The 68,207-nt window shown below is 46.0% G+C and overlaps 1 protein-coding gene across 1 annotated transcript; it reads left to right on the top strand.

Moving 5' to 3' along the window:
• The first annotated feature begins 20,368 nt into the window (after positions 1-20,368).
• Positions 20,369-59,072, top strand: GALNT15 (polypeptide N-acetylgalactosaminyltransferase 15). Its single transcript, XM_047768781.1, is given in 11 exon segments — positions 20,369-21,569; positions 31,678-31,844; positions 33,204-33,408; positions 41,377-41,544; positions 47,246-47,363; positions 48,916-49,110; positions 50,046-50,177; positions 50,552-50,656; positions 55,140-55,283; positions 58,275-58,364; positions 58,366-59,072. Coding segments are annotated over 11 exon segments (2,016 nt in total). The 5' UTR covers positions 20,369-21,042; the 3' UTR covers positions 58,531-59,072.
• Positions 59,073-68,207: the final 9,135 nt, after the last annotated feature.

The following is a 68,207-nucleotide window of genomic DNA, read 5'->3' on the forward strand; positions in this document are numbered from 1 at the left end:
GACAACATCCCCTTGGGTTGGTTCACCTCAAAGCAGACCCTGGGAAGGGAAATCTTGTAGAAGGGATTTATTGAGGAAGATGGGGAAAAGCCTGTAAAGAACTGAGGAAAGTCAGATAGAAGAAGGGAAGACGTTAGGCCCAGATGTGATTTCTGCTAGAGTCTCACCTCTGGTCCCCAGAGGATAACCAGAGGGCATGTGAATTATACCAGGTTTGTTCCTCTTTGAGCCAAAGAGGCCAGACTTCTGTACTTCTGACCAGTCAGTCACTGGCTAGGGGCTGCTCCCCAGGGAGAGGGTACTTAACCCCATAGGTGTTTCTGAGAGAGGAAGCTCCTGTTGGCAGAGGGTCAATCTCTGGACAATGATGTAGCTTGGAGCTCTCAGAAGCTAATGCTCGCAGCATCTGGGAGATGGGTGTAACTGCCTAGTTAACAGGCATCTGGGTGGGTGCCACCAGCCTCTGCACAATGTCTGAACTGAGTAGTTAGTGATATGGGATATATGGGAGGGGAATGGTAGGGCATTTCAGGGAAATTACAAGTGGAAGAGAGAACAGGACGTGTTGGCAAAGGACAGAAGTTTAGTATGTATCTTAGCTGCTATAACAAAATATAAAACAGGTGGCTTATAAACAACAGAAATTTATTTTTCAGGGTTCTAGAGGCTAGAAATCTGAGCTCAGGGGGCCAGCATGGTCCGGTGTTGGTGACAGCAGGCTTTTGTGTTGCAGAGGACTGTTTCCTTGTTGTAACTGCACATGGCAGAAAGAGGGCCCAAGAGCAACCTGGGGTCCCTATGTACAGACACTAATCCTAAGCACTCCCGAAGGCCCCACCTCCCAGTACCATCCTACTGGGCGGGGGGGGTAGGATTTCAAGTTATGAATTGGAGGGGACATTTGTGCTCACTGCACTGCAGTGGGATAGACAGAATACCAGGTTTTAAAAAAAAGGGGTGAGGAGTTCCCTTTGTGACTTGGTAGGTTACAAACCTGACTAGTATCTGTGAGGATGCAGGTCTGATCCCTGGTCTCACTCAGTGGGTTAAAGGATCCGGTGTTGCTGCAAGCTGCAGTGTAGGTCACAGACATGGTTTGGATCCCTCACTGCTGTGGCTGTGCTGTAGGCCAGCAGCTGCACCTCTGATTCAACACCTGGCCTGTGAACTTCCATATGTCACAGATGTGGCCTTAAAAAGCAAAAAAAAAAAAAAAAAAAAAAGGAAAGGGGTGTGTGTGTGGCAGCAGATAATAGTAGGAGATACTTTTCTCAGGCCCTGGTCTTTGAGGAGGTATTTAATTTGTTCACCTGCACTCCACACCCGCTTTCTCCCCGCCCCCCGCCCCGAAGTCCCAATACTGTCACTCCTTACCCTGCATTGTTTACCCAGCCCATCATTGTCATTGGAGGCTGTGAGCCAGACCTGGCCCTGAATCCATCTCCTTTGAGCCAAGCTGGTTGCTCAGGACCTCAAGTTCTGCCTGGTGTTCACAAATTGATAAATTGTTGTTTTGTTCTGTTTTTCTCCTTTCCTGAGAAGTTATTTCCTTTTGAGAAGATGGGCACCATTGTAGCTTTTTCCCCCTCTGGGACCTCAGTCTGCCATGTGTTCTCAAAAACAATAGCTGAATGTTTTGCATTAATACTTGTCAAATCCTTAAGTCTCCTGATTTGCTGGTTTGAATAAACTCATCTTCAAATAAGTTTTCCTCTGTGGAGTTTAACCACACCTTCCCATCTAGGGGAGATGATACTTGTTTTGGTACATGATTATAGTTAAATCTTTTATAAAAGTATTAACGAAGTTGCATGAACCAAGAATCTATTCTGAACCCAACACTTTAAAAAAATTTTTATTAAAGGATTTACGATGTAGTGCCAATTTCTGCTGTACTGCAAAGTGACTTAGATATATATTCTTTTATATTCTTTTCCATCATGGTATATACTAGGAAATTGGATACAGTTCCCTGTGCTATGCAGCAGGACCTCGTTGTTTATCCATTCTAAATATAATGGTTTTCATCTACTAACCCCAAATTCCCAGTTTATCCCACTCCCTGTTCCCCTTGAACCTAATTCTTAAGGGTGTCTAATGAGTATCAAAGGGTTTTGTTGAGATGGTGTGTGTGTTAAAATGTGATTGGATGGTGGATATAGGCAAAATCACCAACAGCATCCACACTCCACAGAAGCTTCACCTCCTTTTGCGCTTTTATAATGGTCAAGATAACTTTGTGTATCTTTAGGAACTGTTCTGATTTTCATTTTCATGTTAGGGATATTCCTCATGTATTTTTCAAGCTGTTATATTCATTCCTTCATCCCATAAATACGTTTCAGGGTAGCTGTTGTATTGCAGCCATGGTTAAGCACTGGAAATACAACAATGCACAAGGACTTAGGGTCTTGGTTCTCATGGAGTTTACAGTTTAGAAAGAGAAGCAGATTCAGTAAATCATTTTTATTTTATTTTATTTTTGGTCAGGCCTGTGACATGTGGAAGTTCCCGGGCCAGGTATTGAACCTGCACCACAGCAGCGACCCGAGCCACTGCAGTGACAACGCTGCATCTTTAATCCACTGCACAGCAAGAGGACTCCCCAGTAAATCATCTTTAAATGTTTGCGATTGGGACAGTTTTAAGAAATAAAAATATAGTGGTGTTCTGATTATTAGTGTCTGCATGACAACCACCCCAAAGCTTAGTCTTAAAGACAAAAAACTGTAGGATTTGGTTTATGTTTTTGTTTTCATTTTATTCAAGTATAATTGATGTACAATGTTGTGTTAATTTCTGTTGTACAGCAATGTATACATATAAATGTATATATGCATTTAAATATATATGAATATATATATTCATTTTCACATCTTTTTCCATAATGATTTATCACAGGATATTGACTATAGCTCCCTGTGCTATACAGTAGGACCTTGTTACTATATGTAATAGTTTGCATCTGCTAATCCCAAACTCTCAATCCACCCCTCGCCCATCCTCCTCCCCCTTGGCAACCATAGATCTGTTCTCTATGTCTGTGAATCTCTGCTTCTGTTTCATAGATAAGTTCATTTGTGCATATTTTAGATTCCATATATAAGTGACATAATATGGATTTTCTTTCTATCTATCTTTCTTTGTCTTTTCTTCTTCTTCTTCTTCTTCTTTTTTTTTTTTTGCCATGCCTGCGTCATGTGGAAGTTCCCAAATCAGGGATTGAACATGAGCCACAGCAATGCCCACACAGAATCCTTAACCACTAGGCCAAGAGGGAACTCCACATATGCTATTTTAGACTGTGTGATGCTGATGAGCTCTGGATAGGGACAGCTCATCCAGCTCTAACTGGCATAGGTTGGGGTGGTGCCAGAATCATTTGAAGGAAATCTCCCTCACTTGCCTGGAAGTTCATGATGGTTCCACTGGGATCTCAGCTGGACGCATCAGCTGGAACTATACCACATGGCCTCTCTGAGTGGCCTGGGCTTCCCTGCAGTATGGTGGCTGGACTTCCAGGGTGTGTGTCCTAAGAGAGAGAGCAGGGTAGACACCATATCAGCCATACGTTCACCACATCCCAAATAACTTCAAGGGGAAGGGAAATAGTCCCCAACTCTTGGTAAGAGAAAGGCAAGGTTTTGGAACAGCATGTAGGATCAGAAATATGGCTGGAGCAATTTTTGAAAAACATCATATCTCAAAAGTAGCTATGAGAGATCTAAGATTTTATTAGAAGCATCAGAGAAGGGGTTTGTAAGCTGGGACATGGAGGAGGGGGTACAGAGTGGAGGCGAGAGGAACATTCTAGACCATGGGTCCTGGCTCAGAAGGGCCTCGGCTCCAGGGAGAGCAGAATGAAAGGGGGCCAATGTAGCCTTGGCATAGTGAGCAAAGGCACATGGTGGAAAACTGTCAGTGACATAAAGGTCCTGGGCTGGGGCCCTCAAGGTGCTTAACCAACCTATCCTTAGCATCTGGGTTATCCTTGCTGCATCCCAAACCATCTCAAACTTCTTTGTATAAGAGAGAAACCTCCTTTGTTATCTTTTCCTCCCATGTTTCTAGGGTTTCTTGGGCTCTGCTGGGCAGCTCCTCCTAGAGGTCTCTCATGTAGACAGATGGGGCTAGAGTCACCTCAAAGCCTTCCTCACTCATACATCTGGTGCATTGACCAGGAAGATTGCAACAGCAGGGGCTTCTCTGGCACCTCTGGCTTTGCTCTCTGGTTTTCTCCATTCAGTGCCTCAGCACGCAGCTTCTAGGGAGTGAAGATTCTTACAGGGTTTTCTAACCCACACACTACTCCTCCAGGCAGCCATAAAACTCCACGCATTTTCAAGGGGAAGGAACGTAGATTTCTTGATGATAAAAGTGTCAAAGAATTGACAGACAGGATTTCAACCCACTCTGCCTCAGGTGACCATTATCCTACTGTCCAAAGCAAGACATTCTTGAGAGTAAAAGTAGGTGCTTTTCAAGCGTGAGCCCGGACTGTCCTTGCTAGACCAAGACATATGGTCATTCCCACTACCATGTCCACAGCCCTCTTCAACTCCTTTGTTTCTGACATTCATTGTGCCATTTTAAATACACATTCTTTACTTATTGAGATGTGTGCTTTAAAATCTATTTTTTGTTTGATAATTCCTTCCTTCTAGGTTATAAATAGTATCTTGAGGAAAATAGTATCATTTTCCCTAATGAGCCTGGACTTTAATGATTACAAATCTTGTCCCACAATATATTTCATGCAAACTGGAACAGCTTCTGGCACTGTGCATAGAAACATTCAGGATGCCTTCTCTGTCAGATGAGAGAAACCTAAGCAATGGAAGATTTTGTTTCAAGAAATGCTTTTTTAAAAACCTCACTTTTTGGCCAAGTGGTTAAAAAAAAACACGATGATGACTCATCAGTTGAAATCAAATCCTTCATCCCCAAAAAGTGTTTTTATAAGAAAACTGGGTGTTTTTTTTCTTTCCCCAAAGGCAGACTGCATAATATTTGGTGCTTCTCACTTTTGAGTAATATATTCCATCTCAGTAGAAAGAGACAGTTTCAGACTAGAGCCAATGATGTTTTATTTTCAGAGTGGGGTGTGACACCCCCTCATATGTCTTCAGCCCTAAGGAGAGTTCAGCCATGGACCGTTCCACACTCACACAAGCCCTCTTTGCCTCCCTTCCCTCCAGCCAGCTATTCATCTGTTTATCTGAAGACCCTCAAGCAGAAGAGCAGAACAGGTGCTTGGGGAAAGTGTTTGGAAAAAACACCAGATGTAAGTAGCAACATGTGTAAACAGCATTCAGATGTAAACAAGCAAGTTTGTTGTCCTTCAAGAGCCCAACCATACTCCATCTCTATCTCTCCTAATCCCAGCTCTCCATTCAGGAGCCTTTATTCCTCTCACAGATCTCCACCAGAAAACCTTTCATTTCTGTTGCTTCTTTCCTGGGACTCTACAACTCTGTGTCATTACTGAAAGAAGGCAATGTGATCCATTTCTGACCCAAGAAATCAAATATCCCATTCCACTCCCTCTGTTTGTCTTCTTGGAAGCTTCCACAAATATCTCCTTGCTAGAAAACAAAAATGCAAAACTTGTGTCCATTTCTGTTCTAGATAGACATCCACAGGAAACTTGTCCTGAGCTATTGCCTCAGCTTCATAAATTAAGAGGGTATTGAACAGAGGTATAACAAGAGATGAAGACTAGAAGAACAGAAGGGAAAGAGTTAAAGATCCACGAGGAGTGGCAGCACCACCAGCAGTGGGACTGGACTCAGAGCAAACATCTATCCCAACTGGGATTAAGTGGGTTCCGAGACTATGGGATTTGGTTTTCCAATCTAGAAGCTCCCAGGAATACCCGGATGAATTCATCACCTGAACTGGAGTCGTCTTCCTCTTCTCTTTCCTGGGAAGAGCCAGGTTCTTCTCTGGAACAGGAGGAAGCAATGCTGGCAATGATAGGGCCTGGCAGGGGTGTGATTTGGTGGTGTGGGGGCAAGGAAAAATAAAACCAGCGGAACTGCAAGTCACTTAGGCTTCTAGGTTCAGGGGACTAAGAGATGTTTGGAATAAGAAAGTAGCAGTGGTGATGGTGAACAATGCTGTCTGTCAATGGATCAAAAGGACAGAGGCAGAACTCCACCCAAAAAGAAGGGACCATTTAACCTGTAAGTGAACAGGTTAAGCTGAGCTTTTAAGGTCCCCTCCAGGTAGTCTTCCAGAAGAATCTTGGGCTTAAGGGTGGACTGGCCTCTAGCCAAATCCTGATGCTCCACTCATGTTTCTCTCAAAGGCTCTGCACCCTCCTCTCTGCCCACCCCCAGTGGTAGGGCATTAATTATTCAACCTTCCATTTTTGTCCTCACCGGCCATTCAACCAGTTTGCTGCTTCAACCCAAGAGAACGTAGAAGTGCTGCTCTGCTCTGAAATACCTGGAGGGGATGGTTAACATCACCACGGACTCCTCTCTCCAGGACACTTCTCTAATCAAGAAAACGATATCCCGAAGCCCCCTTGTGGTACAGTGATTTAAAGATCCAGTGTTGTCACTACTGTGGCTCAGGTCACTGCTGTGACATGGGTTTGATCCCTGGTTTGGGAACTTCTATGTGCCATGGGCATAGCTAGAAAGAGAAAGAAGGAAGGAAGGAAGGAAGGAAGGAAGGAAGGAAGGAAGGAAGGAAAGAAAGAAAGAAAGAAAGAAAGAAAGAAAGAAAGAAAGAAAGAAAGAAAGAAAGAAAGAAAGAAAGAAAGAAGACAGACAGGAAGGCAATATCCAGAAGTCAGAAATACAGAAAAAGGATGAAAAAAGGAATATCTGCCTCAGAGGCATTGGACTTTCTTTGACTTACCTTTCACTCTTGATTCAATCTTTTTATTTTTTTCAATTTTATTTTATTTTTTGCTTTTTAGAGATGCACCTGAAGCATATGGAAGTTCCCAGGCTAGGGGTTGAATCGGAGCTACAGCTGCCAGCCCACATCACAGTCACAACAACGTGGTATCCAAGACTTGTTTGCGACCTACACCACAGCTCACTCCCCGGATCCCCCACCCAGTGAGAGAGGCCAGGAACTGAACCCACATACTCATGGATACTAGTTGGATTTGTTTCTGCTATGCCACAACGGAAACTCTTTAATTCAGTATTTGACAACTCTCTAAAGCTAGCTATTAATTTGTTGGAAACCATTAAGATACAGATGGCTTTTATTCAATCACGGTGCAAATGATTTTTTTCCTGTAGAGATAAAAATGACTTTCTGTTTATAGTGAAGGTAAATACTAAAGATCATAGTTTTATTGCCTTAAAAAATAACAGTTTTGTATTTAACTGAGTGATCTTATTCCTCATTTTTTTCTTTTAGTAACTGTGTATCAGGCCCTCTTAGACAACTGGTTCTCTTATGAATGAGTTAAACTTTGACCTGTATTCTCATTAGGTATTTATAAGAGAATTATACTTTCTTTTGCCTTTTAAACTTTTGCCTTTATACATTTTTCTTCCCTTTTAACATTTTAAGCATTATACTTTCCAAAGTTCCTTCCACCACACCTCTGTTTCTGATTCCCTTTGGACTCACAAAGACGTAATTCTAAGTAAAAAATCCTCTTCATCTTTTCTGTCCTTGGAACACTAATAACCCCCTGGGCCTCACTCAGGGCTGTAACAAATGCACCTTTTGGGAAAAAACTCTTTTCAAAGGAATGATTCAATTGAAGAATTACAGATGATAGTAATATCCAGACACTAAGATATCCACCACAGAAAATTAGGGTACATCAGCACCAAACATTATGCAGGTATTAAGTGTAATCATTGTCAAATCTATCGCAGCCTCACAGCAATGCTACAGCAAATTTGTGAAAAGATGTTATATAAAATATGAACCAGAATGTAAATATCTGTGGGGATGGGAAGCATTCTTGTTTTTTTCCCAAGTTTTATTTAACGTGGTTTTTGTCCTCTCAATGAAAAAAAAGTGTAAAAAAATAGTTTAAAGCCCAAGCAAGCAGAACATGAATACAATAAGATATTAATATGAAATGGATAGTTATCACCAACATGGTTGTAAAACGGTGGCTGGGAGATTTCATTGAATAAATCTCCTGAAATCTGCCACTCTTAACTCATTCAGTCACCCCATCATCTCTGAATGCTTAGGAGCTCTGAGGTCACTTAATTCCATCTGCTGTATGACCGGGCAAGGAAAGGCAAGACCCGGGTCATAGGTGAAGCTTGGTGGGGGACTTGGGGGCCTCCCAAAGGTCTATGGTGACACACAAGACCTCAGCTCTCAGACTCATGGACATCAGCAGCTCTGCCCACAGACCCCAGGAAAGCCTTCCAGTTTCAGTCACCCACCACTACCATTGTGACATTGTCACTGCTGCCAAACCCTCTGCCAGCCTATCCAAATCCACCTTCAGGCCAGAGCAGTTGCATGTGTTCCCTCTAGACCCCAACCTGGGACCCAGGCCCTGTACCCCTTGGCCCACCCTGCCTCCCTGCCACTTGGAGCATCCACACCTAGCCATGAGAGCCCTTCCTGATCTTGGATGTGGTGCCTAGCTGTCCTCTGGGCACAGACCTCTCCCTCCCACCCTCTCGGAGGAAACCACAAAAACAAAGCAGGAGCCAGCTTTGTTCCAAGTGCAATGTTTTCACCCTGCTCCCACTTCATGCAGCTCTTTGGCTCGTAATACAGGCACTGAAGCATTTTGAGGCTTCCCAGAGGTACCTCTGCAGCCAGCACAGCAACCTGCCAGCTCCGACCTCACTTGGAGCTGCTTTCATTTCTGGCTGCTGATGTTTTCAGTGGGCTCACCTTCTGAGTGGATGTATTTACAAACAAACTCTACCGATGTTCCTTAAATTCCTCCCTCCTTCTGAGTTCATGACTCAGTCTCTGTTTGGTGAGTCAGAGAGTCATGTTTTGATAGGTCAGTATATTCCTAGCTATTTTTCAAGCACAGAGCTCAAGCATAAGCTCCTGATGGGTGGGGACATATTTTAACATTTTTAACTAGCCTATCAGCAAACATAATGTCCTACACAGAATCAATATCTACTGGCAACTTGGAAACAATCCAAAAGTCCATCAATAACAGAGTGGTGGAGTTCCTGTTGTAACTCAGCGGGTTAAGAACCCCCAACATGGTGTCTGTGTAAGCACTCAGTGGGTTAAGCATCTGGTGGTGCTGCAAGCTATGGAGTAGGTCTCAGATGCAGCTCGGATCTGGCGTGTCTGTGGCTAAGGTGTAGGCCAGCAGCTGCAGCTCCGATTTAACCCCTAGCCTGAGAACTTCCATATGCCATAGTTGTGGCCCTAAAAAGAAAAAAAAATGAGAGTGGATAAACAAATTATGGCCTATTCGCACAGTAGAATACCACCTAACAATGAAAAGGAAAGAACCATTGACACATACAATGACATGGATGACTCTCAAAAGCGTTAAGCTGAGCCAAAGCAGCCAGACACAAAGGAGCATTACGGTAAGATTCGGTCTCTACGAAGCTCTAGAACTGACAGTGCTGGTCTATGTGGACTGAGTGCTTGTCTCCCCGCTCTCCCCCATTCCTATGTTGAATCCCTAACTGTCAGTGCGGCTATATTTGGAGATGGACCCTCTAAGAAAGTCATTACATTTCAAGGAGGGGCCCTGATCCTACAAGATTAGTGTCCTACTAAGAGACACAGGAGGGCTCACTCCCTATCTGGTACAAAGATGAGGGTGTGGAAAGACACAGTTAGAAGGCAGCTGTATGAATCAGCTAGAACCTTCTTCTTGGACTCCCAGCTTCCAGAACCATGTGAAAATGCTTTTCTGTTATTGATGCCACCCAGTCTATGGGATTTTACTCTGGCAGTCCAAACTAGGACAAGAAAAATCGTTGCCTCTGAGGGAGGTGGCCTTGACTGGAAAAGGACAGAGGGAACCTTCTAGGCTGAAGGAGATGTCCTAGGTCTCACTGGGGTGGTGGCCACATGGATATTTACCTAGGTACATGCACAGAGTATCAAGCTTTACACTTCAGAGGTGTGTATTTTACTGCATGTAACTCAATAAAGAACTGAAAAATAAATCTATTGGTGAGAATGATGATCTCATTGTGACTCAGGCCCTCCAACTGCTCAACTCAGGATGAAGCTTTGACAAACACCTGCTGTGTACTTGCACTAATCATGGGTGTTGCAAAAGGGGGTGGGGGAAGCAACCAGGGTCCCTAGCTCTCAGGGAGAATTTTCCAGCTCCAAAATCAGTATGTGGAAGTCCTCAAGCCACAGCCTTTGAGCCAAATTCGATTGAATGCTAATCATTCATTAAGAGACTTCTTGACACCGGGAAGCTGTGTTAGCACTCGTGCTTCCACGGACGCAGCTGTTGCCTTCGACAACCAGCCAGCCCCAAGATCTGCTCAGCTGCTGGCAAATACAACCAGGAAAAACAAAAGGGAAACAGGAAAGCTGGTGCAGCAAGTCTTAATGAGATACTAAATTGTGCAATTCTGACCTTAAAGACTCCCTCTACTCAAGCAAAAGAAGCTGAAAAACAATCTACGCCCACATTCCAGCAGTTGGCTTTTACATGGTGTGTGGTATTAATAGAGCGGTTAGCACCTTGAGGGAGAAATGAGAAATTCCTCCCTGGGTGGCTCTACCTCCTTTTTTCTTGACTTTGACAATGCCAACGAGATGCAGTTAGACCCACTGCAGAAGCATTGTAAACAGGGGCAAAAATCTACATGTTTCTTCCAGGGAGAAATGGGCCATTTCACTTGGTGATACCAGGCTCTTTGCAATTAAAAAAACAAAAGTTGTTTTTGTAACATCACTGACATTCTAGAAAAGGTAAACATATGAGTCCTTAGCCAATGTTGTTAGTTGATCACAGCCACTATTCGTCAGTGAGCCCAGTTCTAGAGTCAGAAATGAAATGGAACAGGCCAGTACCAGCTCATGAGTGCCAACTGTTAAATTTCAGGAATCTTGCTAGCTGGTTGTTAAACATATTCATTATTATAAATTAAATGATATAAATGTAAACTTAATTGTATTAAAAGAAAAGGTAGGGAGTTCCTGTTGTGCGATGGAAATGAATCCAACTAGTAACCAAGAGGACACTGATTGCATCCCTGGCCTTGCTCAGTGGGTTAAGGATCCAGCATTGCCTTGAGCCGTGGTTTAGGTTGCAGACGTGGCTCAGATCCTGCATGGCTGTGGCTGTGGTGTAGGCTGGCAGCTGCACTTCGGATTCAGCCTCTAGCCTGGGAACCTCCATATGCCACATGTGTGGCCCGAAAAAGAAAAAGAAAAAAGGTAACCGATCCTCAAAATCCATCCCTTCCTAATTTTCTTACTACATTTTACTGTTGTCTATGCACCTGAAGTTATTTACAAATCCAGTATCTGGAAATACTACATGATGGTGTGCTACTGTATCTCTCTTCCCAACTCTGTGTTGATAGATAATTAGTAGCTTGAAATGTCACCATCATAGTATTTTCATCATAGAATCCAGCAAATTCTCTCACAGCTGCTTCTTTTTTCCCCTTCCTTATTATTTTTCACTTAAAATACACGCCTGGGAGTTCTCACTGTGGCTCAGTGGGTTAAAAACATGACTAGTATCCATGAGGATGCAGGTTTGATCCTTTGTCTCGCTCAGCGGGTTAAGGATCTGGTGTTGCTGTGGCTGTGGTGTGGCTGCTGCTCAGACTCGACCTCTAGCCTGGGAACCTCCATATGCTGCAGGTGCAGCCCTTAAAAAAAGGAAAAATAATCCACCTCTTCTCTAAAATGCTGGAGCTCAACCTTTACCCTGTATCACAATCACCCAGGTACCACTTTGTAAAATGCAGATTCCAGTGTGGGGCCCCTGGGAAATTCAATTGAGAGGTTCTGGAACTTTTTGGCCAGGTTGTGAGTCACTCAGGTGCAATTTCACATTTTATTCTTGGTTTTTCCATAATGGCAAAGACAGTGGAAGCCCATTTGTTGGGGTGGAATGAAGGTGGAGGGGTTGCCTCTGGGCTGGGTGGCAGGCAGGACTGGCCATGGAATTTGCAGGGTGCAGCGTAAGAAGAAAATGCAGGGCCTCTAGTTCAAAAGTTATTAAGGATTTCAAGGTGATGACACAGAACATTAAACCCAGCTTGGACCCTTCCAAGCAGGGGCCCTGGTAGCAGGGCAACGTTTGCCTAAGGGGATCCTGTGACATCTAAGTATTTTCTCCCTAGGGGCTACCCACCTGACTTTCAAGGACAAAGGCTCCAGGCAAAATGCAGCAAGTCTCAAAGCCCTGTGTCTTTTTTTTTTTTTTTTTTTTCCCTTGCCTGCACTCTCATCATATGGAAGTTCCTAGGCTGGGGACTGAATCTTAGTACTGAAAAATCTCTGGAGAACATCTAATTCAGCCCTTTCCTTCCATGAATAAAGAGGGATTTGTCCCAGTTCACCCAGAGAATAAGTTGCAGAATTTGGACTGGGATCCAACCTCCGTCACATCTGGAACCAGAATCAGGTGCGTTAATTCAGTTCTAACTTCCTAGGACATACTCCAAGCCCTACTTCCAACCTACTTAGTACATTCATTCCCGCGTCATGACATCCCTCCTCCAAGCATTGCAGAGTTGTCTGGGGCTTCTCTGCTCCAAACCACTGAACACATAGCTGAATATGGGTCCTAATGGAAGGTTCTACAGGCAACCAGAGTTCTCAGGAATCCAGTCCTGCCTCCCATCCATAGCCAGTGGAGGCCCACATTTCAGCCTGCCCCACTCTTGCTTAATAACAAAACACCTTTTTCAAGAGCCATCTCCAGCTTTGTACACACACTCTCTCAGGGCTCATCTCATGTTTGCAAAGAAATAACACAAGGTTTTCAAAGCTTCCTTGAGAGACAGTCCTACCCTTGTAAACCAGGACAGAGTGCAAGCCACACCCAAGGGGTAAAGTGCAGCCACATCCTGGGAACAGTTGTCCTCATGGCCTTCCTACACCCACACTTCCAATAGGGTGCCACCCTTCCCTGCCAGGTGCTGCACAGTGTTTGGGGAGTGTTGGGTGCTAAATGGACAGCATCTGGATCATATCCTATCAGGTCTTTTTCTTTTGGCCACATCCATGGCACTCAGAAATTCCCAGGCCAGGGATTGGACCCTTGCCACAACAATGACCTGAGCCACCAGAGCAACACCCAACCCTTAACTACTAGGCCAGCAGGGAACTCCACGGATCATATCAGATCTTTAACTATCAGGCTAAATGCTTTTTCTGAGGGCTAAGATTGAACTGCTCACATATTCACCTCCTCTCTATCCACATGGATTTTACACTATAAACATTCACAGATCAGCTGTTTCCAGTGCCTTCCCATCAAATGGCGATAAAAATGGAAGCGCTCAGGCTCAGCCGAGCTGCCAAGAGGTCATGAGCTGTAGGCGTGTGACCCATTGTTTGGGTGTTCAAGATGACAGCAATGGTGGCTGGAGTTCATTTCACACAGCCTGCTGCCTCCGGCTTGGATCCAGACTACAGAAGGGAGGCAGAAGCTTTGAAAAATGAGAATAAACAATGAGGTCACAGCCCAGAACATCCCAGCCCTCCTGGACCCAGCCAAACGAAAGCAATCGTAGTGGCTACAGAAATCCTGTGGGTTGCTATGGGTCAAGAAATCATGGTTGGTAGGACCAACCAGGCTGAGATCCACATATCGGGAGGTCCACTTAAGAGTCATGACTTAGAATGCAGGAATCTCAACACCCATCCCAGACTGTCTTCTATTCTATGTTCCAATCTCTAGTATCTCAAGCAGTGCCCAGTGCATAGCAGGTGGTCAAACCCCAACTGCCCCACCTTCTGGGCTGGGATTTCAGAACCCAACACAGCATCTGGCATATAATAGGTAGTCAATATACCTATTATAGGTATAGGTAATATAATAGGTAATCAGTTGGTTGACTGATTGCATTCATAAAATATAGTTGGATAGGGAGATGCATAGAAAGAAGGAAGGAAGGAAGGAAGTTTTTCCCCCACTATGTATCTAGTTTTCCTTCAAAGCTGCCTGTCCTATGGACTTTAAGCTTTAGCGTCAGATGAGATGAAAACAGTCTTGCTGAGGCCAAATCTCTGGAACAAGTCTATACACACACACACACACACACACACACACACACACACGTATATCTTAGTGGTTCTGCTTCTCTGGCTGACTCCTAACCCCTGGCTGACAGGTGCTCTGCCATTCCCTGGGAGCACAGCCATTGGCTTCTCCCTCCCTCTGTGTTGCAGAAAATGCCAGATGGTTGCCAATTTTCTGGGTTCTGTTTCCACACACACCGCCACTCCACTTGCAAGCTCCTCTGACAATCTTTCATCTCTGTGCAGGTGGAAGGCTGGGCAGCCAGCCCTGTTCTCAGCCGGGGAGGGGGCTGACCGGCTGTGCAGACAAGCAGATGCCAGTCGAAGAGCCCAGGAGGCTCAGCTAATTTCTCACAAGAGGAAAAATGCCAAAACAGTGATAAGAAATGGCTGGAGAATTCCATCAGCCAGGAGGTAGGGTGGTCCTTGGACAGTTAATAAACCCCGAAGCAGGAGGGTGAGGTGAGCTCAATGAACAGACACAGGGGCACCCCACCACGTGGGTGTCAGGGAAGGCTTCTAGGCATCCCTTGGCACCCCAGAAGGCTCAGCGTGCACAGGAGGTGAAGATACATCTTCTCTGGGCTCTCGAAGGTGGGGTTTCATACACCTTCCATCAGAGGGGTGACAGATTGACGGTCAGTGGGCTGAAGGTGTCCCGCTACTATGTTTTGTTTGGCCTTACCAGTGTATGTATGTATGTATGTATGTTTGTATTTATTTTTAAGTTTGAAAGTTTATGGCCAACTTTTACAAATTTGGGGTTTCCCATTTGAGAAAAGGTGGAATTTCCTACTTTTCTTGAAGAAATCGGGAGAGATCAGGAGATTTGGCAGGTCTTGGCCTATTTTCCTGCTTGGCAAAAATTGCCCGTAGCTGAGTAACAGCTGTCCTTATCAGACAGGGAGGAAAACTCGACTCCTGCAGCCCCATCCAGCCCCCTGCTCTTGCTTATGTTATCTACCCGGCTTCTGAAGGCATCTGAGTTTACAAGGCCTGGCCATCCCTTCAGTAGCAGACACTCAGATCCTCTCCCACTGGAGTAGAAACCCAGGCTGGACTTCAACCACCAGTGCCTGCACCTCTTTGCCTGAGGATTATCCTTTGGCAGTCTGTGCCTCTGTCTGCTCCCTAGCAGACCATGAGTGCCCCTCCCCCACAGTCCTCAGCTGATTGATGTTGGGGCATAAACACCCCACCTCCCTCACCCTTGGGTGCCATCACTCTGAGGCATGCTGTACCCTGACTCCCAGACATTCCCAACGATAAGCTCTGGGTACCCGCCTGATGACATGCCCTTCAAAGGCTACTTTCCCTTCCCCATCTCTCTTTCCCTCTCCCCTCCCTGGAAAAACAAACAAACAAACAAAAAACAAAACTACTTGTTCGGTTTATTGTACTAACAAGACCTCAGAGGAGTGATGTGCTACAAGTTGCTATGAATATGGAGTTAGTGAATCCTGAACCACAGCTCCTAGGGGTGGGGTGATGGTGGGTCGGGGCAGAGGGTTGGATGGAAATACAGGCTTAGATTCGTGGTCTACCAATCAAAACATAACATTGTTTTCCATGTTTATGTTCAAAGACACATTATTGAATATATATCTTGGATTCATGAACACTGAGCTCCATGGCCAACAGCATTAGAACTTGTCACGCCTAAAGGAGGCTTGTGAAACATGCATTTTTTTCTGTAAGGTTCACCATAGCCAGCACTCCAGTACTTGGGGGACGTTTTGAACAGCAAAATCACCAAGACAAAGCACACAAATGCGCAAACATAGCACTAAAAAGAACACAGAAAGGACATTTGTTTATAATATGAGAGCTGAAGCAAGAAGTTAGTGTCACCTGGTTTGGCCTCAGCTGGGGATGTACACATCACATCACATAACTCAACATTTTGGCCACTCCACATATGTCCACAAAAAACTGAAAATGGCACAGGTGTTCATTCTGAAGTTATCATTAAATTGCAGCAAGTAGGCACATTCACACAGACAAAACCTATTGTACCCTGGAGCTTGCTTCTAGTGGGACCACATGTGAAGACAACATCACAGAAGTGCTCTCTTCCTCAAGTAATTTGGGGGAAACTAAAGACCCTGGAAGAAATGGAAAACAATAGTTTTCAGGGATTGCTGTCAGGTAGCAGGGAGGGTGACCCCCAAGAGAGGGGAAGCGAATGAGGTGAGCCCTGAGATTTCCCCAGTGTGTTACCTGGAGACTGTTTCCAGGCTGCAGTGCAGGCAGGAGATCCAAGGTGGAGCTGGGGGTGGCCCTGACTTGAAGAGGTGGAGCTGGGAGACTGAGGAGGAGGCCAAGTTGATCAGAGTGTGCAAGGCAGAGCTCTGGGGAGCAGAAAGTTGCACAGAGAGCTCCAGAGATTTGCAAGGATCCCGGGCCTCCAGAGGAGTTTTGATCAGAACATGCTTGTGCAGAGACAACCGGAGGCCAGGGAAAGAACCACTTAAAGGAGCAGAGGGGAGAATTCTCAGAGCTCACACAGCATGGGGAAGAGTCCTACTCTCACCAGCCAGAGTGGAAAACCTCGTCCATCAAGGGGCATCAGACCCAGGGTGCAGAAGGTTCTTGCTTCCGTAATTGGGGGGAAATAGGACCCTTAGCTAAAGACTACTTAAAGATCGAGCTGTTTCAAAGTGAACTACCTTCCAAAAAAGAGCTCAACAATATTTATAGAAATATAAAAATATCCAATATCCAAAAAGATAAAATTTGCAACATCTAGCATCAAACTAAAAATGACTAGCCATGTAAATAGCCAGTAAAACAGGACCCATGATGAGGAGAAACATGAATAGAAACAGATCGAGAAGTGAAACAGATGGGGAGTTTCCATTGTGGTTCAGCTGGTTAGGAACCTGACTAGTATCCATGAATGTGGGGGTTTGATCCCTTTCTAGATCAGTGGGTTAAGGACCTGGCATTGCTGTGAGCTGTGGTGTAGGCTGAGGATGCAGCTTGGATCTGGTGTGGCTGTGGCTGTGGCATAGGCCAGCAGTTGCAGGTCTGATTCAACCCCCAGCCTGGGAACCTCCACATGCTGAGGGTGTGGCCCTAAAGGAAAAAAAAAAGTGACACAGATGAGTATCTTACTCATCAAGGGTTGAGAAGAGCCTAGAGCCACAGAGGAAGCAGGGGAAGAGAACAGAAAATGCCACAACTGGATGGAGGGGCTTCCAACAGGAAAAAGGTAGGTCAGGGAGGCCTCACTGAATAAGCAACACTGGAGTCAACATCAAAGTGGAGAGATGAGCCACAAGGCTGGGTTTCTGGGGAGAGAGAAGTGGAGGGGTGGCCAGGTAAACACCCCGAAGTGGGAAGGCTGGCGAGTTTGAGGCCAGAGTTACTGGAGAAGATAAAGAAGGTGCCCCCTTAGTTCTCTGAAAGTCTCCTGGAATAAGAATTTCTACCCCATCAGTGTCATTAACCTCCAGATGCTCCTACATTCTTTTTTTTATTGTTGTTTTTTTAGGGCTGAAACAATGACATATGGAAGTACCCAGGCTAGGGGTTGAACCAGGCTGCAGCTGCTGGCCTACACCACAGCCACAGCAATGCAGGATCCAAGCCATGTCTGTGACTTACACCACAGCTGACAGCAATGCCAGATCCTTAACCCTCTGAGTGAGGCCAGGGATCGAACCTGTGTCCTCATGGATACTAGCCAGGTTCATTACCACTGAGCCACGATGGGAATTCCAGATGCCCCTACATTCTAAACTGCATCTCCTGGAATGCCTGTCTCTTGAATCTAGAAGTCACCCAACCCCCACCCCCAGGACACTCTGAGGTAAGATTTGGAAAATGCGGTCCAATCTGGCAGTTCCTTTGTGCTTCCTGTTCGGCACTGGGCTGGGCTGTGGAGAATGATCTCTTAGGATGCACTTTTTCACCTCTGAATCTAAGTGGCTTCAAGGAAAACAGTTGTGAATGCACACATGGACAAGTGCAGACACACACACACACACACACACACACACACACACGAACACACACTCTGGAAGCAGCAACTGAGTCCAAAGGAAAAACTGTTTTTGTTATTTTCCAGGAGATGTTTAGGCTCACGATCTAAAATCAACATCAATGTGAACTATTGCCTTTGGAATGGATAAGCAATTAAATTCTTCTGTATAGCACTGGGAACTACATCTAGTCACTTATGATAGAGTGTGATGGAGGATAATGTGAGAAAAAGAATGTATAAATGTATGTGTGACTGGGTCACTTTGCTGTACAGCAAAAAATTGACAGAGTACTGTAAACCAACTATAACAGAAAAAATAAAAATCATTAAAAAAGTCTTGCTAAATTGAAAAAAGAAATAAATAAAATCAACATCAAATCAGAAACAACATCAGTTGATTTCAAGTGCAGTGGCAGCCCTCCCCACCCCACAGCTTCCTGATGGCCTGGCTGCACTACAGCCATCAGAAGAGTCATGTCTCAAGGTGAAGATTGCCGCCCCCCTTCATTGACCTGATCTACTAGGCACCAGAGGACTCTGAGCAAGCTGGCTCCCTTCCCTTCTCCTGTCTACATCACTCCCTCTGGGATCTTCAAACACTGTCTATGTGCCACTGCATTCGACTTTACATCTTCAGGCCAGACCTATCCCTGACCCCCAGCTATCATATACCCCCATGTATCCGTATGTCCAGCTGCCCACGCTTCCCTTCCCCTTGGCTGCCCAAATGCCATCTCCAACAGGGCATGCCCCGACTGAGCCTATGTTTTGCCCCTGCTCCCTGCTTTCCCCATCTTCGTTGATGGCAGCTCAACTCTTCCAACTGCTTAGACCAAAACCTTGTAATCTTCCTTGACTCATCTCTCTCTCACTCTGGGCGTCAATTCCTAACAAATCCTATAGGTTCTTCCTTAAAATCCATCAGAGGCTGAGTGCTCCTGCCCACCTCCCATGATGTCCTTACCATGTCTCACCCGCCCCATGGGCCTCCTTGCTTCTGCCCTGTTCTCCCCCACGGTCTAACCTCAACACAGAAGCCAGAGTGATCCAGTTAAAATCCAAGTCGATTGTGTCTGTTGTGTGCTTACAACACTCCAAGGGCTTCCACCTGACTCAGAGGAAAAGCCAGAATCCCTAAAATGCCCTGCAAGGTCCCACAGCACTCCCCCCTCTTACTGCTCTTGTTCCACTCCTACTGTTCCCACTCTGTTCCAGCCACACTGGCCCTCTGCAGGTCCGCAAAAGGCCAGGCAAAAATCTCACCTCAGGACATTGGTACTTGCTGTCCTCTCTGTCCCCAGTTCTCACCATACTGTACTGCTTGTCTTCCTTACACAAATGCTTCTGGGAACACTTGCTCACAGTGTCAACTGTCAACCCCTAACCCAAGCTCCCCAGCTTCCTTCCCTGCTTTATTTTCCTCCTTAGCCTTTATCACCATCTGTCCTCACTGTATATTTTATTTATTTATTTTTATAATTTCTTTCTTTTCTTTCTTTTTGCTTTTTAGGACCACATCTATGGCATTTGGAAGTTCCCAGGCTAGGGGTCAATCGGAGCTGTAGCCGATGGCCTACACCACAGGCACAGCAACGCAGGATCCGAGCTGCGTCTGTGACCCACACCACAGCTCACAGCAACTCCAGATCCTCAACCCACCCGCGAGGCCAGGGATCGAACCCGCAACCTCGTGGTTCCTAGTCAGATTTGTTTCCCTACGCCACGCCGGGAACTCCCCCTGCCCAGGATAGATTTAACACATAGTGGCCGCGCATTAATATTTCTTGGTTGAATGAAGGAAGTTTACAATCGAAGGAGAGTGCCCCTCCTCTTCTGTCGTCCCCCGCCCCTCCCCCCATTGGCTCAGAGGCCGGCGCAGAGCTGGCATTCAGGTGCTCCTGTGGGTAGGAGGGGCTTGTTGCAAGAGCGTTTCCCCAAGCATCCCTCCTTTTCAGAAGGGTGAGGACCGGGGTGGGGGGTGGGGAGGGAAGAAAGGGGAACTCCAGCCAGCAGCTTGGGAGGCTGAACATGCAAAGAGCCAACCAGCTACCTGAATTTCCACTACCCGTACTGCCTTTCTGAAATCAGGAGGGGATACTCTTTCCTGCCCTTTTGGGTGGGGAAAGAAGCCTCGCTGTGGAATAGATTCAAATCAGAACTCCTTGGATGCTCCTGTTGGGTTTGGTCCTAGCAGTGACGGCGTTTGTTTTCCCCGTAGTCGCCTTCCTGGGGTTGCGCAAAGCCTAGGAACAGGGAGGGCATTAGGACCGGGAACGAGGCGAGCGCACGCTCGCCCGCTTCTGGCAGAGCCTCGCAGCCGGCTGTATGAGGAGCTCTGTGTGAAAGGAAATCAGGCGCTACTTGCCGGCTCCGCATCTGTTGAACCGACCTGACTTGAAGGGTCCAAAGGAGGACAGCTGTCAGCTCTGCGGGACTGAGGACCCATCAGCTCCCCTCATACATCTTATAGCCACCTGACCACGCATACAAGGGGGAAAACGAAACACGTGGGACTAGACCCCTGAGCAAAATGAAATCATTATTTTTCCCCAAAAAAGGAAAGGGGCATCAAAGGGGGGCAAACAGTTCATTTTGAAGTCCCTGTGAATGGTCTTTCGGAAGGCAATTGACATTTGCTCAGAGAGCATTTGTGGTGGGATTGAGTCCGCGGCTTTCTCGGCTTTCTGGGTGTAAGTGGAAGCCGGTCTTACGCTGCCGGCAGATGTCAGTCGGGACGGGAGAAGGAGCAGATTAAGTGACTGGCAAAAACAAACAAACTTCCAGGTAGACCCAGGAAGCCAGGTTCTGCTGTCAGCTTGAAGGAACCTGGAGCAGGAGGCGAAAGTGAACTTGAACATGACTTGTTGCATTTGGCAAGTTCCAGCAACATGTTCGTAAGGAAGCGAGGCAGGCACGGACCCTGCAGACTGCAGTTCCTGCTGCTCCTCCTGATGCTGGGATGCACGCTGCTGATGCTGGAGGTGCTGCACCCTCCCCCGCACGCCCGGCCCCCGGTTGTGACGGCCCAGGTCGCCGAACGCAGCCCCGAAGCCGGGTACCGCCTGAACTTTGGGGAATCTCAGGAGTGGGTGCTGGAGTCCGAGGATGAGGGCCAAGAGTACGGCCCCCTGGAGGGCCTGCCACCCTTTATCTCCCTGAGGGAGGATCAGCTCTTGGTGGCCGTGGCCTCGCACAGGGCCAGAAGGAACCAGAGCCAGGGCAGGAGAGGTGGCAGCTACAGGCTCATCAAGCATCCGAGCAGGAGGCAGGACGAGGAGGTCCCGGAGAGGGACTGGGGGGCTGAGGAGGAGGATGGGGAGGCATCTGAAGAGGAGCTGACCCTACGAGGCCTGGAGGAGGCGCTCAGTGCCCGCATCCCCCTGCAGAGGGCGCTGCCTGAGGTACGGCATCCGCTGTAAGTAAGGCCCTTGTTCCCTCTTTTTCGGTGCTGGAGAGCAGCCGGCAAAGTCCGGCTGAAGCCTTGCAGAAATCTGACTCCATTGTCTCAGGGCAGCGCTTCCCCAGGTGTGGTCCCTGGACCAGCAGCAGCGGCATCGGCATCGCTTGGGGACTTGTTAGAGATGCTGAGGCAGAAATCCTGGGTGGGGTCTCTAACCAGCCCTGCTGATGAAAACCACTGTCCCAGAGACAGAAAGGAGGAGCCCCTCCTTGTCCCCTCTCTTACACGTCCTGGGTTCTAGTCCTTCTGTCTCTGGATTGTCAGGTCAAATTGCTTTATTTCTGTAATGTAGAGGGGGCTGGGAGGGGATGTTCTCCAAGACACTTCTAGTTGTAATACTGACTCCAGCATATGTTGATCTTTTGAAGGTTGTGCTTGTTTTTGTTTGTTTGTTTGTTTGTTTTTGGTTTTGGATGAAAAGAATAGTCATAGCTAACAGTTATGTGGCTCTTGCCGTGTACCTGGCTTTAATCAAAGAACTTTTCATGTATTAACTCATAAGTCCTTACAGCTCTGCAGGATGGTGCTAGCACTACCATTATGCCTATCGTATAGGTATGAAAATAAGGCACAGAGAGGCCAAGTGACTTGCCCATAGTCACACAGCTAGTAGGTACCAAAGTAAGCATTCACTCCAATCTGCCTGAACCCCTTCCTTTATGACCCCCTCCATGACCTCTACTAGACTAAGGGGACTGTTCCAGGACCCAGGAGCTAGAATACCATGCTGATGCAGCCTGACCTGGCAGAGTGGCCCTACCTCCAGAAGGCAAGCTGGGAAGTATGATGACCTGCAGGCTGTGCCCAGGAAAATGGTGGGCTCATCCTGGAAACCCCCTGCCTTCCCCATCATCACCATGGCTGCCCCAGAAGAGAGGTCTAGGTACCAGCCTCCAGGGACAAGGCAGCCAGATAGTTGGGTGGTCTAGGTCCCTCCCCTAAAAGCACTGCTTTTCCCAGAGCCAAAGATTTCCTGGAAAGAAAACCCACCCTCCACCCCTCTGGGTGGGAGGATCAGGCTAGAACAGCAGTTGGGAGCAGGACCACATATCCCTCAGGTCCCTGGTGGGGTCCCTCTGAGCCTAGTCACTCAGCCCCTCTTTGTCAGGGATATGGAGATGCAGTCACAGGGAGGGGTAGCCTCCTTAGACTGTGTACTGTGGTCACAGCCCTGCTGTTCCAACTCCAGGTCTTGGCTGAAACAGCTCTTTTCAGGAAACTCCCAGAGCCAGCCAGGCCCACCCCATTGCAGTTTTGTACTCTCCACAGCCTTAATTCATAATACTCACTACGACTGAGGCTAAATGGTCATTGATGTGTTGGTTTATTCTGTGCCTGCTTCCCTTGACCTACAGTGAACCCATCATCTCAACTGGCGGTAAAGAAATTATTGCTGAATGAATGAATAGATCATTTTCCAATTCTTTTGATACATCTTTTCATTGGCCTAGAGCAAGAATGTCTTGCCATTCGGAAACACTGCCTCCATCAGAGAGTCTCTGGCTCCCAAAGCTGTGAATATACATGTGTATGCATGCATGTGTGTGAATTGCATAAGCATGGGTGCTTTGTATTGTGCTTGTATTCAGTGGATGCTGTGCATATGTGTTGTGTGTAGTGTATTAGTGTGCCTGGTGCCTAGGTATGCTGTGGTACTGGTTGTATGGTGTGTTGTCACATGTGCATGTGTGTCCTCGATGTGTTAATATTCATGTATGTGTGCATTGAGATTGCATGGCTTGTGCATGTATCATATGTGTTGTGTACGTGGCATAATGCCTGTGTGTTGTGATGTGGTGCCTGGGTTGCCTGTTTTTGTTTTTGCTTTTTTTTGGTGACACATGTGTGCATGCAGACTGCAACTGTGCTGCATGTGTATATGTGCTTGTGTGTATGGTGTCTTATCCATGCATTTTGTGAGTGGTGTGAAGTGCATGGGTGTATTGTGTGCGTTGTGCACGTGGTGTGATGTGCACCCCATACTGTGCTTGTATGCATGTGTGTGTGTTGTGATGTACAGCTTCTTTGGCATGTTTGTGCGACCCATGTGCACATGTATTTGGTGTGCGTTGCACACGTGCATCGTGTGAGTGTGCTGCATGTGTGTTGTGGTATATGAGTACATTTAACAAGTATGCTGTGTTATGCTTGTGGCACAAAGCGCGTATGTGGGTATATTTGTTGTGTGTGTGATGTGCACGTGTGCAGGTGTGTGTATGTGCGCACCACATTGGTAGGTGCCTCTCCCAGTCGGGGTGACCAACTCAGCTCAGTTCCTGGCTGGAAATCCCTTGGTCCAGGTAAACAGGGCCAGTTGGTCTCCCCGCCCCCAGCTTGGCTCTGTATGGAGGTATGTGGCTCCCTCTGCTGGCCAAAGTCTGTCACTGCATCCTGTGTTGCCCAGCCCTGGACCCCAGGAACCCCCTTCCAAGAATGCAGCAGGCACCAGCATTGCCCTTTCCTGGCACTGCTCCAGGATGCACAAGAGATTCTGTGAAAAGTAATGCAAAAAAAACCCCAGCCCTCCTTCCAGGGTGTCAGGACATTTCTGGTGGTGCTGAGTGGAGGGGATAAATATGTAGATGGATTAAAGAGAAGAGCAGGATAGAACTGAGGACTAGGATTGACTCAGCCCTTCAAAGCTGCTGTCAAAAAGGAGTGTGGAGACGAACAAGCCTTGCCCATTCAGCCTCTAGTGTCACTGGCAGCTTTCAATGCTCTTCCTGGCCATCTCTCCATCATCCTGGCATATGGTGTAGGGAGACGGAGGGCTAGGAGCAAAGAGGCTCCCGATTGAGAAAGTGCTTTGTGATCTCTATGTCTGTCTGTCTGTCCATCCCAGCAGTGACTCTCAGGCTTGAGTGTGCATCACTACGCCTAGAGCTCTCATTAAAACGCAGAGTCCTGATCTCCACTCCTCTACTTTCTGACTCAGAAGGTCTTGGGTGTGGCCCAAGGATTGATTTCTCCAAGTTTCTGGGTGATGCTGATAGTGCTGGTCTGAAGACACTCTCTATGCCTTTTTGCAGAGAGCATGCTTCTCAAATTTCATCGTGAATGCAAATCTGCTAGGCATCTTGTGAAAATGCAGAGTATGATGTAGTTAGCCAGGGGTGCAGCCCAAGATGCCACATTTCTATCAGGCTCCCAGCTGGTACCAGCACTGCTGGTCCACAGACCTCATGTTTGAGCAACAAGGGGCTACATCACTGTTTCCTCAAAGTATGTGCATATCAGATTCCTGCATGTGCTTGTTTCCGACCCCATCATTAGATACTCTGTAGTTCTGAATTGGAGCCCAGCAATCTGACTTTTTAAAAGCTGAAGCTAAACAAATTGGAGATGGTGAGTGGAGAGGTAGTAGGGCTCTGGAAGTTTCCATGGAGGAGGTAGTTCTGGGATTGAAAAATAGAGGCAGAAAGGAACACAGTCCCTTCATGGTGCAGGGTTTTGTACTTAAGCACAAATGTCAGCGAAGCCATAGCTGGCTGTATGCTCCCTGCTTGTGCCAACTTGTATTTCCTGTTTGACCTGTGTTTCCCTGGTTTGTATGCCTGCAACTATGACTAAATCATATACCCGTAGAGCAGTGGACCCAGAGTTCTGATCCCACCCCTTCCTGTGTGATCTTGTGCAATCACTCAACCTCACTGAGCCTCAGTTTCCCCAACTGTAAAATGGCAACGATAACACCTTTGCAGAAAGCTGCAGATAAAAGAAGACAAAATGTCTGCCGATCCCCCCAGTGTTCAAATCCAAACAGAAGATGCTCTTAACATGTTCTCGAGTATAGGATCTGAGGGTGAGTTGGAAAGAGAGAGGAAGGTTGAGGTGGGCAGTGCACATGTCCTTTCTCTGATCCATGAGTTGTTTCCTGCCCCCTTGGGCTGCTCAATCATCACAAACTAGGAGGCACATTGGAATTATCTGGAAGTCTTAAAAACAACTCCTATTGGGGTTCTCCTGGTAGAGATTCTTATTTAGTTGGTCTGGACTGAGGCCTGGGTGTCCCTGGGTAGTTCCAATGGGCAGTTGGGGCTAAGAACCAGGCAGCTGAGGCTGAGATCCAGGGCTGCAAGGTACCAGGCGTTTCCCCGTTTCCTTTCCCCATCTTCTTCTTTGCTTCCTCCACTCCTTGTCCCAGAGGCCACTGTGGGAGCAGCTTTGTTGTCAAGGAGGAGGGTATGTTATAGTCCACATGGTCAGGTCAGTTCCTGCCAGGCAGCGAGCCCCTTAGGATGGCTTTGGCACCTGGGCTGCAAAAGAACAAAGAGGCAGCTGAAACAGCATCAATAAATCTGAGCCAGCGGGCTCACCCCTGGGGTGGGGGTGGAGGTTAGGAAGGGGAGAGAGCAGGGGCAGGAATAGCCTGGGGCAGAGAGGGAAAGCCACACAGTATGTCTAGGGCCTGGCTGGCCGGGTAACAAAGGGAACCCATAACACCAAGCTTTCAGCCCTCAAGTCCAGCATCACCATGGCTGGGGACAGTGCCTCCTCTGGACTCCAACCTGGATCCGGCCCCCACAGTGTGGCTGTGGTGGAGACTGTGCTTAATGTGACCCTTTGAGATAGAATGGGCTTATGGTGCTCAGTGGGGAGAGTTCTTGCCTTGTGCTCTGGGCTAGCCTCAGGGATTAGACACAGGTTGTTAACCTGCATCATATCTTTTTAAATCACCAGTGTCACTTACCCCAGTGGCACTCAAGGTGTGGGTCTCACACCTGCCACATCAGAAAGGCAGAGTCTCAGGCCCACTCAGCACTGCTGCTTGAAAAATCTCTGTTTTTAACAAAATTCCCAGACAATTTACATTCATGTTAAAGTTTGAGTAACACTGATGAGGTCTCAGGGTCACAGCCCTGCACCCAAGAATCAACTCCAAGGTTTTAAAAATTCTCATACCCAAGCTTCTCCCCACAGACCAACCAAGTACGTTCAACCCTGAGTGATTCTCATATGCAAGCAGGACAGGAACTAGAGCCTCTTAGGGGGAAAAGAACAGATGCTCGTGTGACTGCAGGTGGCAGGGTTATTGCAAGTCTGCCCAGGAAGCAAGGAGCAGAGAAGATGCAGGAGGTGCAGGGGGGTGATGGGAAGGGGACTCACAAGCCATTGTGCTCCTGGGACTGTGCCTTCCTGACATCCTCCAGCAGCAGGGGTCCTGGCACCCGCTCTTGTTTAATTTACCTTCCGATGTCCTCCCACCAACTACCACTGTCCTCTCCTTAAGCTGTCGTCCAGGGACCAGCGGCATCAGCATCACTGGGAGCTCACTCACCAGAGACGAAGATTCTTAGCCCCCACACCAGACCTCCTGGGTCCAAATCTGCATTTGGGGAGATGCCGGGTGATGTGGGTGCATGTTAATACCTGAAAAGCACTAGGCTTCTTCTACCTTATTGTCCGTTCTGTGACCTGCTACCAGCTGCTAAACTCTCACTGTGTGTCTGAATAGCACTGTGAGATAGTTGACCTGGAAGAATCACCTGGCCACAGTCTGGGGGAGGCTGTCCCTGTTAGGAGAGCTATTACACCAAGAGGCTTCACAGGCCCAGGTTAGTGTTCAGACCAGCAACTCCCAGTTGATACCCATCTTTTGTCCAGGGCTAGGAAGCCAGGATCAGAGCAAAACCAAGGACTCCTGGAGCCCCTCAGAAGGAGGCTGGGAGACTCCTGAGGACCCCCACAAAGAGAAGGGGACTGCATGTACCTTGCATGACTTGTCTACACTCTGGGGAAGGACAGGCTGGCAGCCTCAGCCTCATCTGTAGGCTCCGTCCTTTCCATACTTCGCCTTCATTCATAAGTTCTTTGTCCATCCTTCTAAGGCATTACCCTAGGCCTGGCCTGGAAATTGAGGTCCCCAAGATGAGCCCCACCAATTACATGTGAGATGGGCTGGACATTGGGGATTTTTACAGAATGCAAGAGGTTGGTATTATTCTCCTGTTTCTACAGACAACCAGCCCAGATACCTTTTGAGAGCAAGAACAGTGTGTACCATTGTTCACTGAATAAATATTTGCTTAGCAATTTTTTTTTTTTTTTTTTGCTTTTGGATGCACCTGCGGCATATGTAAGTTCTCAGGCTAGCAGTCAAATTGGAGCTACAGCTGCCAGCCTACGCCACAGCCACAGCAACTCAGGATCCAAGCCATGCAACCTACACTGCTGCTCACAGCAACGCCGGATCCCTGACCCACACAGCAACTCCAGGAATCAGAATTCACATCCTCGTAGATACTAGTTGGATTCATTTCTGCTGCACCACAATGGGAACTCCCTGCTTAGCAACTATTAAAGGTGAGAAAGTGGAGTAATTCCCAGCCCCACCCCGAAGGAGCTCCAGCCTGGCAACCAGCATCAGTGGGCTCAGGGCTGAGACAGGGAAGCCCACCTCAGTGGGGAACCCCTGCTGATTGGTAGGAAGAGGGGTCAGTAACTCCAAAACAGCTTTAGAAAACCTGGCAGAAACCTTTCCTCTCTGGCCAGGCACAGGAAGGGCAGGGGAAGGTTTGTGTCACAGCCAGGCCATCTGGTGAACTGCTGTGACTCATCTTCCTCAGGATCATCCTCCAAAGGTGTATTCTGAGTTCATAGGTGACCCTGGAGCTGCACGAAGTGAGGGCGTGCATCTGTGTGTAAACACAGACCCAGGCTCTCCTGATTTGGGACCGTGAAGACAAAAATTTCACATTCATTGAGTTTTTCTCTTAGGCCAGCAGGAGCCCTCTTCATCCAGGCAGCACCCCTGGGCTGGAGAAAGGGCTCAGTCTCCGAGTACTGGCCAGTGTTGGCCAGTCAGGGGATATAAATAGCAGAGCCAGGATGCGAAGCCACGTTGATTTGATTCCAAAGTCCTTGGTCCTTCCTTCCCCCTCGTGCCACACAGAAGATGGATAAATGAGATTGGGGTGGGCTTTTAGAAACTTGTGTGATGTGTACAAACTGACAATATATAGTTGAAGGACAAAGAAAGTGGCCCCTTATTTAATAATAAAAAAGTGACTTTGGAGTTCTTCTTGTGGCTCAGTGGGTTAAGAACCCGACTAGTATCCATGAGGATGCAGGTTTGATCCTTGGTCTTGCTCAGTGGGTTAAGGATCTAGCCTACAAGCTATGGTATACGTCGCAGATGCAGCTCAGATCTGGTCTGGCTGTGGCTTTGGCTGTGGCTGGCTGTGGCAGCTCTGATTCCACCCCTAGCCCAGGAATTTTCATATGCTGCAGGTGTGCACCCCTCCACCCACCCCCCGAAAAACAACAACAACAGCAACGTGATTTCTTCACAGGGATCCTTCTTGGAGTACTTGGTCATATTTGGGCACTGCTTCACAACATCCAAGAGCCCTTTCTCTGCCCTGCCTCATCCATCCCCCCAGCAAAGCCCTAGTACAGACAGAGCAGGAAGAAGAGCCCCTGTGTGAGCTGCTGAGCTTTGGCTCTCTTGTTTGCTTTCTTTATTCCCCCAAATGATTTGAAGATACACCAGGAAACAGAAAATTGCTATTAATATCATGTATTGTCAAGATAAAGGGAGGTATACTTGAGAATACCTTTCCTTCCGTTTCTGGTACACACCAAGCCCCTTCCCACCTCCAAGTCCCAGCAGAGCCTGTGACACCAGCCAGGAACACTGTTCCCCACCCACATACCTTCTCTGACTGTGCTCCACCCACCATTGGGTCCTGGTTTCCGTTGTTGAATTATTCCTAGGTTTTCTGTTTAATGGGTTATATCTCCAGGGCATCAGAGACTATCTGAATTTGGGTTCCCCCAAAGCAGACTCTGAGATGAGGATCTGTTTTGTAGGTGATGCCAGGGAGCCCTGATAAGGGGCTGGGAGGGTGGGGCAGGGGGTAGGAGATAGCCAATGAAAGGCGTGTTTTCAGGCAGTTACCTCTGAGAGGAGAGTTCAGCACTAAGCGATTCTGGGTGGAGCACACGTCTCCGGCGGAGGGTTCTGGGAGACGGGGTGGAGCAAGCATGTCATTGAGGGTCTGAATTGCTGAATGTTAATTCACCAGCTCTTTTCAGTCACTGGCTTAGGGCAGCTCACTGGCATAGGTGGGATTTTACTCTCCAGCTCTTCAGCTACTGGTGCTTAGGAAGACCATCAGCAGTCAGAGAAAACCCTCGGACAGCTGGAAGTCAGGCTGTGCTGTATTATATAGTATCCCCCACGGGGCCATGGGCAGGAGCATCACAGATTCTGCTTCAAGGGTTTTTAACTAATTCATCTTCCGGTCCTGACGCACAGCAGGTTTCAGGCAGTCAGTTTAATGACCGGATGGACAGATGGAAGGCCAGGATCAAAGAGAAAATTAAAATGAAAATAGGCAATCCATGACTAAATAGCCTATTTCCTTACTTTGAACTTCCTGGCAACCAAAGTGAAAAGGGAAACATGATAAATATTGTGATCCTTGTTATTTAAAAAAAGGACACATATTAGGTCCTCAGAGGAAGAGAAGCGTTCGTAGTACCACTGTCTGACAGGAATTTCCCTCCAGATGCATTGAGAGGACAGAAATTGGTGGAGGAGACAATCCCCTCCACGGTATTACAGAGCCTGTAACAGAAAGAGGCCAGTTCCTCGGGAAAGCATGGCAGTGTCATGCCCTGAGGGTATGAACTTCAGTCCCTATAAAACCACACCAAGGGAATCCCTTATGGCTTATGCAGGCTTCTTTGTCCCCAAACTCCTCTCCTATCTGACTGGAAATAAAACAAGTTCCCAAGTAGTATTTGCAGGCTTTTCTGCACCCGCTGAGTTCACTGAGGCAAGATTTCTTTTCACAGCCACTGGAAGCCTCAGTTCTAAGACCCCTGGATTTGCCAACACTTGTGACCACAAAAGAAATGGAGAAAACACAAGGAAAGTTTGAACTCGTTTGTGAGCAAATCTGAGGGCAGAGTGGAGGTTCTCAAAGTTGGGTGGATTTGCAGGAGCTTACGAGGCCTGAGGAGAGAGGAGGGAGTTTGCGTGGGGTAGGGGAGGATAAAGGCAGTCAGAGAACTGAGCTGAGGCTGTAGCATGCACTGGGGACTCCCAGTTATCTTCCTTAAATTTCAGGGGAACTTCGGATGTGTGATTTGAACAGCCCTGCAATCAAGCTGTAAAAGTTCATGTAAAGTTCATTACTGTATTCATCTCAGAGATGCTTCTAAGGATCCAGTCATCCTAATTAAGGATTTCTTTCTAAAATCTATTTCTTTTAGAAATTCTTTTTAGGTACAAAAACTGGTAAAATCTAAATAAGGTCTGTATTTGAGTTAATAGTATTGAATGATGTCAAATTTCTGGTTTTGATCATTGTGGATGCTTAAGGTATTATCACTAAGTGAAGCTGGGTAAAGGTAACACAGGAACTCTCTGTGCTATTTTTGCAACTTCTTATGAGTCAAAAGATTTCAAATTAAAAAGTTATAAATTGTAAAAAAAAAAAAAAAAAGGACTAGGAAGAATGTTGCTTCCTTAAAATATCTGGTATGTAACTTTTCTAATGGTTTGATAATTCTGTTCCAGAATAAACCTCCCATTCTGCTTTGGCTACTAGGAAGCTCAGAGTCAAATTTTAAATTCTCTCTGGAAATACCAAGGCCCTTTTCACCTGTATATGTATTTTCTTTCTCCAAATGTTGGCTTTCTACTTAACTAAAGAAAAATGCATAACCTAAAAGTTGCGAATTATGTTTTATTGGGGGAAACTACTATGCACCTTGTCCTAAATATTTAAGCCTCACGGCATCTCTAAGAAGTTGATAATACGGTCATTCATTTCCATTTTATAGATTAGGACAGTTGTCTGCTGAAAATGGAGGTAACATCTCTCAACTGCTATGAGAGAGGCCTGGGTTAAACCTTGTAAAGAAGCTTTTGGGATTTGAAGCCTGGGAGATAGTGGACAGCACCACTGTGAGGATGTATTGGGTTCTCTTTTTGTGTGGAAATTCTGAGGAAACCCAGAGAGAGCCATTGAGTTGGAAAGAGAGCCATGGGCTGGAGTGGCCTCAGCCAGGGCCTTCTCTTCCCCACGCACCCTGCTTCTCTTCTGCACAGGTGTCTGCAGCAGCATCCTGAGGACAGCCTGCCCACAGCCAGCATCATCCTCTGTTTCCATGACGAGGCCTGGTCCACCCTCCTGAGAACCGTGCACAGTATCCTGGACACAGCATCCAGGGCCTTCTTGAAGGAGATCATCCTGGTGGATGACCTCAGCCAGCAAGGTGGCCCTGGGTTTTCTTCATGCTCTGGTGGTTGGGCCTGGACCTGGGGTGGGTTTCCCATGAAAAGACTGGGGTTTGGAACCTGTGTTGGCAAGGTCCTCTGAGGTAGAGCTGCAGATGGGGATTCAGGCACAGGTAACTCATTAGGGAAGAGCCCCAGGAGGTCACTGCTTTGCTGTGCTGCACTGCTCTTTTATACAAGGGACTGGAGCATCTGCAGATGGGAATGGGTCCTGGAACCAATCCCCTCACCCTGATACTGGGGGTCAGCTGTACATGGTTCTTCCCATCTCCGATAGTTTGCTCACCTGGGTGCATTCACACATGTGCATACACCCAACTTTTCTGATCTTGAATATGAAACCTAATGACCCTCTCTCATCCTGTATCCTCTATAGGACTATCCTTCCTAAAAGAATGGTTAGACTCTTGGTCTCAATTTTCCACCTCCCTTTCTCTCTTCAACTTACTGCCTTGCCTACCTACTCCCACCCATGTAAGGAGACCACTTTGGCCAGTGCCACTAATGACCTACTGGTGGCCACATATAAGGGACCCTCTGTCTTTTATTTCCTTGACCACTGTGTCTTAGGTTGGGTACCCTGGAAGCAAAGCCTGAGAATGGGATTCATGTGCCTGTGTTTGAGGGTGGTACCCTCAGTGGAACATTGTAGGGGAGTGTGGTGTGGGGGTGCCCTCAGGGGAACATGGTGGGAAAGTGGGGAAAACAGCTGAGCAAAGATCTATTAGATGAAGTTCAGCCACAGCCTGATCCCAGGGGGATCTCTACAGTGTAAACCATACCTCAGAATCTGTCTAGCCTTGAAGCAAGGGGGCGGGCTTGGTACCCCAGCAATAGTCAGTCGCTGACTCTGGGCACCTGGGGTGGGGGTGGACATTCTGCATGACACTCTGCTACTTGCAGGAGGGGCGGTTCCAATACCCAAGGGCACATCTCCGCAGAAGGATGCAGACTGCAGTGAGAAGCGAACCCACAGCAGCTGGGCACATATAAACCAAACCAGCCCAGTAAAAGTGATGCCAGGGTATCTGAGTAGGGCATGAGAAGTAGCTGCTTCAACCTTACTGCTGTGTTTAGAGAATGTGAGCGAGTTCTATCCTCTCCTGGTTTCATGACGCCATTTCTCCTCTTTTTAACTGGAGAGAATCCTGACCCATGGAAACTAAGGAAGCAACTCACATCTTAGCAACAACCACATTGTACTGTATATGATGCTTGGGGTCCTGGGGCTCCCCACAGCTCGCAAGAGCCCTGTTGGCAATGATCCTAGTGATGGTCATTACAGCTCGCGGGTTGTGGCCACTGGGACCCCACTGACTACAACCCTGTGATTCCAGGACAACTCAAGTCAGCACTCGGCGAATATGTGGCCCGGCTGGAGAGGGTGAAATTGCTCAGGAGCAACAGGAGGCTGGGCACCGCCCGGGCCCGGATGCTGGGGGCTGCCAGGGCCACCGGGGATGTGCTGGTCTTCATGGACGCCCACTGCGAGTGCCACCCGGGCTGGCTAGAGCCCCTTTTGGGCAGAATAGCTGGCGACAGGTAACTCATCCCCAGGGACTGAGGAAAATATGGTCGTCCACAGCCTTGGCCACTCACAGGACATCCACCCACCAGTGAAAAACACCTGAGCGTCCACAATCAGAGTGATGTGTTCCTTTGGGTCTTTCAGATGTTTGAACCCTCTAAGAAGTATAAGGAATGCTCAGCGGGTTATGGATCCGGCATTGTCTCTGCTATGGTGCGGGTTCAAATCCTTGGCCTGGGAACTTCCACATGCCATGGATGCAGCCAAAAAGGGGCGGGGTGGGGGGGACAGTGTAGGGAGGTAGAGTTAGAAGAGAGGTAAGGATTCTCCGATCCATGTACCTTGTTTTATAGATACAGAAACCAAAGCCTGGAGAGTAGCTTATACTTGCATATATGCTGGGAACTTCACCATGCTTATCACTATTTTTGATGAAGAGTCAACAGTTTTAATCCAGTTTGTAACATAATCTTGGAGAAAGTCAACTTTGCTGGGCCATAGGTAATCACCCTTAAAAAGAAAGTATTAGCCTTTGGGATGGTTCAAGTTCCATCGAGAACTAACATTCTTGGGTTTTTTGGTCAACATAAGGGGTCTCTAGTTTTCCAACCCAGGCCCACTCTGGGGAATGTGAAGGCATGACACACCCTGTAGCTAAAGATTTAAAATTATGACCATTTCTCTGTCTTTGCCCCATCTTGCTGTCAGGGTCGTTCCATTCATTAAACAGTTTCTAAACATGTTTTGCCAACCATTTCCCCTCAGTTGGAATATCCCACTTGGGAAAACCAACACAGCCTTGGGGGCTCATGCAGGCCTGTCACACAGTAGGAGCTCAGTGAGTGATAGTTTTCACTGATGTCCATCCAGGTAGGCCTGACGCTAGAACAAAGCTTATGACTTTGATTCTGCCCTCCTACCCACAGTAAATGTTGACAGTCTCACTTGGGGATGACCACATATAAGGAAAATATGACAGAGCAGGTTGCGTTCCACCAGATGGAAGAGTTTTCAAGCAACACAAAGGGGACTGTTAATAGTCCGGTGATTCTTTTTGATAAAGAAAGGAAATAAGGCTCAAGTGAAATCAAGAAGGATTAATTTTGTCCAGTTTGATGACACACACCCACTCCTGGTTCACATTTCATAAAAGAAGTAGGTTATATAAATTCGGCAGAAGAACGAGGATGGGCAAATTCACAAACCCCATGAGGCTGCCATCTTAGATTCTGTTCTCAAATCACAGTGACTGTGCAGCTTCAGAGTGGGACCCAAGGCAGGTCCCGCCTCTTCCCCATCTAATTCCCCTCCTGGTGTCACAGACGGGGGGCTCTCAGAGGGGCCTTTAAGATCAGCATTGATTAAAATGAGCTCTTCATGTCTGATTCTCACACTGGCACCATTTTCAAGATCTAGAGCTCTCTCTCACTCCAGACTGGGAGACAAAGCCATGGCAATACTCCAATGTCCTCAGCTGTGATGAAAGGAGGCTCCTGGGAAGTTTTCTAAGGTTGAGAGATGGGGAGTCCTGGAACTTCTGGTGGGCTCTTCCCCTCCCCTCTTTACCAGACTTCCTCCACATACACTCCCTCCATCTCTCTCTCTCTCTCTCTCTCTCTCTCTCTCTCTCTCTCTCACACACACACACACACACACACACACACACACACACACAGCCTCTGTCCCAGACCCATCATGGCTTGGCCTCTTCTTCATGTCCCCCGCTCTGTGTGGTGACCGTCTTTCTGTGACCCCACACCTCACCCACAACTCCCTGTGCACCTCTTGGCTCTGGGCCCCAGCGCTGGGCGTACAGGCCTTGGCAGGGAGGGTCTCTCCCAGGTCTGAGTCCCCATCTCCCTGAACTTCACGTGGTGATGCTCTGAAGCTGTGGCCTGGGGGAGTGGTCCTTTCACGGTTTGCTCTACCCTCACCTCCAATCCTGGTGACTTTTGTGGCAACTCACTTCACGTAGAGCAAAGCTGTAGAAACCACTGGGCCCAGCATTTTTTTTTTTTTTTCTTTTTAGGGCTGCACCCGCAGCATATGGAAGTTCCCAGGCTAGGAGTGGAGTTGGAGCTGTACCACCAGCCTACGCCACAGCCATGGCAATGTGGCATCCGAGTCATGTCTGTGACCTACACCACAGCTCATGGAAATACCGGATACTTAACCCACTGAGTGAGGCCAGGGATTGAACCTGAGTTCTCATGGATACCAGTCAGGTTCGCTACTGCTGAGACACCACAAGAATTCCAAGGGTGCAGCTTCTTATAGTTGCTGCTCTTTGAGAGAGGAAAGGACCCAGGTGCTTCTGAGCCTTAAGAAAGACACATTAAGTTACCAGGTGAGGACCCATTGCCCCCAGAGCAGAGGAGGTCTTGAAGGTCTTTCATTTAAAAGGTAGAGGAGGAATAATGAGTAAACAGTGTAATAAACGATAAAGCAACTATTGCAAAGAGTTACAACTTCTTCAAAGCCCTGGTCAGAGAATTCTGGTCTTGGTTTCTGGCCCCAGTTCCCTGTCCCTGCCCACGAAACAGGTCTGCCAAGAACCATATGGCAACTTTTATGAATCTGGCAAAGGAGTCCCTCCCTCATGACCTTTACTCCCATCCCTCAGAAAATGTGTCATCATACACTCATTTTGTTAGAACAGGGCACTTTAATGCTAATTGCCAGAACATTTAGAAATAAATGTGCACATTTACAGTGTCTTTGATATTTGAGGCATTCTCTAGGATTGGGCAGTGCACAACACACACAACTGTACACAGCAGCCCCCAAATTTCTTCAAGAGTGGTTATTTTTAGGGCAGTACTGATTGGTGACTGGTTTCTACATAAAGTAACAAAGATGAAGATAAAGGGTAGCTGTTGTCCCAGCTGCCAGATCTAGTACCCAAACCAAGAAGTAAGAGTCATGGCCAAAGAAAAAGGAAAATTTCCAAGGGGAAAGGGACAAACTCTCTTAAGGGTGTTCTTGGCTCAAGAGGACCCTATCCTATGCCACACCCCTTGGCATGGCAGAATCTTAGAAAGGCCAGAGCTAGTTTGGGGGTCGCACCTGAGCAGCAGTAGCTCTGGGAAGAGAGAAGTCAGACCTTTTTCCTTCTCAGTATAAGATGCTTCCCACCAACACCAAGAATTTGCATTAACTTCCAAAATGACTGTATACATCGTAGACCTGGAGGAACAATGAAGCCCGGGGAAAATCAAGAGGGGTGAAATAAACTAGGGTAGATTCTTCCTTAGGGTAAAATGTTTGGCTGATAAGTTTGAGCTGCAGTTAGCTTTTGGCTCTCTGGACAGTGGTCCCTTAGTTGACCTCACATATTTCAGTTAGCCTGTGTTTGTTGATAGCTCCATTGAAATCCAAACACCTGATCTCCTGGAGCTTAGAAAGGCTTAGGGGAGGATTGACCTCATGTCTACCTGAGAGTTAAATCTCAGTTCACCAGTGACAGGATGATGGAGTGAACACTCTCCTAGCTCCTTTCAAGTCAGACAGGGAATCTTTGATATTTTGCTTAAAGTGAATTCCAAGAATGCCAGATACATTTGTAGATTTGAAACACAAAGCTGAATATAAGACAGTTTTTTTGTTTGTTTGTTTTGTTTTTAAATCATCCTTTTTTGGGTCGCTAGAATGCAGTTACTCCCTAATTCAGCCCTGGTTAGGGAGCCACTATGGTCCTTGGGAATAAAAACCGAAACAGAAAACATCTTTTACTTCATTCACTGACATTTTATTCTTCACCTCTACCCAAATGTACTCAAAGAGGCTTATGATGAATCATTTATGTATCTGGATAAAAGAGAAGGAAAAGGAGGTTTCAGAAGGGGAAAGATAGTGTTGGAAATCAGGGGTAATGCAGTTATTAGAAATGAGTTTTACAAGGAGTTCTCTGGTGCTTTAGTGGTTAGGACTCGGCACTTTCGCTGCTGCAGCCCAGATTCAATCCCTGATCTGGGAACTGAGATCCCATTTGAGCTGCTTCGCACCACAGGGGGAAAAAAAAAAAGTAAGGAAGTGAGCTTTACTTATGACTCTGAAATTCCAGCAAGACAGAGCCAAAAGAAATTTGGTGAATTTTAGGGTGCTCATTTTCTGATGAAAAAGAATATACACCTTTACCAAGAAAGCACACAGCTCAAAGGTCTGGGACAAATTAGGTCTCCATTCTGGTCCTATTCCCATTCTTGAGATGGTGCAGACTTGATGGGGTTCTTCAGACTTCCACCCCACAGCTTCCTTGGCTCTTGAGGCTGAAATTCCACAAAATGCTTTGCCAGTAGCCAAATCCATCCTATCTGCTCAGCTCATCCTACAGGAAGTGGAGACTTCGGAGGGTGCCCTTCTTTCTTCCTTGCCTTTGCTTCTCAGTTTTCTTAGGTCAATGCAAGGTGCTCCAAAATGGCAGACACCAGAGGGATTAAGTTCCTCTTACTTTCCAGAGGGAACAAGGTGAAAAGGGCAGGAAAAGCACATCAAGATCCTTGCTCTAAATATAACCCCCATGACTCTTTACACCAAGACCAGTCACTTAAAGCCACAGATTTAAGCAGATAATTGAGTCCCAGGACCACCCTGGCCCTCTGCACATGGGCTGGGCTGGTGCCAGCCTTGGCTGTCTCCCAGATGGATGAAAATTGATGGGAATCTAAACAGCATGGCTGACATCTGTTTTCCAGGAATCTTACTTAGACTGGTAACTTCCAATCACCCCTGAGCTCAGGCCTGATTGATCCAATGCTCTTTAACCAAATAGGCCCCTCAATCCTTGTGGTACAGATTTTAAAAGGAACTATCATGAGATGGCAGGAAAAAAATATGATTGAGATATTGACCAGGTCACCCACAGCTCCTGGGATACCTGAATGGCTTGTTACCTGTTTCCAACTTGTACCATTTTCCCATCACCCTCTCTGAGGTCACGTAGTCCCGAGCTGTGCCCCCAAATTGGGATAAAATACAATCACCAACAGCAACAGTAAATGAACAAAAAAGCATAGACTCAGGACTTTGATTTGCTGGGAGACACCATGTGCTTATATATACATGCTTTAGCATCAAGGACCTTTCCTGGGCTTGACAATCCTGATTCCTCAAGCCAATCAAGTTTTATGATGCAGGGAGGAACAAGAACTAGACCCTAGAGCAAGGGTTCACGAACCCTCTGCCATTGTGCATAATATTTTGTAAATGTGCATATGGTTATTTTTTGAGGAAGCATCCATAGTTTTCCCCTGATTCTTAAAGGGATTAAAGACCCCCAAAGAAGTCAAGAGTCAGTCTTTACATATGAGCTTTCTGTACCTTTGTGGGAAGTAGTTCAACCTCTCCTTTTACAAATGAGGAAACCAAAGCCCGGAGGGGTGCAACAGCCATTTCAAGGTCACACAGTGCTTTAATGTCAGAGCTGAGCCTAAGACCCCATTCTCCTGTCTCTTGGCTTTGTCCAGAGAAGTCTTTTTTTTTTCCATTTTTTTTATTACTCAAATGAATTTATCACATCTGTAGTTGTATAATGATCATAACATTCTGATTTCACAGGATTTCCATCCCACAGCCCAAGCACATCCCCCCACCCCCCAAACTGTCTCCTCCAGAGACCATAAGTTTTTCAGTGTCTGTGAGTCAGCATCTGTTCTGCAAAGAAGTTCAGTCTGTCCTTTTTTCAGATTCCACATGTCAGTGAAAGCATTTGATGTTGGTATCTCATTGTATGGCTGACTTCACTTAGCATGATAGTTTCTAGGTCCATCCATGTATTTCGTTCTTTTTAATGGCTGAGTAGTATTCCATTGTGTATATGTACCACATCTTCTGGATCCACTCCTCTGTCGATGGACATTTAGGTTGTTTCCATGTCTTGGCTGTTGTAAATAGTGCTGCAATGAACATTGGAGTACATGTGTCTTTGCAAGTTGTGGTTTCCTCTGGGTAGATGCCCAGGAGTGGGATTGCTGGATCAAATGGTAGTTCTATGTCTAGTTTTCTGAGGAATCTCCATACTGCTTTCCACAGTGGTTGCACCAATTTACAATTCCACCAACAGTGTACTAGGGTTCCTTTTTCTTCACAACCTCTCTAGCACTTATTGTTTGTAGACTTTTGGATGATGGTCATTCTGGCTGGTGTAAGGTGTACCTCATAGTGGTTTTGATTTGCAACTCTCTAATAATGAATGACATTGAACATCTTTTCATGTGTTTCTTGGCCATCTGTATGTCTTCTTTGGAGAATTGTCTGTTTAGATCTTCTGCCCATTTTTTGATAGGCTTGTTTGTTTTTTTGATATGGAGCTGCAGAAGTTGTTTATAAATTTTGGAGATTAATCCCTTTTCAGTCGATTCACTTGCAAAGATTTTCTCCCATTCTGTGGGTTGTCTTTTTGTGTTGTTTAGGGTTTCCTTTGCTGTGCAGAAACTTTGAAGTTTGATTAGATCCCATTTGTTTATTTTTCTTTTTATTGTCAATACTCTGATAGGTGGATCCGAGAAGATGTTGCTGTCGTTTATGTCAGAGAGTGTTTGGCCTATGTTTTCCTCTAGGAGTTTGATAGTGTCTGGTCTTATATCTAGGTCTTTAATCCATTTTGAGTTTATCTTTGTGTATGATGTTAGGGAGTGTTCTAATTTCATTCTTTCCATGTGGCTGTCCAGTTTTCCCAGCACCACTTATTGAACAAGCAAAAGAAAATTATAGGCCAATTTCACTGATGAACATCGATGCAAAAATCCTCAACAAAATACTAGCAAACTGCGTCCAACAATACATTAAAAGGATTGTACGTCATGATCAAGTGGGATTTATCCCAGGGATGCAAGGGTCCAGAGAAGTCTTGAAGAAAAGAAAGAGGTAGGCATGCTCTTTAACCAAACAGACCCCTCATTCTTTGTGGGGAAAAAAACGTATTTTCTAGAACAATGCTGTTCAGTAGAAACAGAACATGAGCCCCGGATATAACTTAAAGAGTTCTAATAGTCATATTACAAAACAAAAATAAGCAGATGAAATTAATTTTAACAAAACATTTTAGTAAACCCAATATGCCCAAAATATCATTTCAACATGTAATCAATATGAGAATTACTAAGGTTTTTATATCTTGTTTTCATACTAAATTTTCTAAGTCCAGCACATATTTTATGCCTCATCTCAGTTTGGACAAATAGTATAGTAGGTCCCCAGTAGCCAAGTGGCTGCTCCATTGGGCAGTGTGTCTGGATTGTGTTTCCGTGCCCTAGCAAGTGAAAGGTGTTGATAGCTTACTTGTTTTTTGCTTTTCTAAAAATGTTTTATTACGGTATAGTTGATTTGCAATGTTGTGCCAATTTCTGCTGTACAGCAAAGTGACTCAGTCATGTATACATTTCCTTTCTTATATTATCTTCTGTCATGTTCTATCCCAAGAGACTGGATGTTGTTCCCTATGCTGTACAGTAGGACCTCATGGCTTATCCATTCTAAATGTAATAGTTTGCATCTACTAACCCCGAACTCCCAGTCCATCCCAGTCCATTCCCCCTCCCCCTTGGCAACCACAAATCTGTTCTCCATGTCTGTGAGTCTGTTTCTGTTCTGGTAATAGGTTCATCTGTGCCATATTTTTAGATTCCACATGTAAGTGATATCATATGGTATTTGTCTTTCTCTTTCTGACTTACTTCACTTAGTGTGACAATCTCTAAGTCCAATTGCTGCAAATGGCATTATTTCATTCTTTATTAAAGGCTGAGTTGTATTCCATTGTAGATATGTACCACATTTTCTTTTTTAAACTTAATTTTTATTAGAGTATAGTCGATTTACAATGTTGTGCCAATTTCTGCTGTATAGCAAAGTGACCCATTCGTACGTAGATATACTCCCTTTCTTATATTATCTTCCATCATGGTCTATCCCAAGAGACTGGATGTAGTTCCCTGTGCTGTACAGTAGGGGGATCCCTTACTTGATTCCGTGGTTCTTTCCAGGAGCAGAGTGGTGTCTCCAGTCCTAGACGTGATTGACTGGAAGACTTTCCAGTATTACCCCTCCAAGGACCTGCAGCGTGGGGTATTGGACTGGAAGCTGGATTTCCACTGGGAGCCTTTGCCAGAGCACGAGAGGAAGGCCCTCCCATCCCCCATCAGCCCCATCAGGTGAGGCTTCTACACTCAGCCTGCTTTGCCTTTGCTTCCTTCAGGTGGACTCAGTGCCAGATTGTCTGGGCTTCCCCTGGCAAGTGACTCAATCAGTAAACTGGGGAGGTAATAATGGTACTTACCTTCTAGGGTTGTTGTGAAGATTGATTGAGTCAATATAGGAAAAGCATTTAGAGAATGTCAGGCACTCAGCTATAAGCATTATTATTGTTACACTGTTAAATGAACAGAGTCCAGAGAAACTTCCAGACAGTGCAAGTGGAAAGTGAATGCACCTGACCTGGGATCTCCTCCCAGCTCTGTCTCGCCAGGTAACACTGGAATTTTCCTGGTCTCAGATGTTTTCTCGGTAGGTGAGGAAGAATTCAGCCAGGTGAGTGCTGAGACACTGTAAATCTCAGAATAGTCCAGTTTTATGATTTTCTTCTCACATGTTTGGTTTTTAGATAAGTACTCTATTTAAGTCAATGTTCTAGATCTCTTTTGCTACATAACAAACCATCCAAACTTTCTAATGGCATAAATAAATCATTTTTTTCAGTTTTATTGAAATATCATTGACATACAACACTGTGTAGTTTAAGGTGTATAGTATACATATATTGACATTCATATGTTGCAAAATAATTATCACAATAAGTTTAGTTAATATGCATCCTCTCATATAGTTAAGTTTTTTCCCTTGTAATAAGAACTTGTAGCATTTACTCTCTTAGCAACTTTCAAATACACCTTATAGCAATGCTAACTATAGATGTCATCAAACCATCCAAACTTTTTTTAAAGAATTAAAAATTTTTTTTCCATTATAGTTGATTCACAGTGTTCTGTCAATTTCTACTGTACAACAAAGTGCTGGAGATATATATTCTTCTCACATTAGCCTCCATCATGTTCCATCACAAGTGACTAGATATAGTTCCCTGTGCTATTTTTGTTTTTGTGGGGTTTTTTAAAGAATTTTTTTTATTTTTTCCATTATAGTTGATTTACAGTGTTCTGTCAATTTCCACTGTATAGCAAAGTGACTCAGTTTTATATATATATAAAAACCATCCAAACTTAATGGCATAAAATAACTGTTTCTCAAGAGCATGGACTGTGGGTCATGAATTCTGAAAGGGCACATTGGCATTGGCTGTCTCTGCTCCATGGTGTCTGGAGCCTCAGAAGGACTGTCCTTTACTAGACTAGACTGGCTGGAAGTGACTCAACAGCTGGCACAGGAATCCCCTGGAGTTTGATGCTGGCCGTCGCTGGGACCTAGTGGGGGCTTCTTCCCCCTTCTCTCCGTGAAGTCACTGTACACGGGCTAGTTGGGGCTTGTTACACTGTGGCACACTGGGTTCCAAGAGCAAGTATTCCAAGAAAGCCAGGCAAAGCAAGCCCCATCCCCCTCTCTGCTTTTTAAAAAAAAAAAAAACAACAAAATTGTTGAGGTGAAATTCATATAGCATAAAAGGAACCATTTAAAATGAACAATTCAGGAGTCCCCTCGTATGCTCAGTGGACTAAGGATCTGGTATTGTCACTGATGTGGCACAGAGTCAATCCCTGGCTGAGGAACTTCTCCATGCTGCAAGACACCGCCAAAAAGAAGTTAAAAAACTGAAAAAGTAAATACTTCAGTAGCAGTTAGTACATTCACGATATTGTGCCACCACCTCCTGTGTCAGTTGCAAAACATTTCTATTATTCCAGTGTAAAATCCTTTACTTAGTATCTCTAGTTGCCCCTGGCAACCCCCAATCTATTGTCTGTCTCTGTGGATTTATCCATTCTGGATAGTTCATATCAATGAAATTGTACAAGGCATGACTTTTGGTTCTGGCTTCTTTCACTTAGAAAAATGTTTTAGAACAGTATGTATTCCCTTCGATAACCAAGTCTCAGAAGTCACCTGGGGTCACTTTCACTATAGTTGCAGCCCACCCAGGTTCAAGGGAAGGAGACATGGACCCTGCCTCTCAGAAGGAGCAATGTTAATGTCACATTATAAGAAGGCCCATGGGACAAGGGGTCTGTGGTGTCCACCTTCAGCCAATCAACTTGCTCAAAACCAAGCAATTACACAAGTGGTTTCTGAGAGCCTAGTCCAGGGACACAAAGTGAAGGCATTAGGCACAAACAGGCCTTTCAAGGGTCTGTCCGAGGGCATTGAACCCTAACAGCTGGGTCATGATAAGCCACAAGCTTAGCTGTGCAAAAACTACTTCTCTTTCTTTCCTTTTTTTAAAATTGAAGTATAGTTGATTGCCAATGTTGTGTTAATTTCTGCTCTATAGCAAAGTGATATATATATATTCTTATTTTAATATCCTTTTTATTTCTCTTTATTTCCTAATAACTGGATTTAGCTAATTTCTATCCTGACCTCCATTTCCTAATGGCAGAAAACTTCCAGACAAATGAGACAAATTCATTGATAGCTTAATCATCTCATCTTTAGAAGTTCCCGTCATGGCTCAGCAGTTAACGAATCTGACTAGCATCCATTAGGACACAGGTTGGATCCCTGGCCATGCTTAATGGATTAAGGATCTGGTGTTGCCATGGGCTGTGGTGTAGGTCACTGATGTGGTTTGGATCCTGCGTTGCTGTGACTGTGGTGTAGGCCAGTAGCTGTAGCTCTGATTGGACCCCCTAGCCTGGGAACCTCCATATGCTGCGGGTGTGGCCCTAAAAATCGAAAAAAAAAAATCTCATCTTTAAATCTGTCATCTGAGCACATGTCCACCCTCCCGTCACCCTGGGATTGACTTTGGGCTCCAGACTTTGGTGGGGGAGCTGGGTGGAGAGGGAGTGCTGCGCCTCGGGCTTCAGCTGTCCTGTGTCATATTTGCCATGATGCATCTTCGCCAGCGGTGTTGTCTGTCGGGGTGCCAGAAGCCTCCACATTGCATCTGCCAAAGTGTCACATTCTCTCCTGGCCCCATGGCACAGCTCGTGCTGGTGTGCTGATGGTTTGGGGGCCTCCATGGAGTGGCACCCGTCACCTTCTGCCTGGATCCCCAGGATGCTGCCTGGACCGGATCTCCTGGGGCTGAGGGCAGTAGGGGTTCCTGAGCTCTCAAGGCAGCCAGACTGGAGGTGGGCAAAGTATCCTCTGCGCTCAGATCCCCAAACAAGCATAGGATCCACCTCCTCCAGGAATTAACTCTGAAGGTGTAAAGCCAGACATGAGGCCCTTCTTCTAAGGGCACCAGGTCTATGGGATCACCCTATGACCTCATTTATCCATAATTATTCCCTTAGAGGCCCCATCTCTAAACACAATACACTGGGGGTTAGGACTTTGACCTGTGAGTTTCGGAGGAACAGAAATACTCAGTCTGTAACAGGCAACATCAACCTGGGGCCTCATATTCCGAGCAGGGAAGGTTCATGGTGTTGAGATGCAGATATGAGGGGGGCGGTGCAGAACTGGATGTCTGCCACCTCCTTCCGTCATAGGTATGTATTCCTGAAAGCACAGAGAGCTTTGTTTGGATGCTCTGTCATTCTTTTACTGGCCCATCAGCATCTTTTGAGCATCTGCTAAGTGCCAGACACTCTGACACAAAGAATTGAAAGGGAGTTTCCTAGACCTCCCTAATGGTGTGGGGAAGGTGATAAACGAGTCAACACTTGTCCACAGGAAGCTAAGAGAGGTGCCCGCTGGAGGGAACTATTTATTCTGCTCCGGCTGAAGCAAAGGGATTCTATTCAAGAGAAGAGACTTCTCAGAGGCCTTTGACCAGCCTGAGGCAAAGGCACCCTGACCCCAGGCATCAGCCCTCTCTGGGAACTTCCTCTAGGCCTCAGGGCTTCTCTGATGCCCAAAGTCACTATAGGTCACCTTGACCTACCTGGTTTGGCCAAAGTCAACACCTGTCCTGTTCTAGCCAGAGAGAGCTGGGCCAGCTTTGTGCTGGCCCAGGTCCTTCCCTGAGACCCAGCTGCTCCCTGGGTGACCATGGAGGCCTCAGGCTCTCGTCCAGGGCCCAGATCCTTCCTCACACATGTTCATACGGTTCTACCCATGTCTCCCCTCACCCCAGATACTCTGACTTCATGTCCTCTCTCATCTGTCTGGTGAGAGAGCAGGAAATAGGACAAGGTTGGGTACAGGCTGTATACAGATGCTAGGAAAATTCCAGAAAGGATAGCATCATTTGTACATTTGCAAATGTTAGTATTAAGTAATATGATTGAACATATGTGCCATGTTAGCTCAACCCTTACCATAATTGTGTGAAGCAGTTACTGTTAGTAATTCCTATTATCAATCCCATTTTACACTTGTGAGAACTGAAGTACATAGAGATTAAATTACAGATTAAAACCCCAGAGGTTGCTCAGCTTCGTAAAGTTGTTAAAGGTAGATCCAGGATTAAAACCTGATTGGCCAGCCTCCTGACACAAAGATCTTCACTGCTCTGCTCTGCTGTGTTTCAAATATGAGCTCACAGTCTGTCATCCACAGATCCATAAAGACTATGCAGACACCCATGTCAGTTCACAGCAGCATTTGCTGCCAAATGCCTCATGAAAAAGTATTTGGTTTTCAGAGATCTTTGGATTTTGGCAGGCACATGTACTTTATATGACATTTCTTTTAGTTCCCACACAACCCTATTATGAAACACTGTTACTATCCCTGATTAGAGGTAAGGAAACTGAGCCCAGAGAGGTCATCTATCTCACTCAAGATCTTATCTATTGTAAGTGGCAGAATTAGAAGTTGTGTCAAGTAAGTAATAATTACAATACTTGTTTTTAATATTGTGGTATAACTTAGTATTTTTAATCACCTAAAGGACAGTAGTTTTGCTAATGTAAAACTGTTTTCTTAGTAATTAAAATTATTAATTAAAAATGTTAATTAAAAATATTCCTTGAGGCATACTCAGAGTTTGACTGCATTAAAATTTTTTCTCTCTCCTTTTTTATTTATTTATTTATTTATTTATTTATTTAGCCAAACCCACAGCTTGGAAGTTCCGGGGCCAGGGATTAAACCCTCTCCACAGCAGCAACTCAAGCCACAGCAATGACAACACTGGACTCTTAACCTGTTCAGCCACTGGGGAACTCCAATTTTTTTTGGCTTCTGAGTAAAGAGATCCTTGATCCAAGCCTCTGGCTCTACCCTCCCTTGTTAAACCCTTCTGAGGGATGTAGTCATCTTAATTCCATCCCTTGTGGATTCCCGCTTTCCGTGTTTTTAAGTTTTGTGCATTTCCCCCAGAGCAGGTTAGGTCCTGTCTATTTCCAGCGTCCCTGGTGGATTCATCTTAGAGTTGGGGAGGGGGTGAATGTTCATAAAGCAGATAAGAGGTGAGGCCAGGGGTGAGGAAGGGAAGAGGCCCACAGGTTCCCTCTGCCCAGGCCTGGGGCTGCCAGCCTTAAGGCATCTTATTTTAACCAAGGTCTTCTTCCCAAAGGTCTTTCCAGAGGCCCCCTCTAAAGGAACAGTACCCAAGGATGGAGTATAAAATGCCCAGGCAACCCGTGCTCTCTTTTCATGAAATCCTGTGATTTCTGACAGGCTTGCTTGGCTCCAGTCTTGCAATTAAAAGCATTGAGATCTGTCTGATTCCAGAGTCCACTCTCTGGGCTGCTGGAGCCCCTGTCCCCCACATCCATTATCCCCCTGCCCCCACTCCAGAGGTGCTCCAGGTTCTGAACTGCAGAGTGTTCCCCCTTCTCTCTCCAGGACCCCTGTGGTACCCGGCGGGGTTGTGGCCATGGACAGACATTACTTCCAAAACACTGGAGCCTATGATCCTCTCATGTCACTGCAGGGTGGTGAAAACCTCGAACTGTCTCTCAAGGTACGTCCCGGGCCAGGTGGGCCAAGTGTACGGTCATGGCTTGGAGGTCAGGCGGAAGGCAAATTACAAGGTTATTAAATGTGGTGTGTCAAATCCTCCTTTCTCCCTGCCTTTTTTTTTTTTTTTTTTTTTTTTTGCCACACCTGCAGCATATGGAGGTTCCCAGGCTAGGGGTCCAATTGGAGTTACAGCTGCTGGTCTACACCAAAGCCACAGCCAACTCGGGATCCAAGCCACATCTGTGACCTACACCACAGGTCACAGCCATTTCTGATCCTTAACACTGAGTGAGGCCAGGGATCAAACCTGCAACCTCATGGTACCTAGTCGGAATCGTTTCCACTGTGCCATGACGGGAATACCCTCCCTGCTTTTTCATCTCTCTTGATTTCACCTCAGCTTCCTTCCTGAACTCATCTGTCAGACCTGCCTATAAGAAAGGGCTTGTTATCAGTTAGCTATCTCCACCTGAGCACAGAACATCCCATGCATTCTCCACACCAGCACCCTTAGCACCTTGATAATCTCACAGCACGCATAGGCCAAAACAGATACCAAGCAGTTCTGTGGGTTGACCAGTTTGGTCCAAACAGCATAATAAGTAATTTGTCCTAAGAGCTTGGCACCTATTGGGTGCCACACAAGTTCTCAAGCCTTGGAATCAGATGGGGCCCAGCACCCTCATTTCCTTTCCACCTTGATTTTTTGCCTGATACCTGCTTTTTCATCACAGCAACCACTGAAACCCAACCCAGCAAAGATAGACATCACGAAAAGTGCAGCCCTCCAGGGCAGAAACCGTGTATTACCCTGAGCTTATAGTCTGCAGAACACCCAACAGATATTACTGTTTCTCTGAACACTGAAAATATCCCACATGTGCTTTTGAATTTGCTGTGGCACCTTCGGGTACTGTGGCACTCAGTTTGGGCCTCCAGTCTTTCTGGTTCTTGGTGTTTTTTGGTTCCTGTGGTGCCTATACTAGACATGTTTTCACTTTCCTCCTTATCCTCAAGTGTGGTGTAAAAGGCTTCTGCTTAAGGAAATTTTGCTTTGCTCTCCACACAAGTGGCTTCTGGTGCCTTGGCAGCAGGAGGCTTCACAGGTTTTTAGAAACTCCCTGGCCATGAGGGATACCTTTCCCTGCACCCAGTTCTACGCAGGGAAGCCAGATGGCACAGAACACCCGCTTCCCTGAGGAAGCACCTTGGGAGAATCCAGGTGCCCACAGCTTGACCGCATCTCTAAGCGCTGCATCTGGGCTTGCGTTTCAAGGTGGGGGCGGGGCAGGGCGTGTTCAGGTAGTTGCACGGGTGTAGCCCCTCACTCTGCAGGTTCTGCTCCAAGACAACAGCCCTCATTCTCCCTGCCTTGTCACCCCCTTGCTCAGAGCTCTCAGATCTCAAAACTCCACTCCACCCTGAGAACCAGAACCATCTTTCTAGTTTTTGTTCAGGAGTCCCTGAGCATTTTGCCAGCCCCTCACAGGCCCCTTGCTTCCCAGGCTCTCAGACAGAAGTACAGCAGGGTTTATTTTGTCCTTTCATGGCAGGCCTGGCTCTGTGGAGGCTCCGTTGAAATCCTTCCCTGCTCCCGGGTGGGACACATCTACGGACCTCAGGATGCCCACTCACCCCTTGAGCAGGAGGCCGCTCTACAGAGCAAGGTTCGCATTGCTGAGACCTGGCTGGGCGCCTTCAAGGAAACCTTCTACAGACACAACCCAGAGGCTTTGTCCTTGAGCAAGGTAAGGGGAGAGCCGGGCAGGGGCTTCTGTGCCTAACCAGGGCCACTGGGTGGAGGCTGGGCCAGGGGCACCTCCCCTCCCACCTGGAAGGGAAAATAGAACCTTCCGGCTGTGCTTCTGTGAATGGGCCCTGTCAAGTGGCTCCTTTCCCTGGTGGAGTTGTCCTCTCTCTCCCAGCATCTCCCAGGGGGCATCCCAGCTGGTCTCAGCCCAGAACCCCCTGATGTCTGTGGGAGGCACCTAAGAAGTGTGGCCCTTCATCATGTGGCCAGAGGAGAGACCTGCAGGGGATGGGGGGAAGTAAGCACTGAAATAGGTCATTCTGGACAACGGGTTCAAGGCTGTGAAATTACCCAAGACATGAAACAAGTGAAAGTATAAAAATAAACATAAAGGACACCCCCCCCAAAAAAGGCACAGAAAAATACACTTTTTTTTTTTTGGCTTTTTTAGGGCCTCACCCACAGCATATGGAAGGTCCCAGGCTAGGGGTCAAATCGGGGCTATAGCTGCCCGCCTACTCCAGAGCCACAGCCGTGTGGGATCCAAGCCATGTCTGCGACCTACACCACAGTTCATGGCAACGCCAGATCCTTAACCCACTGAGCGAGGCCAGGGATTGAACCTGCATCCTCTTGGCTACTATTTGGATTTGTTTCCACTGAGCCACAACAGGAACTCCAGAAAAACATACATTTTAAGCATTTAATTAAATGCCTACAAACAGTACATTTTCAACTGGTCAACTACTCCTCAGCTCAGGTCTGACAGTGTGACACACAAATGCTATTTAAGGTGGGACATGATTCACAGTGATGTTTGCTGGCCCTATCCTTTAGGCTTCCTCCCATACACCTCTGGCTCTCCCCCAACACATAAACTCTGATGTGAAACCACTTCCTCCGTCTTGCTGCCTGTGTTTCTGTCCTCCCCAGGCTAGGAAGCCGGACTGCACAGAACGCCAACAGCTGCAGAGGAGGCTGGGCTGTCGGACCTTCCACTGGTTTCTGGCCAACATCTATCCTGAACTGTATCCATCTGAACGCAGGCCCAGGTTCTCTGGAAAGGCAAGAATGATCAAGAGAAAGGGCAGAGAAAGGGGAAGTGGAGGGGCTGGTTAGCTTTCTGAGATAGGATCTGAAGTTCAGATGTTCTTCCGTGATGCCGGCCAACCAGTCTCAGCTCAGTAGGCCTCCCTGTGAGGGATGGCTGGGCTACCTCATAACCCGTCCCAGGGCCCTTCACCAGGACAGGTGCTGCAGCCTCTTTCAGGAGGCTTGGGCCCTAGAATCAGTGGCTTCAGCTTCACCTCACTAATTTCTGTGACTGAACATGGGACCTTGAGCTGTACTGCAGAGACCGGAGGAAAGAAATGCTGCCACCAGGGGGCATCTTTGCAGCAGAGGGCGGGATTCACTTCTGTGTGGATGTCCCCTTGCAGCTCCACAACACTGGACTTGGCTTCTGTGCGGACTGCCTGGCGGAAGGTGACGTCCTGGGCTGTGCCATGATGCTGGCTCCTTGCAGTGACAGCCAGCAGCAGCAGGTGGGTGGCCAGCAGTCTCAGACCTGCAGAGGGTCTTTGCTGGGAGGCCGTGCCCTTTCCCTCCTTTTAGCAATCCCATATCCCTTGACTGTGCATGGTCCCCCCCGCTACCTGCCCCTGATGATCCATCCCCATCCTGTTGTCAGCCCCAAGCCCTGAGAATATGAGCATCTGAGCTTGAGGGAAAGGGCGAGGCTGTTTAGCCAATGCTTTCATCTGACAGATAAGGAAACTGAGGCTTCGAGAGTGACTAGCCCAGGAGCTACAAGCTCAGATGTCTCCAGGGTCCAGGCTGGTAAAGGGAATGAGGTCAATGAGCTGGGGGGAGCACCATCTGAAAGGACAGCTGTGCCTGCCCCAGACTCCATGTCTTTTGTTTTGTATGAAAGTTACCAGTATTATGAGGTCATCCAAAAATTTAAAAAGACACTGGAAATCCAGAGTTTATGGAAAAGATCTCTATATTTTCTTTTTTTTTAATTGAAGTATGGTTGATTTACAATGTTGTGTTAGTTTCAGGTGGACAGAGTGATTCAGTTATACATATACATACATGCATATGTATATTCTTTTCCAGATTCTTTTCCATTATACTTTATTACAAGATATTGAATATAGTTCCCTGTGCTATACAGTAGGTCCTTGTGCATTATGTAGTTCGTATATGGTAGGGTGTATCTCCTAATCCCAAACTCCTGATTTTCCCTGCCCCCATTTCCCACTTTGGTGACCCTAAGTTTGTTTACTATGTCTGTGATTCTGTTTCTGTCTTGTAAGTGTATTCAATGAAGTAAGTCAGACAGAGAGAGAAAAATATCATATGATGTCACTTATATGTGGAATCTTAAAAAACTGATGCAAGTGAACTTATTTACAAAACAGAATAGCTTTCTGTTTAAATTAAAATTCTATAATCAGAGGTCAAAGAAAATCTGTGTGAAGGCACATTTCCACCAGGGCATCTTTTTGAAACACCTGGACCAGCTCATTGGATCGTTAGCTAACTAGGACCAGAGACCGGGAAAAGTGGATCACTAAGAGGGAGCATTGAGAAAATGAGAGGGTCCCCAAAATAAAGTGCTGCCTCAAACTCGGAACTCGTGACTGTATTCTTAAGAATCAAGTGCCCTGGGAGTTCCCGTCGTGGCGCAGTGGTTAACGAATCCAACTAGGAACCACGAGGTTGCGGGTTCGGTCCCTGCCCTTGCTCAGTGGGTTAACGATCCGGCGTTGCCGTGAGCTGTGGTGTAGGTTGCAGGCGAGGCTTGGATCCCGCGTTGCTGTGGCTCTGGTGTAGGCCGGTGGCTACAGCTCCAATTCAACCCCTAGCCTGGAAACCTCCATATGCCGCGGGAGCGGCCCAAGAAATAGCAACAACAACAACAAAGACAAAAGACAAAAAAAAAAAAAAAAAGAATCAAGTGCCCTGGAGTTCCCGTTGTGACTCAGCGGTAATGAACCCAACTAGTAACCATGAGGTTGAGGGTTCGATCCCTGGCCTTGCTCAGTAGGTTAAGCATCTGGCGTTGCCATGAGCTGTGGTGTAGTTTGCAGACATGGCTCGGATCTGGCGTTGCTGTGGCTGTAGTGTAGGCAGACAGCTGTAGCTCCTATTCGACCCCTAGCTTGGAAACCTCCATATGCCACACATGTGGTCCTAAAAATCAAAAAAAAAAAAAAAAAAAAAAAGATCAAATGCCCTGTTGCTGAGTCCTGCCCCTTGTAGATGTGTTGTGTTTTTCAGGCACAACACATGGGGATCTATGTATGGGGACCAATATATAGGCCAGAGGGGGGACTTTATGGCATCATGGGAGCCTGGTGTGTGTGTGTGTGTGTGTGAAGTGGGGAGAGGGGACAGGATTTGAACAGACAAGCCTCATGGCCCCACTTGCCAGAGGGGGACTTAAACACAGAGGGAGTCATGGCTCCAGGTCTCAGAGCTGTGGCCTCACTCAGAATGTTTCCCACGCACAGAGCAATGTGGTTTGTGACACTCCTTCCTCAGGGAGAAAGGAAGGTCAGAAGGAAGCAGAGGGTACAGATGCCCCGGGGGAAGGGAGGGGAATAGCACTTGAGCTCCCCTGGGGTGCACTGGAGATCAGCTCAGGGATTCCCAGGGGCCCTGCTCTGCAGTGTGGCTGGAGTCCTCAGTACCCGGGAAGGGAGGGGCTGCCCCATGACAGCAAAAGCTTATGACCCAAAGGGAAGCCAAAGAGAGACAGTGAACATGATTGACAGGCCCTCTGCCTACAGGGAGTATCCATCTTTGAGCCAGAAGTCCTGCTTATGGGTATATATGGCCAGATTGGAGAGACAAGTAAATCAATGCTGAGTCCGGGGAACAACCTAGAGGCAGAGGGTCCTTCCAGCATCATGAGGGCCCCTTGGTGATCAGAAAGGTCTCCTTGTACCTTAGGGTATTTCTTCTCTTCAAAATTTTCATCACAGGAATAACTGCCCAGGTAGTGAGAAGCCCCTGTGACATTGGCTGAGAGTCGATGGATTCACTTCTTTATACAACTTGGATGATAACCCAGAAAGTCTAACCTGCCCCCAAATCTCTTTCCTTTCAGCCTGTGATGGGGCCTTTGTGTTAAGTTATCCTATCCCAAAGTCCTTACTGAAAACCAGCAACAGGGGATTTCCCCTTGTGGTGCAGTGGAAACGAATCCAACTACTATCTATGAGAATGCAGGTTCAATCCCTGGCCTCACTCAGTGGGTTGGGGATCTAGCATTGCCGTGAGTTGTGGTACAGGTCACAGACGTTGCTCAGATCCCATGTTGCTGTGGCTGTAGTGTAGTAGGTCAGTAGCTGCAGTTCCCATTCAACCCCTAGCCTGGGAACTTCCACATGCCATGGGAGCAGGCCTAAAAAGCGAAAAAAATAAAATAAAATAAAAACAAACAATAGGAGTCCCCTTGTGGCACAGTGGGTTAAAGACCTGGCATTGTCACTGCAGCGGCTTGTGTTGCTGCTATAGTGTGGGTTCTATCCCTGGCCTGGGAATTTCCACATGCCATGAGTGTGGCCAAACAAACAAACAAAACCAATAACAAAGTGTAAATTCCTGGAGATACTGATCAAACAAGCCAGGTGAAGCCCTGCGAGCCTGGGGTGAAAGGCAAAGCATGTCTTGGAGGGTCTAGAGTCCAGCCTTGCAGGCAGGACTGGGGAGGTCCTGGAACCCTGGGGGGAAGGCCTTGGGCCAGGGGGAAGCAGCTGCTCAGGATCTATTTGTCCCCTTTCAGTTTTGCCCTTTTACCAGTGTTCCAGAACATACCTGTAGGCACTCACATCTGCACAGGAGGAGGGTGGAAAGTGCTAGGTGAGGAGGCCGTGTGATGGTGGAAACAGCTTGCCTTCTAGCTGTGAGACATCGGGCAGGCCTCTTAACCTCTCTGAGTCTTGGTTTCCTCATCTGAAACTAGGACTAATAATCTTGCTTATGCCAACAGAATATTGGCTTTCGGATTATTATTATTATCATTTTTTTGATCCTTGGTAGGGAGGAGGTGATGAGCAGGGACTTCCACATCCAGCAAAATTGAGAACTAGCTAAGCCTATGTGGGTTCAATCCCTGGCCTTGCTGAGTTGGTTAAGGATCTGGTGTTGCCACAAGCTGCGGCATAAGTCACAGATGTGGCTCAGATCTGGCATTGCTGTGGCTGTGGTATATGCTGGCAACTGCAGCTCTGATTCAGTCCCTAGCCTAAGAACTTCCCTATGCTGCAGGTGCAGCCTTAAAAAGAAAAAAAAAAAAAAAGAGAGAGAGAGAATTTCAAGACACAAACAGTATTAAACCGAGTATATTAAACCAAGAATATTAAACCCTTGTAAGCATTAGGCCCCCTGCCATTGCACAGGTCACATGATCATTAAGCCAACCGCATCCCTCAGCCACAAAGTAATGTAAAAATTAGTTCAGGCTGTACTTGGCAGGAGCAAACAGAAAAACGGTTTTATCAGGATATGTTTCCAGTCAGGCCCCACAAGCTTCCTACAGTTAAAGCCCATCTACAAAAGCATGCATGATCCACTCCTATGGAACCGGGGAGGAAATACAAACCATGAGTGAGAGTCAGCAGATACAGCAGAAAGCAGGAAAGTTACTTGCAGGGCCCAGCCAGATGTCCCCAGAAAGAGATCAACTTGGGCCTCAGCAGTTTCCTCATCTGCCCTTCTGGCTGTACCTTCACAAAACACACGGATTCCTTTATGGCCTCAGCTGTGACCCAGTAATAATGGAGGATCTTGCCAGAATGTGTACATACAAATGTTAAAGTAGCTGGAAGGAGGAGATTTCAGAGGCCAGGGCTAATCCAGCATCGTATTTGGACTTGACTATGATACAGGGTCAAGCAGACCCCAGAAGAATCTGAAGATTGCCCCCTATTGCAGTGAGCTCTCCTTCTCTCCTCTCCAGCTTTGGAGACTGTCTCCTCCTAGCTGTGCTCATGTCTGTTCCCTCTGTCCCAGCACCTGGAGCACCCAGGCAGGAAGGAGATCCGCTATGGCAGTCCGCAGCACCTGTGCTTTGATGTCAGGCAGGAGCAGGTGATTCTTCAGAACTGCACGAAGGAAGGCCCTGCCATCCACCAGCAACAATGGGACTACCAGGAGGTAAGGAATCCATCTGGAAGGGCTTGGCAGTGCCCCTGCCTGGCATATGTCTCAGGCACTTCCAAGAAGTCAAGTATTACTGTACAAACCTGTGTTTCTGTTGTTGAACTTATGACTTGGCACTAAGGCCTCAGGAGTAGGTAAACCAATCTTGCAGCAAAGTTATCCACTCGTATCTTGAAATGTACTAATTTGCCAGGTTTCTCTATAGCTCTGATCTTGATCATGGCATAGAAGGGACATTTTTCTTTTTCTTTCTTTCTTCCTTTTTTTTTTTTTTTTTTGGCAATGCCTGCAGCATTTGGAAGTTCTCAGGCCAGGTACCAAACCCACACCACAGCAGTGACAACACCAAATCCTTAACCCACTGAGCCACTAGGGAACTCCCAAGACAGTCCCTTTATAAAGTTTATTAGCTCATCTCACAAGTAGGATCATGTGAGCATGTTAACAGGAGTAGGCAACCATGTTGGTGGTGTGATTTTAGGAGCAATGGGAAGGCCCACTCTGATTCCACAACCAAACAGATGAGGATGTAGATGGTACTTTCTTCCTTTGCAAAATCTACTCTGAGCATTTCATTATTTTAGTAAGACTTGGATTCCCATTGCCCCAGAGAGAAGCTCTAGATCCTTTACAGAGATTGTGCATCAATAAGAGGAGTGCAAGTATTTAGGAAGAGTGAGCAGGATTGAAAGGTGACAGTATCAACACTAAGTGTCCATACCTAATTTTTCCTTCACTCCAAATCCCTTCTGAAATGAATTGGGGTGTAAGTATACAAACAAAGACACACATCTTTTAAAAATGTCTTTTCTTTTTCAGCTTTTGCTTGAGAATAAGGAAGGATTAAATGACTAAGCAGAACTCCATGCACCGGTATTCCTTTTTTTTTGCTTTTTAGGGCAGCATGTGAAGCATATGGAAGTTCCCAGGCTAGGGGTCGAATTGATGCTGCAGCTGCTGGCCTATGCCACAGCCACAGCCACAGCCATAGCTGTGCAGAATCCAAGCCATGCCTGCAACCTACACCACAGTTCATGGCCTCACCAGATACTTAACTCACTGAGCAAGGCCAGGGATCAAACTTACATCTTCATGGATACTAGTTGGGTTCTTAACCCGCTGAGCCACAATGGGGGCTCCCATGTATTGGTACTCTTAAAGAGGAAAATCATACAATGTAAAACTTCAGCTGAACTCACAATTAACAATTGAGAACAAAACTCTCGGGGGCTTTGGTGACAAGTGAACCCAGGACCCAGGGCACCCACATATGCTCACAGGAGTCTTAGAAACCAAGTTAAGGCCCTTTAGGAATAATCATAAAGAATCATTCTAAGCAAGTCCTCTGGACAATAGATTTATAAACAGCATTTTAAAATAATGCATAAAAAATTAGCGACTAAGATATACCCAACATCTTTCAGGCATAAAAAACAAGACTTTAAAAAAGCATTCCCATTCAGCCATAAAAAGGAATGAGGTGCTGTTCATAGCAGCCCTATTCACGATAGCCAAAAGGTGGAAGCAACCCAAGGGTTCAATAATTGATGAATGAATAAACAGAATAAGCTATATACATACCATGGAATATTATTTTGCCTTTAAAAAGAAGGAAATCCTGTCATTTGCTTCAACATGTATAAACCTTGAGGACATGGTGCTAAGTGAAGTAGGCTAGTCACAAAAAGACAAATACTATGTGATTCCATTTGCATGATGTATTCAAAATAGATTCAGACAAATGAAAAATATAATGGTGGTTACCATGTACAATGGGTAGGAGGGGAAGGAAAGTTGTTTAATGGGGATAGAGTTTCAGTTTTGAAAGAAACAGTTCTGGAGATCTGTTTCACAGCAAGTGAATCTACTTAACAGTACTACATTTCACACTTAAAAATGGTTAAGATGGAAAGTTTTATGTTATATATTTGTACCACTACAAAAAGAAAGAAAGGAAGAAATAAAGAAAGGGAAAAATAGAGAAAGAAAGAAAGATCAGATTCTTTTGTGCTGCAACATGGATGAAAATATTATGCCCAATGAAAGAAGCTAGTCACAGAAGTCCACATATTATATGATTTCATTTATATGAAATATCAAGAAGAGACAAATCCATAAATAAAGAAAGTAAATGAGTGATTTCCAGGGGTTAGAAGGCGGGAGGAATGGGAGGTGACTGCTAATGGATAATGAGTTTCCTTTTACAGTGATGAGATGTTTTGCAATTAGAAAGTGGTGATGGCCACAAATATTTCGTGAATATACTAAAAATCCACGGAGTTGCATACTTTAGAAGAGTCACTATTATGGCATGTGAATTATATATATAAAAACAGACATTATCAGCATTGTTGGTTAAGGTTAATTTTTTATAAAGAAATTGATTTTTTTCTTGAAAGGGGGTGGCTAGATTCAGTATTAAATTTGGTAGATTTTGAGCAGGAAGCAGCTGTAATTGTCCACAGGCCTTCGGTGTATCCTTAAAGTCTTACTCTCAACTGTAATTTAATCTTGTTAAATTGTGGAGATTAACAAACAGTAGAGATGAAATTAAATCCTTTCGAAAGCATAAGTGTACAAGTACAGTGATAACAATGCAATCTCTCTCATAAGCTTGATCCATAGTGTTCTGGATATCAGGCCTTTGCACTGTCTTCACACTTTAATTTTCATGGTCAACAATACAGTATAAAGACTGAACATGATCTTTACAATGGCATTTTGTTAGCCAGAACTCTCTAAGAAATGGCATAATTACCCAACCACAATAATAATAGAATTAATGACCCAAAGGCTCTGAATGATCTCTAAATTTTAGGGCCTCCTAAGCTATTATATATTAACTAAAATACTGTAGTCCCTTACCAGACCAGTTCATACCACCTCAGTTATTCTCTTAATGATTGATTAGCACAAATGGGTTTTTGCTAACTGCAGGGGACTGACCAGTTTTCTTTCTTCTTTATTTTTTCCCTCTCTTTTCAGAATGGAATGATTGTTCACATTCTTTCTGGGAGATGCATGGAAGCTGTGGGTCAGGAGAACAATAAAGACCTGTACTTGCGCGAGTGTGATGGAAAGGCCAGCCAGCTATGGCACTTTGACAATGTCAGCACTGTGGATGAACGATGAGTGCCATGTCAGAAGGGAGAGAGAAGTGGGGCCGCTGCAGTTCCACCCCAGCGAACCACAGCAGCCTGTGCCTTTCATGGAGCAGACCATGGTGTCTGTGCAGTGGTGAGAACAGAGACCAAAGCTCCTCAAATGAATATAGAAAGTCTTTCCTTCTGGCCCCTTATTTCATGGACCCCTGGCTGTTGAGGAAAAAAAACAAAACAAAACCATGGACCCGTTGTCTCATTGTCTTCATCACTAGGAGATGACCAATGCATAGTACAGAAGATTCTTGTATTGCTTTTTGTTTTTCCATTGAGCACTGAAAATTGCTTTTTTCTCTGATGAAGGAAAGAGGCCTGTTGACACCTTCAGGATACACAATTCCAATCCCTCAATTTATTTCAAATGGTCTTACCTTGAATTGTCTGGGTAGCTGACCATGAAAATTAAAGTGTGAAGAGAGTGCAAAGCCCTGACATCCAAAAACCTTTGGATCAGGCTTATGAGTCAGATTACATGTACATTGGTTGAGCCATAGCTCAGAGGAGAGAAGGGAAACAAGCTGCCAAGAGAAAAGTAGGGTGGGAGGGAGAATTGGCCCACTTCTTTAGCTCAGCCTAGCAGCTGAAAAGAGTCAGCAGACCTGGAATAAAAGGTTTTCCTATTTATGAGAACTTCCTTGGAAATTTCTACCTCCATTCACCCTGCCCTGGCCGCTCTCTAGCTTAATTAACCACAATCAGGTTTCATGCAACATGCTTCTCTTTAGTCATCGGTGTTGGGTCAGCTTAGACTGAACACTCCCACTACCAGAAGGGTGTACAGTTGAGAAACTCTTCTGATGCCCTGTAACAGGTTTTGCATTGGCTGGATCAGAACGAGACACCTTTGCAAAGAGGCAAACCTCACTGAAAGCAAAATGCCAGCATCTGGGCCAGAACTGTTATGAGAGGGAACTAGAATTGGGTGTTAATGTCCATGAGAGCTGACAGGGCTGTCTCAGTCCCAGATGTCTGGGACCCCCAGATATGCCCACCTCTGAACATTCAGCCATGGCAGATACAGAGCCCATGCTTGTGAAAGCTGGAAGCCTCTCTTACAGCCCACCTGGTTCGGCCATAAGAGTTGGGGGCTGGTTCTGCAATTAAGAAGACATTGTTGGAGTGCCCATTGTGGCTCAGTGGATTAAGAACACAATATAGTGTCCATGAGGATGGAGGTTTGATCCCTGGCCTCGCTCAGTGGGTTAAGGATCTGGCATTGCTGCAGGCTGCAGCATAGGTCACAGATGTAGCTCAGATCTGGTGTTGCTGTGGCTGTGGTGTAGGCCGGCAGCTGCAGCTCCAATTAGACCCCTGGCCTAGGAACTTCCATAAGCCGCAGGTGTGGCTATAAAAACAAACAAACAAAAAAAAGACATTGTCCGTGTCTCTTCCAAATGGAGCTCCCTCTCCACATGGTCAACTTAGAAACCTCTCCTCAAAGACGTTGATCTCCTCTGGCTGTCTCAAATAAGAAACACTGAGTAGGAAGTGAGGGTTTCCAAACAATACACATCATCATTGTGCATCCCTTCTCTACCTGCTGAAGTCAATGGCCAATTGCATTTCTCCTTCCTCAGAACACACTCTGGACCTGGGCTAGGGGCCCTGGCCACACAGGGCTATCTATGTGTAAATTCATTAAAATTAAAGAAAGTTTAAATTCAGCTCCTCAGTAGTAATGGTCACATTTCAAGGACTCAATAGTCACTGTGTTGGCCAGCACAGATAACAGAACATTCCATCATTGTGGACAGGCTGACTGGATAGCACTGATCTAGAGAGATTTATCACCCCATTGAGAGAAGAGATCCAACCACAGTCTTCTTCCTTCAGACTTGTCTATATTAAACACGAACTCCCCTAACATCCTGAGGGTGAGACAGAGCTAAAAATTCTCAGATGGCAACCATGTAAAGGGTATTAATGGTTGAAAAATAAAAATTAAACAAGACCTCTATTTTTCTTTTCTTTTTTGGGGGGTCTTTTTGTCTTTCTAGGGCTGCACCCGAGGCATATGGAGATTCCCAGGCTAGGCGTCCAATCGGAATTGTACCCACTGGCCTGTGCCAGAGCCACAGCAGCAATGGGATCCAAGCCATGTCTGCGACCTACACCACAGCTCAGGGCAATGCCAGATCCTTAACCCACTGAGCGAGGCCAGGAATCGAACCTGTGTCCTCATGGATGCTAGTCAGGTTCGCTAACCACTGAGCCACGACAGGAACTCCAAGACCTCTATTTTTCAAATGAACTTTGTTATTGGCATTGTTTGTATTTGAAGTTGCTGGAATAAATTAATATAATTAAATAAAAGGCTGAATTCAATTGTATAAGTTGTGTTTGACAGTAATTAACAAAAGGACCCAGATGGCTTATTGCTTAATTGGTTGTACAAAGCGAGAATGTGGTGTTTCTTGCTTCCTTAAGCATCCCCATGATTTATTACTTTATTACAGAAATGGCTGTCAACTCAGTCCCTGGCTGGTACTTAAAGACCCTTAATTTAAGCAAAACAGATGCCTCCATTTAGTTCTAAAAGAAATTCAAGCTTCTCTTCCTCATAGAGTAACAGAGTGTTCAAATTCTCTTCTCTGTGGGTTCAGTTCTGATTTTATCCACAGCGATCACTTAAAAAGTAGAGAAAACTGGCAGCTGGAAGATTGTATTCCTAAGAGTTTCACTTGTACACCTGTGTTTTATGATTGGCCTTTATCCTTTGGGGTTTAAGACTGAATCTATCATTGCCTCCAATTTCGCCATCATTATCAAGTATCCCACTGTTTGGATAGAGAGAGGTATTCAGCCCACAGTCAAGAGCCCAACACTCTCTGTGCTATTTCACAATGAAAGCAGACGTCATCCTTGGAGGGACCTGGGTCTATTTCCTCTTGGGTCTCAATGCCATAGATCCCACTGGCCAACGTAGAATCCCAGCTCCTACAGATCAGTAAGGCACCCCTGGGTCTACAATGATGGTGCATGACTGTGCAAGAAACTGACATTATTAGAGGTCATGCACCCACCCCAAAGGGAGCCTTCCATTTTCCACTGAGAGGTCATGAAAAAGCTTCACCAGATCTGGATGTTGACATGGATTGCCTTAATGGACCCAACTTCATACATTATGTCCACTGCTTATGCTTATTCTTTAGCTCTGTTAAAAATGCAGCTTGTTTGGACTTTGCCATTTACAGCAATATGACTTGGAGGGCATCATACTAAATGAAATAAGTCAGACAAACATAAGTAGTGTATGATGGTGCTTACATGTGAAGTCCAAAAAATACAATGACTACCGGGTGTAAGATAGGCTCAAGGATGTATTGCACAACATGGGGAATAGAGCCAATACTTGGTAACAACTACAAATGGAAAGTAACCTTTAATATTGTATTAAAATTCTAAAAAAATTTAAATGCAACTTGTCTGGCCAAAGCCCAAATCACCTAAGTCCTGCCCAAATTATTCAAACACATTGACCTGGGCATATTCCAAATGATTATATTAAGTGCAATAGCCAAAGAGGTGATGTTTTCAGGATTTGAGAATCCTCTGCTATTTCTTTCCTCTTTTTTTTTTTTTTTTTTTTTTTTTTTGCTTTTTAGGGCCGCACCTGTGGCATATGGAGGTTCCCAGGCTAAGGGTCGAATCAGAGCTACAGCTGCTGGCCTACGCCACAGCCACAGCCACGCAGGATCCCAGCTGCATCTGCAACCTACACCACAGCTCATGGCAATGCCAAATAATTAACCCACTGGGCGAGGCCAGGGATCGAACCTGAAACCTCATGGTTACTAGTTGCATTCATTTCTGTTGTGCCACAATGGGAACTCCCTCCTCTGCTATTTCTAGTAACAGTCCCTCCTGTCTCCAATATCTTTGTAGTTTCAACCTCTTATTCTGTGAAATGTGCTTTTTAAGTATGGAAGTGTGTCCTAAGGCTTTTTTTTTTTTTTTTAATATTGTGAGGATCTTTGCTGGTTTAGTTCTTTCCACAGGACTGGAATGTCAATATTTTCTCATCACTAAAGTCTCTACATAGCAATGCACTGTGCCATCATGACATAAGCAGCCTGCCTGACTTGGCTGACAAACAGAGTCACCATAGTCACTTCTCTCTTAGGGTGAGAGTTGGCAAACTCAGCCCAAACAGATCAGATTCATGTTTGAAAATTAAAGTTTCTTCGAGTTCCTGTCATGGCTCAGCGGTTAACAAACCTGACTAGTATCCATGAGGATGTGGGTTTGATCCCTGGCCTCACTCAGTGGGTTAAGGATCTGGTGTTGTCATGAGCTATGGTGTAGATTGCAGATGTGGACTGGATCCCACGTTGCTGTGGCTGTGGCATAGGCCAGCGGCTGCAGCTCCCATTGGACTCTTACCCTGGGAACCTCCATATGTCGTGAGTGCGGCCCTAAAAAGACCAAAAAAAAAAAAAAAAAGAGAGAGAGAGAGAGAGAAAGAAGGAACAAAAATTAAAGTTTTCCAAGAATTCCTAAACCGTACAGCTAACGCACAGTCAACTGATAGTCCAGAACCCACGACAAATGCTGCAAGAAGAGGACACAGCCAGTTCAGCGGCAGTTCAGTCTTACAAAAGCCTCCTAACTTTACAGCAAAACGTGACCTGAGGGTAGGCCATCTTTACTTCATTGAGAGACCCTCAGAAGGCACTGCTGACCCCTCTCCTTTAGAAACAGACCAAGGCTGGCATTACTTAATGTTTTAATTAAATAAGATCTAGGAGAGCCCGAGAATCTGTTTTTAAAGTCTTGACCTGTCCAGATGCACCAGTGGCGACCCTGTTCAGAAGATGGAGTATCTGTTGCATGGGAGATGGGTAACTATTGGATTGTCCATCCAGCTCAATTCTTTAGCTATGGCCATGTGACCCCAAGGGCACCTCCTGTTCCTTCCTCAGGATTCTTTCATTCCATCCCCCGATTTGTTCTAGGGAGGACACTTGACTAATTGGATCAATCAGCACATTCACCCATAATTTTGTTACTGAGACTAAGAAGTTAGTCTCTCTAGCAGAGACTTAAGAAATAATGTAAGAATTTATGAAGACTGAACAAATCAATTAATTGCTCAAATTTTCAGCTATTCTCAGCCTTTTCTCCTGGAAGAACCTATAGTATAAAGGCACAGAAATACCATTCACAATGGACATAGGATGATAGGCTACCAGAGGTGCTGCTGGTAGTAGTGGGTATACGGACCTTGTCTTGAGGAGGAAGCTGAGGCCCGGGAAGGCAAGCAGCCCGATAGAGAGGATCTATATAGAGGCTTTATAAGGACCCTCAGAAGATGGTCCTCTGAAAATAGCCACATCTAACAGCCAAACATGAGACTCAATGATTGGAAAGCAAATCCTGCCAAAGTAAGATTGATTCTCTATCAAACAAACAAACAAACAATAGAAACAGAGTATGGCCAAGAGGAGTAGACTTGGGGCTGGGGGGGTGGAGGGAGGGGAGGGAGTGGGAGGGATGGACATTTTGGGAGTTTGGGGGATGCAAACTGCTGTATTTGGAATGAATAGGCAATGGGATCCTACTGTACAACACAGGGAAATGTGTGTGATTGGGTCACTTTGTTGTACAACAGAACTTGAGGAAACATTGTGTTGTTTTGTTTGTTTGTTTGTTTGTTTGTCTTTTTGCTATTTCGTGGGCCGCTCCCGCGGCATATGGAGGTTCCCAGGCTAGGGGTTGAATCGGAGCTGTAGCCACCAGCCTACGCCAGAGCCACAGCAACGCGGGATCCGAGCCTCGTCTGCAACCGACACCACAGCTCACGGCAACGCCGGATCCTTAACCCACTGAGCAAGGGCAGGGACCGAACCCGCAACCTCATGGTTCCTAGTCAGATTCGTTAACCACTGTGCCACGACGGGAACTCCTTGATGAAACATTGTAAATGAACTATACTTTAATACTAATAATAAATGGAAAATAAAATAAAACAGAAAAAAAAAGATTGATTCTCTCAATTCTTGAGTCCTGTGGGTAAAGTTAGAACACCATTAACTAAGATAGAGATGACAAATTCACCCTCCAACACCAGAGTCTGTACTGATGACACAGTGATCTGGCCCACCCCACCTCCTGCTGGTCTTACAGCTGCAGGAGTTCCTGAATAACATTCAAAGGTAAACAGCAGCATTTCTTTGAGAGTTTTTCTCAAAGATAAAGAAGGCCACTTTAGGAGTTCCCATTGTGGCTCAGTTGGTTAAGGACCCAACATAGTGTCCATGAGGATATGGGTTCAATCCCTGGCCTAGCTCAGTGGGTTAAGGATCCAGTGTTGCTGTGGTGGCATAAGTTGTAGATGCAGCTCAGACCTGGTGTGGCTGGAAACTTCCATATGCTGCAGGTGCAGCATTAAAAAGAAAAAAAAAAAAGGCCCTTTATGGAGTTCCCACGTGGCACAGTGGCTTAAGAATCCGACTGCCGTGGCTCAGGTCCCTTTATAGTGGCAACATTTGTACAGCTGCAACAGAGACAATGGGGCCAAAAAAACCATAAAATATTTACTATCTAGCCCCTTATAGAAGTTTTCTGACCCCTGCTCTAGGTCACAGTCAAATATAATTTTTCTTGGCCACACTGATGGCGTGCAGAAATTCTCTGGCCAGGGATCAAACCCATGCCACAGCAGGGGCAACAATGGACCCTTAACCCTGCTGAACCACCAGGAAACTCCTTCAAATATAATTTAAAATACTATATGACCTAAGTGAATTTTTCTAATTGGCACTATATGGTGGGGAATGGCTAAAATGGGTGTCTACTTTATCTATACCAATGTCACCCTCTTCCTGAGGGCCCAGTCTTACCGGATCCACCTGACCTACAAAGGCTGCTCTCTCCTTGCTCTGTCCCAGACATCAAGCTCAGCTCAGTTCCTTGATTCCCATTCTCCAACACAGGATGCAGTCAGTATGGAAGGTTTGGCTGAAAGTTTAGGGTGATGGAAGTAAGGCAAAGGACTTTAGATTGAGGACTAGACACCAAACTCTGAAAACCCCTCTGGTAACCCTTCCTACCCCCTCTAAGAATTTTTTTTTGACCATCTTGCTCTTTAGATCTTCACCATATTGTTTGGCTCATCTCCTTCCCAATATCCACTTCATATCTAAATCTCTCTCACTTTTTTCTGGAGAGCTCTCCTGCTCTCCACTCCTAACTAACATCCTCTAATACTCGTATGTACCAGTTACTGGAAAATGACACAAACTGGAAAATAACAAGACACAAACAGGAGGGGTCCAGCAAAGTAAAGGCATTCCCAGCACCAGCGCTGGAGGCCAGGCAGAGCTATGCAAGGCCAATGAACCTTACTCTCTGTGCTCCTAAGCCAACACAGGCCCATCAGACATTTTTTTAATTAAAGTATAATTGATTTACAATGTGGTGTTAATTTCTGATGTACAGCAAAGCGACTCAATTACATGTATATACATAAATGGATTCTTTTTCAGATTATTTTCCATTATGGTTGCTTATAAGATATTGACTCTCATTCTCTATGCTATAGAGTAGGTCCTTGTTATTTATCTGTCTTATATGTAGTAGTGTGTATATTTTTTCTTTTAGTTTTATTGAAGTATAGTTGATTGACAAAGTGGTGTTAATTTCTGCTATAAATTAACTCTCAGTTATACGCACACACACACACATATATCCTTATTTATATTCTTTTCCATTATGGTTTGTCACAGGATATTAAACATTGTTCCCTGCGCTATGCAGTAGGACCCTGTTGTTTGTCTTACGTATAATAGGGTGTATATGTTTTTATTTTATTGAAGTATAGTTGATTCATAGTGTTGTATTAATTTCTGCTGTATAGCAAAGTGATTCAGTTGTACATATATGTACATATATGTATTCTTTTTCATGTTATTTTCCACTATGGTTGATCACAGGATATTGAATATAGTTCTCTGTGCTCTTGCTGTTTACCCATTCTATCATCTATGTTCAGGGCTGCCCAGTCCCTCACGCCCCTCGAGTGTCAGGGTTGGCATATCCAAGACTGGCTCCTGATAAAACAAACAGCCCAATGTACCCGCCCCACACACTCATGGACAGTTCAGAGCTGTCTGACTCCATCTCTATTTTGCATACCATCACTTTACTCTCCATGCTTTTGAAATACCACACAATGATCATTACCCCATAAGTCAGTTTGAAACAAATTAATTTTAAAAATGGGTTTTATAATTCTTTTCACTCAGCTTTGCTTAAAATGTTAATAGGTTTTTTAGTTTCATCCCATATCAGAATTTTTTTGACATATTTACTTCCGAAGGTGGTGTATAGCTATTTCTTGCAGTTAATGTCAGCAACTATGGGAAGTTTCTCTAAGTCACAAGAATTCAATGTGGTTGCTGCTTTGGAAATAGTTTACCATTTTGAGTTATCTATGACTCATGCATTGCCAGGAAAAATATTAATGGGCAAATATGGGGATTGGGGGGCAGGAGAACTAAGAAAAGATGATGTCTCTCCATGATGCTGACCCCATTTGTCATCATCCAGTGAGACTTCACCAAGCACAGGAGACAGGCAGCTCCATAGCACTGGGCACCCAGGTGGAAGCCACAGGTGAGGCCTGTTGACTTCTACTTTGGAGAGATCTTGTTTTCCTCCATGTTGTTCAGAAGCTTAATATAACAGACGAATGAGGAGTTCCCATTGTGTCTCAGTGGTTAACGAACTGACTAGTATCCATGAGGACGTGGATTCAATCCCTGGCCTCAATCAGTGGGTTAAGGATCCGGCGTTGCCGTGAGCTGTGGTGTAGGTTGAAGACTCAACTTGGATCCTCAGTTGCTGTGGTTGCGGCATAGGCCAGTAACTATGGCTCCAATTCGACCCCTAGCCTGGAAACCTCCATATGCGAGGGGGGGGGTGGCCCTAGAAAAAAGACAAAAAAAAAAAACAAGAAAAAACCCAGAAGGATGAGAGGCCCTTATTTTTACCATCCATTGGAAATGTTATTTTCCTCTCCAGTCAACTCTTCAAGAACATCCTTGACCACTATCCATGACTTTGCACATGGCTCTAGGTGGTGGGTTGGTTTGCCTGGTGGTAGGGCTACTATTCTCCCTGAGGCTCCAACTCCTGACAATATCTCCTTCCAGATTGTTTGAGTGATGGCCTGCCCAGCTGGTCATCTCTCCAGCACCCTTCTCCAACCATCTGCTACATCTTTGCATTGCCTCCCTTCCCAGCTGGCCCTAGCCTAACAGGTGGGATTCAGAAGGAAACATGACACATGTTGTCTTAAGATGACCCTTGTCCTGGAGTTCCCATTGTGGCTCAGTGGTAAGAAACCTGACTAGTACTCATGAGGATGAGGGTTCAATCCCTGACTCTGCTCAGTGGGTTAAGAATCCGGCATTGCTATAAGCTGCGGTGTAGGTCACAGATGTGGTCTGGATCTGGTTGATGTGGCTGTGGCGTAGGATGGCAGCTGCAGCTCTCATTCGACCTCTAGCCTAGGAACTTCCTATGCCTCAGGTGCGGCCCTGAAAAGAAAAAGAAAAAAATGGCCATTGTCCTACCTTGCTATTCAATATGGCTCATGGAATTCTATCCCAGACTAAGCAGTAGGCTTTCTCTTCCAAGAGCCATGGTCCATACTTCCTTGTTTCCCCTTAGCACCTACCATTTGGGCTAGATGCTTGACTCCATGGATTCTATCATGGAGGAGAAAAAACTAGGAACTAGGGTAGAGATGAAT

Source organism: Phacochoerus africanus, chromosome 1 (genome assembly GCF_016906955.1).
Source record: "Phacochoerus africanus isolate WHEZ1 chromosome 1, ROS_Pafr_v1, whole genome shotgun sequence".
Lineage (NCBI taxonomy): Eukaryota > Metazoa > Chordata > Mammalia > Artiodactyla > Suidae > Phacochoerus > Phacochoerus africanus.